At 41.4% G+C, this 72089-nt stretch overlaps 1 protein-coding gene across 1 annotated transcript; it reads left to right on the plus strand.

Moving 5' to 3' along the window:
- Positions 1-25825: 25825 nt before the first annotated feature.
- On the plus strand, positions 25826-26743 carry LOC124775158 (glutamate receptor 2-like). Its single transcript, XM_047249998.1, has one exon. The coding sequence runs from the start codon at positions 25826-25828 to the stop codon at positions 26741-26743; it is 918 nt and encodes a 305-aa protein (XP_047105954.1).
- Positions 26744-72089: the final 45346 nt, after the last annotated feature.

Raw genomic sequence — 72089 nt, forward strand, 5'->3', positions numbered from 1 at the left:
ATGTCACGCTCCCTTCAACTGTTGGTTTCCTGCAGTGACACATTACTGTGCCCACTGTCATCTCGTCCTGCTTCAGACACTTTAGTCGATTTTGTGCTCTCTGTAGTTTCACGTACACCCGACAATTTTCTGCACAAACTGAACAAAAATGCTGTGAGTGGTGATGCCTTCAAACTCCGGAACTCTCTGTGCTCTCGTCCCACATGAACCGTGTTTTCTTTTCTGTCATGGCACAAATTCTTGGTGTTGACAGTTCCTCAGTGTAAATGAATCTTTTTTAATAATGCACAATTTCTAGAATCCCATGAAATTGTTTACGTGTCTGTGGCATTACGAATTCGGCTTTGTCCAATAATTTTTCCAGGTAGGGCGCTATCCCTTAAGCCCAAATAATGCGATCCAGGAAGTGGACTTGCCTTGTCCCGATGCAGCATTTGTTAATGTTAACTGTCACTCCATGTTCTTTTATTTTGTCAACTAGGGCTTCGAGACCTCATTCTGCTGTCTCCACGTTCTTTCCCCTGTTAAAATGCCATTGACATAACAAGTTATTCTGTCTCATGGGGTCTCATCTAGTATAGTCCTTATGCTGCGCATATACGCCTCAGATGACACACTGAGGCTGAAGGGTAGTCTTTTGAATTGAAAACATCTACCAAATGAAGGCATGTACTTTCAACATTCAGGCGCCAGTCTGATCTGCCAGAAGATGTGTCATAGATCGATAGATGTTTTTACTGACACTCCATGAAATTTCTGTAAGAGCTCCTCCAGTTTTTCTGGCCTGTCTGTCTCCTCCACAACAACTGTGTCGATCTGTCTCAAGCTGAGGGTCAGCCATATACAGCCATCCTGATTGTTATCAACCCACAGTGCACCGTTGTAAGTCAGCAGCACTTCTTCCATTGTCCCATCATTAATCATTTTCTCTAGCTCCAGAAAGATCTTCTTTCTGTAAGCCAAATATATTGAATAAGGTGGAACATGGGGTGGTTCATGTGGTTTTATGTTGAAGCTGTACTGGAAGTCTTCATTCACCCTAGGTTTGGTAAGAATATGTCTTCATTACGCTGAAGAACTGCTTCTAGTACTGCTTTATGCATGTCTTTGATTCCGGTAAGCTCTGATAATTTGACGCCATTTGCTTGATTGATCTCTGCAATTGCCTCATTGTCACTTGCACAGTTGTCTCTTTTTTCACTGTATCTTGGCTGAGTTTTCTACTTGCTATTTTAGATAGCTAGAGGCAATCTGTCCCTTCATAGCTTGGTCATCGAATGTATGATTGGTTCCCATTTTTTTCCTTGTGTGGCGTTTCCTCATCCCATGTCCAAATTCGCCTTATGTTCACTCGGGAAATCCACCCCGATAACAATTCTGGTGACCAAATTAGGCACTACAAACAAATGTGCTTCAAGTTTGTACCCCTGGCATAGAAATTCCAACCTGATTTGTCAGTATATTTCTGTATTTTTTCCTAGTATCGTCCCATGTAGTTTCATCATCTGAACTTTTAACAATGAGCTATTTAATATATCACACACAATTTGTACAATTGCTCCAAGATAGCTCCGAGATAGCTATCTAAAATAGCTTCTAGCTTGATGTCACCTATTGAAATTTGGAGTATCGGACGTGATTTATAATGCTGGCTTGTCTCTATTTCTACAACTAGCAGTTCTCCTGTGTCTTCATTAGACACCAGATTATGTACATCATAAAAATATGTATGAAAAATGCTTAAAATGCATGAAATGTGTCGAAATATGCAAGATCGAATAACAAAAAAAACATGATAGTTGTTGTTGTTGTTGTGGTCTTCAGTCCTGAGACTGGTTTGATGCAGCTCTCCATGCTACTCTATCCTGTGCAAGCTTTTTCATCTCCCAGTACCTACTGCAACCTACATCCTTCTGAATCTGCTTAGTGTATTCATCTCTTGGTTTCCCTCTACGATTTTTACCCTCCACGCTGCCCCCCAATACTAAATTGGTGATCCCTTGATGCCTCAGAACATGTCCTACCAACCGATCCCTTCTTCTGGTCAAGTTGTGCCACAAACTTCTCTTCTCCCCAATCCTATTCAATACTTCCTCATTAGTTATGTGATCTACCCATCTAATCTTCAGCATTCTTCTGTAGCACCACATTTCGAAAGCTTCTATTCTCTTCTTGTCCAAACTATTTATCGTCCATGTTTCACTTCCATACATGGCTACACTCCATACGAATACTTTCAGAAATGACTTCCTGACACTTAAATCAATACTGGATGTTAACAAATTTCTCTTCTTCAGAAACGCTTTCCTTGCCATTGCCAGTCTACATTTTATATCCTCTCTACTTCGACCATCATCAGTTATTTTGCTCCCCAAATAGCAAAACTCCTTTACTACTTTATGTGCCTCATTTCCTAATCTAATTCCCTCAGCATCACCCGACTTAATTAGACTACATTCCATTATCCTTGTTTTGCTTTTGTTGATGTTCATCTTATATCCTCCTTTCAAGACACTGTCCATTCCATTCAACTGCTCTTCCAAGTCCTTTGCTATCTCTGACAGAATTACAATGTCATCGGCGAACCTCAAAGTTTTTATTTCTTCTCCATGAATTTTAATACCTACTCCGAATTTTTCTTTTGTTTCCTTTACTGCTTGCTCAATATACAGATTGAACAACATCGGGGAGAGGCTACAACCCTGTCTTACTCCCTTCCCAACAACTGCTTCCCTTTCATGTCCCTCGACTCTTATAACTGCCATCTGGTTTCTGTACAAATTGTAAATAGCCTTTTGCTCCCTGTATTTTACCCCTGCCACCTTTAGAATTTGAAAGAGAGTATTCCAGTCAACATTGTCAAAAGCTTTCTCTAAGTCTACAAATGCTAGAAACGTAGGTTTGCCTTTCCTTAATCTTTCTTCTAAGATAAGTCGTAAGGTCAGTATTGCCTCACGTGTTCGAGTGTTTCTACGGAATCCAAACTGATCTTCCCCGAGGTTAGCTTCTACTAGTTTTTCCATTCGTCTGTAAAGAATTCGTGTTAGTAGTTTGCAGCTGTGACTTATTAAGCTGATAGTTCGGTAATTTTCACATCTGTCAACACCTGCTTTCTTTGGGATTGGAATTATTATATTCTTCTAGAAGTCTGAGGGTATTTCGCCTGTTTCATACATCTTGCTCACCAGATGGTAGAGTTTTGTCAGGACTGGCTCTCCCACGGCCGTCAGTTGTTCCAATGGAATATTGTCTACTCCGGGGGCCTTGTTTCGACTCAGGTCTTTCAGCGCTCTGTCAAACTCTTCACGCAGTATCGTATCTCCCATTTCATCTTCATCTACATCCTCTTCCATTTCCATAATATTGTCCTCAAGTACATCGCCCTTGTATAGACCCTCTATATACTCCTTCCACCTTTCTGCTTTCCCTTCTTTGCTTAGAACTGGGTTTCCATCTGAGCTCTTGATATTCATACAAGTGTTTCTCCTTTCTCCAAAGGTCTCTTTAATTTTCCTGTAGGCGGTATCTATCTTACCCCTAGTGAGATAGGCCTCTACATCCTTACATTTGTTCTCTAGCCATCCCTGCTTAGCCATTTTGCACTTCCTGTCGATCTCATTTTTGAGACGTTTGTATTCCTTTTTGCCTGTTTCACTTACTGCATTTTTATATTTTCTCCTTGCATCAATCAAATTCAATATTTCTTCTGTTACCCAAGGATTTCTACTAGCCCTCGTCTTTTTACCTACTTGATCCTCTGCTGCCTTCACTACTTCATCCCTCAAAGCTACCCATTCTTCTTCTACTGTATTTATCTCCCCCATTCCTGTCAATTGCTCCCTTATGCTCTCCCTGAATCTCTGTACAACCTCTGGTTCTTTTAGTTTATCCAGGTCCCATCTCCTTAAATTCCCACCTTTTTGCAGTTTCTTCAGTTTTAATCTACAGGTCATAACCAATAGATTGTGGTCAGAGTCCACATCTGCCCCTGGAAATGTCTTACAATTTAAAACCTGGTTCCTAAATCTCTGTCTTACCATTATATAATCTATCTGATACCTTTTAGTATCTCCAGGGTTCTTCCATGTATACAACCTTCTTTCATGATTCTTAAACCAAGTGTTAGCTATGATTATGTTGTGCTCTGTGCAAAATTCTACCAGGTGGCTTCCTCTTTCATTTCTGTCCCCCAATCCATATTCACCTACTATGTTTCCTTCTCTCCCTTTTCCTACACTCGAATTCCAGTCACCCATGACTATTAAATTTTCGTCTCCCTTCACAATCTGAATAATTTCTTTTATTTCATCATACATTTCTTCAATTTCTTCGTCATCTGCAGAGCTAGTTGGCATATAAACTTGTACTACTGTAGTAGGTGTGGGCTTCGTATCTATCTTGGCCACAATAATGCGTTCACTATGCTGTTTGTAGTAGCTTACCTGCATTCCTATTTTCCTATTCATTATTAAACCTACTCCTGCGTTCCCCCTATTTGATTTTGTGTTTATAACCCTGTAGTCACCTGACCAGAAGTCTTGTTCCTCCTGCCACCAAACTTCACTAATTCCCACTATATCTAACTTCAACCTATCCATTTCCCTTTTTAAATTTTCTAACCTACCTGCCCGATTAAGGGATCTGACATTCCACGCTCCGATCCGTAGAACGCCAGTTTTCTTTCTCCTGATAACGACATCCTCTTGAGTAGTCCCCGCCTGGAGATCTGAATGGGGGACTATTTTACCTCCGGAATATTTTACCCAAGAGGACGCCATCATCATTTAATCATACAGTAAAGCTGCATGCCCTCGGGAAAAATTACGGCTGTAGTTTCCCCTTGCTTTCAGCCGTTCGCAGTACCAGCACAGCAAGGCCGTTTTGGTTATTGTTACAAGGCCAGATCAGTCAATCATCCAGACTGTTGCCCTTGCAACTACTGAAAAGGCTGCTGCCCCTCTTCAGGAACCACACGTTTGTCTGGCCTCTCAACAGATACCCCTCAGTTGTGGTTGCACCTACGGTACGGCAATCTGTATCGCTGAGGCACGCAAGCCTCCCCACCAACGGCAAGATCCATGGTTCATGGGGGGGACATGATAGTTACTGGGTGCATTATATCTAAAAGTCGAACCTGTGTATATCAATTATCAGGAAGAGCGCCGGCCAGGCGAAAAATCGGTACATTTAGAACGCTGATATCGTTTTCTGAATACTGTATGTTAGAGGTTAGGAAGGGGGCCTTTCTGGGATTATTTTCTAAAAATTTGCAATATGGGAACACATACTGTGTTTCAAGAACTGTTCCTTCTTTGGTATAGTTTTCGTTAACAAGCAGATCCGATGCGAGTGAGTCGCAGCAAAACAATGGATATGTACAGTATCAACTTCGAGATATATCGCAAGCAAAAGGACATACTCAAAACTTCTAATATTTTATTTAAAAACAACATACGATCATGAATTTTTTTGTACAGCATTGACTTTTTTATTTCACTTTTTTCTACTACTGTAAACATAAAGGACCAAGTACTGTTCCAAATGTTCGGTAGTAAGATTATGTCTTCCATCACTCAAAACAGTTTTATAAGCAGAAAAGGACCATTCTACATCAACTGAGGTAATTGGGCAGTATCTGAATTTGGGTGCTATGTTGGCACTTATTGTTTCTGGTAATAGTTCAACCCATCCCATTAATAAAACTAGCAATTTGGCGCAAGGGTTCAAAGACTGGGTTATTGTTTAAAATGTTTTCAAACTTTTCTTTAAGTTTTCTTTGGAATACCTCTGGCAATGAGGAGTTCACTAGAATAATTTTATTCATTAACTGAATAGATTCATTCAAGCCAAACCTTGAGTTTCAAGCTCTTTAATAGTTGCAGGTATATGGGAAAAATGAAGTCTAATCACAGAAATGTCTTTTTTAATACCGGAATCATTAAAAGCTTCCTTGCACTGGCAATCTGCCAAAGCTTCTGCAGTATCGAAGTCGTTTACTATCCCTCTAATGGCCTCATATGTCCATTGTAAAACAACACAGCTTCAATCCACATATCCTCACGAGCTACCACTGGTTTTGGAGGTAAAAGCACATTTGGTAGGTTTTCTTTGTAGGTCATGATGCGAGCAGGAGCCTTTAGAAATACTTTCTTAGTAGATAAAATATGTTTATTTATGTTCACAAACGTGGAACGTACAGCGAGGTGATGTACTCCATGAGCAAAGCACGTCACATGAATCAAATTGGGCTTTTCATGTTTTGATCATATAGGGAGCAGCATCTGAAATAAACTGAAACACCCTTTCATGAGTAGAAGATTCTGGAAATATTTTTCTAATACCCTCATTCACAAATGTGGCGATTGTAGAATGACTTACCTTTTCAAGTTCTTTGCAGGTCGCTAAATAGGAAGAGGGAGGCTCTTCTTTTAGAGCACCAACAATTAAATTTGTAATGTAATGGCCGCAAGTTTTGAAACGTCCCCTTAGAAAAATTTATGAATTACTGTGCTGATGAACCTCTTACATTGTTTGCTTTTCAAACAGCTGAGCAAAACTGAACGTACTCAAACATTCACTAAAGTGGCACACAATACTTTTAGCGCAACGCAATCTGACTTTCAATAATCCCTACAAAAGAATGGCCCTGACTAACATTAACCTATACCTTTCACAAATCACTTACCTCACAAAGATCTTCGTTACTGAAGCTACTGCAATACAGCGAGCGCCACTACTGCCAGCTAAATAAAAGATTCAAACTACTGAAGGCACTAACTACTGATAGGCATAGTTAGCAAATTAAAGATTTTGATAGAGAACAAACAATGTATTTACCTTAATAGTCATAATATATATAGCAGTTCATGACATCCAGTCTTACAAATTTCAAAACTCCGCCATCTTTCTCCTCATGTCCACCACTGCTGGCGGCTCACATCCAACTGCGCAACGCTACGCGTTGTTAACATCCAGCTGCCACTGCCCCACACTACAATGGCAGACAACAATGCAAACTAGCCACAGACTGCACACAGCACAGCCAGTGATTTTCATACAGAGCGCTACGTAACGTTGCCAATAAGAAAACATAAACAGCCTACTTACAGTTTTTGTAGTTTCGTCAACTGAAATACAGATAATGCTGTCCTTGAGCTCATTGCGTATTTCTTCAGAGCATTTCGTAAATTGTCGGTATGTAATTTTTAGACAATGTTACGTCATCTGTTATATTTTAATTTAAGCAATATTTGCGCAGGAAGCCTTTGAGGATAGTGTTGGTAAGTTTGTGAAGAGGTATATTGCTTGCAATGAATGCTTCCCTTAGATCCATGTTAAATTGACTTTTTTGGTTACCTTTAGACAAATCCATGCTGCTGCAACTTTCTGTTGTCAGACGTTGTTGCCATAGTCCTTTCTTCTGCATTCCTGCAATATGAATACTTGTCTTGAATGCTGGTCTACTTGAAACTTTTTTTGCACGAAAAATTTTTCTTGCAAACTCGACAATGTAAAGCAATTCTGTCATATCTAAATGTTCCTGGGTGGTCAGCTATCCAAGAAACAAAGTTTCTTTTTTTGGGTGGCATGGCGCACAACACGTTACACACTAAACGTCGTAAACACGTTCAACTGCGTACAAGTCAGTAGAAAGCTAAACTGAAGCAATGGATATGCGATTAAAGACTTGCATAGTTTAATTTAATTGTTGCCGATGCGTACGGTATGAGCAGCCGAGGGGAGTAACCAGGGGCACGGATGCAGGAGCATTGACTCTGTCTGCCAGTTCCTCTTCCTCTTCTGTAATGATTTCGTTAGACAGTGGCCTCTTGGTCAGCGATTGCTCACAGTTCTAGGTCATGGACATTTTGTGAGACATCAAAACTGGATCGAGCTAGGGACCGTCAATCTGACTTTTAAGAATATTGTTAACATAGAGTGAAAATATGCATTGTCACTAGTTTTACATTAAAACATGCAATAACCGGTGAAAAGGAGCCAAATATGCAAATGCATATGCAACATGCGAATGCATACAAACTGGTCTCTAGTCATAATAATCCAACAATTTTACATGACTGCTTTAGATTCCATTTGCGGGTGTCTTTGCAGTTACATGCTAACAACCCCTGGTTGAGCTTCACTTTATACAGTTACATGCTGCTGAAAAGGTGATCCATTGTTCCTATGGTCACCATTCCAGTTTCTCCCATCGTTAATTTGGTTTTGGAAGGGCTGGCTGTTATTCTGTACCTGCTTCTGCTATCATTCAAATTATTCGACACCTTGAATTTCCCTTCATTATTATTATTATTATTATTATGGGGTTTCTCACAGTTTATCTCACTTTGACATTTCTTGTTTCTCACCTGCTTTTCATTCATTAAAAACTCTACTGCCTGCTAAATCCCTCGGAATGCTCACTATCATTTCAGTACCTGCCTATCAGCACCTGTTGATACAACACCCAATAATATATCTATGCCGATTCTGAACCAAAGAGCATATTGATTGCAAATTCCAGAATATAAATCATGATTTCAATTTTGCTGCACTTCCCTACCAAAAATTTATCTGCACCCATAGATCGAAATTTCATTTAATTTCAAATATAAATTATTCAATTAAAACTTAATATTCGAAAAACTAAATTAAAAAAATCTCTAAAATTCATCAAAATTCAGTATCATGAATCAGACAATCTTTATATTGTTTTTTACCTCGATAAATAAAATGTAATCCAATAATTTCCTCTAATTTATCATAATGTTCTCCAAAGATGTTAGTATAACGATCTGGAAGAGTAATTTTAATTTTATCATCGAATAGTAATACATTTTACTATATTTAGTTGGAAAAATTTCAGCTTCCTAATTGACATAAAATTTATGTTTCTTTCGGTCTCATAATTTAGTGAAAACTTCTGCATAACCATTACAATAAGTGTTAAGTACACTTACTAGACTTTCAATGCTACTATCCATGTTCGTTTTGTTTTGGTTTTATTTATCTAAAACAAAATTAATTTTTCAAAAACTAAAATGTTTGAGAAACGTTTTAATTTTTGAAAAACCTAAATTTTTCATTTTTTATCTTCTTTATATTTTTGAAAGTATTTCAAAAGGAAATGAAAAAATGAAGTTAAAACTTCTTTAACTTTTTCTAATTTTTTAATCATTTATGTATTTAGAAATTTTCAGTAAGCATTCTATGTTGTGAATCATAAGTCAAATTATTTTTACCATACATAGTAACATATGCAACTGTATCATTAGGTACCCTTTCATAAAAAATTCACATAACTTTATTGTTGTTTTTCAGTAGTTTCAACATTCATGCTTCTGGACATATTTATTACATAGATAGGATAATTTTAATTAAAATTGAAAGGATTTACATTTACATCGTTATTTAATTGGGTTAGACATTTAAAATCTCTAAAAGCATTGTAAGGTTTTAAAAAGTTATTTGTTGGATCAAAATTTCTTAATTCTTCATTTCTTCCATTTTTAACACAGATATTTTGTAATTTAACATGATTGAATGAAGAAGGATCATTTAGCTGATTATTTTTTCGATTATCTTGTAAAGCCATGAAATAAAAGGAAGGCATATCCGATTCAATAGAGTTATAATAATTAGAAATATCTAGTTGAAAATTTCTTTTACCATTTAATCTAACAAATTCAATTGTTTGTATTTCAAAGAAAGAAATTAGAATTTTCGGATTTTTAGTCTTTCTTGTTCTAGTTCAAACGAATATTTTGGTTCATATTTAACAACAGGAACAGGAATTTCCATACTTTTTACAACTATTTTAAATTCTTTGGAAGCAAACTACTATTATTAACAGTAGTCCAATGAAGAACAGAATGTTCTTTATCTTTTCTTGAACTCCAAGGAAAAATTTCAATTACATTTTCTTCCTACATACTTTCTTAATAATCTTTCAATAAATCCATCAAATAATTCTGATAGACAAAGTAGTTCATTTTGTTTGGTATTAATTTTTCCATTGTTAATAATATGCCCTTCCATATTTAATTCATTTGATAGGGATGAAGTTAATTGAATAAGAGTTGATGAAGAAATAAAAGGATGTTCTAATATGGACAAAATATTGTCTCCTCATTTAATTGTAATAACATCAAATGATATTTATACATAGTTATCAATTACTTTAATATTCGATTTACCACCATATGTTCAAAAATCCGTTCTATCTGTGTCAATAACATCAAATGTCATATAAAGTTGTGAGCAGTTAGGTAAATCCAACCATCACCAACATTAATATTGATTTCTGTTTCCTTGTTAGGAACATTTAAATTATTTTTTGTTTTCTTATTAACAGGAAATGAGCAAAATTGATAACTCTTGATATTATTCATGATTTATTAAGGGAAAATTTATTGATTCCTTTTTAAAATTACTGCTACTTAAGCACCATTGAAGTCAATCAAATTATCATTTTCATCAGTGATAGTTATTTCTAAATTCTGAATAGTATCAAAACTTCGAATATTTATAGGATGATTTGGTTCATAAATTACTGGTCCTACAAATCCAGTGTTTGGTTTGAATGAAGAAATTACATAATTTACTCTGTGAAATTGATCATTATGTTTAACAAACATATCATCAGCTAAATTAAAATTAATATTTATTAATTCAAATCGAATGATTTTAGGAACATTGTTAGTAACAGTTCATTAGCATTAATAATTTGATTATTATTACTATCTTCTTTGTCCATAAATAATTTAACATCACTTTCAATGGTAACTCTTTTACCTTCTTTAATGTGCATATTAGATTTTTTCGACTGAATAAATTTTTATATATTTTTTAACTATAGTGACCAATAGGAATTTTTAATGTTTCTTCACTAGTATTATATCATTATTATTTGATGTAATATTTGGAGTTAAAAAATGAATAAAAACCAACTAGTGAAACATTTTTATAAGTTTCTCTTATTGGAACAGTTACTCTTTTTTCAGAACAGATGAATTATCAGCCAATTGAAAAAGTTTACTCATTTATATTAATAAAATTTTGTAAATAAATGACAGATTGGGAGCAAAAAATAGGAATTTAAGGTAAGAAATCAAATGATAAACATGGTAAACTTTTACCAAATTCTATTCGAGGTGCAATAATAGTACAAAGAGGTTGTGGAAAAACAACATTAATGATTGATAATTATATTCAAGCTTCTTCTATCTCATCTTCAACAAGTGAATAATATAGTACAGGTTTATTACGTTTCATTTCTTCTATCTCTTCAACAGTTTAAACCTTTACAGGTTTTTGTTGTGGTTTTCTGAGTTATCCATTTCTATAGAAAAATGTAATAATAAAAATAATTAATTAAAAATCTAAGTTTGAATTTATTTATAACATGTTTCTATTTAAATGGAGTCCTTACTCAAGAAGCTCAATAATGCAAGCAATTCTAATTTGTTTAAAAAATTTGTGTCCTAGAAGTAAATGTTTTATACAATTACTGGACAAAAATATTTTAGAAATAGATATAGCTAAAAAATTTGTAAGGAGCTTAAGATTCTTCTATCAGATATTTGAAATTAATAACTAACTGGGATTTTCAATTTTTTGGAGGTGGACAGGTTAAACTGATATTCAATGGATTATAGAAAATGAAAAATAATAATAATGAATTTCATGATTTGACTTTTTAATGTAATTAAAATCTTTTATTATTGTTACTGTTATTTATCATTGTGCTTGCACCAATTTTTTGTCCCCCAAGTGCACTCGACATATCCACTTATTTCTGATAAAAAATACATAAGATAAAAATAAAAAACATGTTATACCTAATACTGGTAATTTCTCTGCTCTCAAAAGGTAGGCTTAAAAGCACACTCTATGTGCCCTGTTGTACTCATAAAATATAAAAATATATAAAGGAAAAAAAAAATACAAAATGAAATATATTTGCTAAAGCAATGTTCATGTGGGATGTTAAATTCTTGACATCTGTAAATTATAGATAAATATACCTAAAATCGGCCAATTCTCTGCCTGTTAACTTTTTTATAATTATTAGATTGAGGTGAATCATTTGAAAGCAAGAGGGATAAATTTATAGGTTCTGGATTATTTTTTTCTTTAGGAAAAATTGCATAAATCATGAAATTCTGAAGGGATTTATGTCATTTTTTCTTAGAATAAAATTATTCTGAACCTATAAATTTATCCTACTAGTAACTAATGGAATTCTGTTGTAGGTCTGAAGATCGATTTGATCTTATATCCTTTCAGCAGGCGCTATATCTTAACTGACATGGAGGAACAGAATGGCAAGAATGCAAGTCTTTTTTCCTGCTCCTTGTCGATGTTCTTATCACTTCATTCGGTGATGAATGTTATAGCTGTGTTTCTGAAGACCTTGTGTAGATGACTCAGCTTATGGGGCAGATTATTATCAATGTCTGATATTATTCTTGCATGATGCACAGACGTTGGCAACTCAGTGCACTTCTGTGTCAAGTGATGATGGCTGATGGAGTAGAAGCATAGATCGATGTGGGTAGGTTTTCTGTCGATTCTGTGACCAAGGCAACCATTTCGTTTGTGGCGGACATGGCCGTTGGGAATGGGCAATGGATTGTTTTTTCTACCTCCATGGTGAACTGGATGTTACCATCAATGTGTTAAGGTACACCAAGTCACATTTGTCAAGTCTGTGGGGACAAATGACGAACGTTTCGTCGATGTATCGAAAGATACAACAATAGCCAAGGAGTGATTGTCCAAAAGCTCATGTAATTTTAATCACTTGATGTGGCTGGAAACCCGAAAATTAATTATTCAGTGTTACCTGCATTCTCACAATCTAATAGCATTTTTGGGTCCATTACATGTTAAAAATAAGAAGTCATCTGTGTCAGTGCATTCTGCCCTGGCCCCAGCTTGTGTATTCTTTGGAGTTTTTCTATTCTCTGGCAAATAGTGAAAGTGACCACTACCTAACAACTTTAACCTATGAGCCAACAGCATGTTATGCTCCAGTTTTAATGCCCAGAAATCATTTTTCTTTTTATAATATTTAATCCACGAATGAACAATAATGGGATCTGATTACTTTTAATGAAATATGTCATAGTGAACCAACTGCGACCAAAATCTCGATCATTCTAATACAGTCTGTCAATGTTAATCCTTGTAGAAACGAAACATACAATGCAGATGTAACTACACACTATATCTTCTAATACATAACGAATGGCAAATGACTCATTTGACAGCAAAGTCTAGAAGTATTCATTGCACTTTCACTCATAAGAAACAACATCATGTTGATTAGTCAAACACAGAAAGAGAACAAATAAAATATCTGTCGCACCAACTGCATGCCCAGGAGCAGGGGTAAAAAAATAGAAAGAGCAGTCATAACATAATTACATTGCAGGAATAGTTTGGTGCAATGTTCTTGCTGTGATGTGTTGGACAATGAATGCCCTTTCAATTTGTTTGCCCCCTCCTAGGCAAGCAGGTTATGTAATGGAGATACTATGTATACTCTTTTTTATGTGTGTCTCATTGTACTATTGGCATGTAAACATATTAATAAGAATATCCGAAGATACAATGATGACAGTAAGATTCTGTCAAAACCAATCATTGTGAAATAAAATAAAAATTCTAAGCGATCTTGGTTGCGGACGTTTCCTATTCATCAATAAAATTCATTCTCCCACTTTTACAGTTTGTTCAGATCAGCTGCACAGAAATTATTACTAATGATAAGCCTGTAGTACAAGGGTTTGTAAATAGTAACAATTATATAACAGATTAAGCAATGGTTTACAATTAACTAAATCTTTTACATTTCAATTTTGGCAATAAATTCTTGTTGTTTATTAACAATCTTTCTTTTACAGCTTATTCACAAATGTAATATACAATAATTTTTTTCTGATGACTTATATTCATTAGTTTATTTACAAAGCTTTTTTTTGCAATTTTCATTTTTGGTGACAAATGTACATTACTATCAGGTACATTTATTTACATTAAAACTAGTAGAGAGAAGGAGAACTTAATTGTTAGGTTTCGCATTTTTGTGTCACACATGTTTGTACAATATTTATATCTTAATCATTTTCTTTCTGATCATTTTAAAATTTCATCATAACTTTCTATATACAATGTTCAATCACCTCAAGAAGAATATAATAATTCTAATCACAAAGAATGCAGGTGCTGACAGGTGTGAAAATTATTGAACGATCAGTTTAATAAGTCACTAACACAAATTCCTTACAGAAGAATGGAAAAACTGGTAGAAGCTGACCTTGGGGAATATCAGTTTGGATTCCGTAGCTGGACTTGCCTTTCCTTAATCTATCTTCTAAGATAAGTCATAGGGTCAGTATTGGCTCACGTGTTCCAACATTTCTACTGTGAACTAAACATGAATGATGGTGTCTTTTCGTAGAGGCTCCAAGTGCAAATGGGGTGAGCAGCTGCCGCTGGGCATCTCTGGGAGGGGATTACCAAGGTGGAGGTGACCATAAGAGAAAGATAAATAACTAACGAAATAATAACATTCTATGAGTCGGGGCGAAGAATGTCAAAATCTTGAATGTGGTAGGGAAGATAGAAAAATCTGAAAAGGGAAATGCAGAGGCTCAATCTAGATACAGTAGGGGTTAGTGAAGTGAAATGGAAAGGAGACCAGGGTTTCTGGTCAGATGAGTATGGCTTAATGTCAACAGCAGCAGAAATGGTATAACGGGAGTAGGACTTGTTATGAATAGGAAGGTAGGGCAGAGAGTGTACTACTGTGAACAGTTCAGAGATAGGATTGTCTTTAATGAGATTTTCACTCTGTAGTTGAGTATGCGCTGATATGAAACTTCCTGATAGATTAAAACTGTGTGCCAAACCGAGACTCAAACTCAGGACCTTTGCCTTTCGCGGGCAAGTGCTCTACCAACAGAGCTAGCCAAGCACGGCTCACGTGGGGATGGGGCGTGAGTCGTGCTTGGGTAGCTCAGGTGGTAGAGCACTTGCCCCTGAAAGGCAAAGGTCTCGAGTTCGAGTCTGGGTCCGGCACACAGTTTTAATCTGCCAGGAAGTTTCAGGATTGTCCTTATCAGAATCGACAACATACAAACACCAACAACCATAATTAAAGTATAGGCCTACATGCCGACGTCGCAAGCTGAAGACGAGGAGATAGAGAAAGTGTATGAGGGTACTGAAAGGGTAATACGGTATGTAGAGATGAAAATCTAATAGTCATGAGGGGACTGGAATGCAGTTGTAGGGGAAGGAGTAGAATAAAAGGTTACAGGAGAATATGGGACCGGAACAAAGAATGAGAGAGAGGAAAGACTGGTCGAGTTCTGCAATAAATCTCAACTAAAAATTGCGAATAATCTGTTTAAGAATCACAAAAGGGGGAGGCATACTTGGAAAAGGCCAAGTGGTATGGGAAGATTTCAGTTAGATTACATCATGGACAGACAGAGATTCAGGAATCAGATACTGGATTGTAAGGCGTACCTAGGAGCAGCTATAGACTCAGATCACAATGTAGTACTGATGAAGAGTGGGCTGAAATTCAAGAGAATAGTCAGGAAGAATCAAAACGTAAAGAAGTGGGATACACAGGTACTAAGGGATGACGAGATACGCTTGAAGCTCTCTAAGGAAATAACGAATGGGTCAGTAAGCAGTACAGTTACGAGGGGGAGTTGGAAAATAAGTTTCCCCTGTCAACTGTGGGCAGAGTTGTGTGATGCGGGCGAAAGACAACACAGCAGATAAATGCGCACGTGCAGGACACCGATACACCATTCGGTAGAGGTCGACCGCGATCAAGCAGATGGCGCTGTCGCAGTGCCTGCGCAAAGCGGAGGCCAGCCGCTCAGTCTGTTCCCGGAGCTATGGAGAGAAGGTGCGTTTTGAAGTCGTAGTCAAAGGCGGAAGTGAGAGCTGTTATCCGCTAGGAACGGGCAAGTTTAGCACCAGGCACAGAAATTCATAACCACTTTGTTGAGGTGCATGAGTCCGGTCTGATGTCTAGGCAAATGGTGCGGAGATGGTGCCAGCAATTCACTGATGGACGTCAGCAAGTGCAGGACCTAACGAGACCTGGACGGACACGCATGGCCACTACAGTTGCAAATGTCAGGAAGGTGGATGACATGATTAAAGCGAACCGGCGTATCACCAGCCATGGAGTAGCAGCAGAACTTGAATCGGACGTGAGCGAGCTCACAAGATCATCCGCGACATTCTTCGATACAGGAAGGTGTCAGCACAATAGGTGCCCCGCCAACTGACCCCGACACACATGGAACAACGCATGGCGTTCAGCCTGGAACAGCTCGTGCGTTACCAAGAATCTGGCAGTGACCTTCTGTTTCGGATTGTGTCGGGGGATGAAACGTGGGTCCACCATTACACGCCCGAATCGAAGGCCGCATCCACGGAGTGGAAACATCCGTCATCACCTGTCCGAAAGAAGTTCAAAAGCACTCCGTCTGCAGGTAAAGTGCTACTCACCGTTTTCTGGGACACCGAAGGAGTTTTACTGCTGGACTTTCTGGAAAATGCAACCATCAGTGCTACGCGGTACTGTGCCACTCTATCGAAATTGAAAGAGGTGATTCGGAAAAAGCGGCCTGGTCTTCTCAGATCTGGCGTTCTGCTGTTGGATGACAATGCGAGACCACACATCGACGGCAACGCAAAACCATATTGCTACTCTTGGTTGGGAGCCGCCTACAACATCCGCCTTACAGTCCGGATCTCGCACCAAGTGACTTCCATCTGTTTCCTGCTTTGAAGAAGACTCTCGGCGGAAGGCGCTTTGGCAGCAATGCTGACGTCAAACAAGCCGTTCAACACTTCTTCCGTATGCAAAGCCCTGATTTTTCCTGGAAGGCTTTTTGAAGCTTATAAAGCGGTATGACAAATGCCTCAATGCTCTTGGAAATTACGTAGAAAAATAAAGATATGTCTTGTCTTTAATGTCTCATTCTCTGTTTTTTCCTTTCACACACAATTCTGACCACAGTCGACAGGGGAAACTTATTTTCCAACTCCCCCACGTAAGAGGAATGGATATCTCTAAAAAGGAGAATCACAGAAGTTGGAAAGAAAAACGTAGGTACAAAAAAGGTAACTACAAAGAAACCATAGATAACAGAAGAAATACTTCAGCTGGCCGATGAGAAAAGGAAGTACAAAAATGTTTAAGGAAATTCAGGAGTGCAGAAACACAAATCGCTGAGGAGTGAAATCAATAGGAAGTGCAGGTAAGCTAAGACGAAATGGTTGCACGAAAAACGTGAAGAAATCTAAAAAGTAATCACTGTCGGTAGGACAGACTCAGCATACAGGAAAGTCAAAACAACCTTCGGTGACATTAAAAGCAAGTGTGGCAACAGTAAGAGCGTAACGGGAATTTCACTGCTAAGTGCAGAGGAGAGAGCGGATAGGTGGAAAAATACATTGAAACCCTCTATGATGGGGATCATTTCTCTGATGCGATAGAAGAAGAAACAGGAGTCGATTTAGAAGAGATAGGGGATCCAGTATTAGAATCAGAATTTAAAAAAGCTTTGGAGGACTTAAGATCAAATAAGGCAGAAATTATAGATAAAATTCCTTCAGAATTTCTTAAATCATTGGGGGAAGTGGGCAACAAAATGATTATTCAAGTTGGTTTGTAGAATGTATGAGTCTGTTGACGCGCCATCTGACTTTCGGAAAAATGTTATCCACACAATTCCGAAGACTGCAAGAGCTTCAAAGGCGAAAATTATCGCACAATCAGCTTAACAGCTCCTACATTCAATTTACTGAGAGGAATAATATACAGAAGAATGGAAAAGAAAATTGGGGATTAAAAATAACGATCAGTTTGCCTTTAGGAAAAGTAAAGGCACCAGAGAGGCCGTTCTGACGTTGCGGTTGATAATGGGAGCAGGACTGAAGAAAAATCGAGACGTTCATAGGATTTGTCGACCTGGTAAAAGCGTTTGACAATGTAAAATTGTACAAGATGTTCGAAATATAATAGGGGTAAGCTATAGGCAGAGACGGATAATGTACAATATGTATAAGAACCAAGAGGGAATAATAAGAGTGGACGACCAAGAACGAAGTGTTCGGATTAAAAAGTGTGTAACACAGGTATGTATTCTTTCGTCCCTACTGTTCAATCCGTACCTCGAAGAAGCAGTGATGGAAATAAAAGAAAGATTCAGGATTGGGATTAATATTCAAGGTGAAAAGATGACAATGATACGATTCGCTGATGACATTACTATCCTGAGTGAAAGTAGAGAAGAATTATATGATCTGCTGAACGGAATGGGCAGTCTAACGAGTACAGAATATGTACTGAGAGTAAATCGAAGAAGGACGAAAGTAATGAGAAGTAGCACAAATGAGGACAGAGAGAAACTTAATATCAGGATTGATGGTAACGAAGTACACTCCTGGAAATGGAAAAAAGAACACATTGACACCGGTGTGTCAGACCCACCATACTTGCTCCGGACACTGCGAGAGGGCTGTACAAGCAATGATCACACGCACGGCACAGCGGACACACCAGGAACCGCGGTGTTGGCCGTCGAATGGCGCTAGCTGCGCAGCATTTGTGCACCGCCGCCGTCAGTGTCAGCCAGTTTGCCGTGGCATACGGAGCTCCATCGCAGTCTTTAACACTGGTAGCATGCCGCGACAGCGTGGACGTGAACCGTATGTGCAGTTGACGGACTTTGAGCGAGGGCGTATAGTGGGCATGCGGGAGGCCGGGTGGACGTACCGCCGAATTGCTCAACACGTGGGGCGTGAGGTCTCCACAGTACATCGATGTTGTCGCCAGTGGTCGGCGGAAGGTGCACGTGCCCGTCGACCTGGGACCGGACCGCAGCGACGCACGGATGCACGCCAAGACCGTAGGATCCTACGCAGTGCCGTAGGGGACCGCACCGCCACTTCCCAGCAAATTAGGGACACTGTTGCTCCTGGGGTATAGGCGAGGACCATTCGCAACCGTCTCCATGAAGCTGAGCTACGGTCCCGCACACCGTTAGGCCGTCTTCCGCTCACGCCCCAACATCGTGCAGCCCGCCTCCAGTGGTGCGGCGACAGGCATGAATGGAGGGACGAATGGAGACGTGTCGTCTTCAGCGATGAGAGTCGCTTCTGCCTTGGTGCCAATGATGGTCGTATGCGTGTTTGGCGCCGTGCAGGTGAGCGCCACAATCAGGACTGCATACGACCGAGGCACACAGGGCCAACACCCGGCATCATGGTGCGGGGAGCGATCTCCTACACTGGCCGTACACCACTGGTGATCGTCGAGGGGACACTGAATAGTGCACGGTACATCCAAACCGTCATCGAACCCATCGTTCTACCATTCTTAGACCGGAAAGGGAACTTGCTGTTCCAACAGGACAATGCACGTCCGCATGTATCCCGTGCCACCCAACGTGCTCTAGAAGGTGTAAGTCAACTACCCTGGCCAGCAAGATCTCCGGATCTGTCCCCCATTGAGCATGTTTGGGACTGGATGAAGCGTCGTCTCACGCGGTCTGCACGTCCAGCACGAACGCTGGTCCAACTGAGGCGCCAGGTGGAAATGGCATGGCAAGCCGTTCCACAGGACTACATCCAGCATCTCTACGATCGTCTCCATGGGAGAATAGCAGCCTGCATTGCTGCGAAAGGTGGATATACACTGTACTAGTGCCGACATTGTGCATGCTCTGTTGCCTGTGTCTATGTGCCTGTGGTTCTGTCAGTGTGATCATGTGATGTATCTGACCCCAGGAATGTGTCAATAAAGTTTCCCCTTCCTGGGACAATGAATTCACGGTGTTCTTATTTCAATTTCCAGGAGTGTAGATGAAGTTAAGGAATTGTGCTACCTAGGCAGCAAAATAATCAGTGACGGAAGGAGCAAGGAGGACATCAAAAGCAGACTAGCAATGGCCAAAAAGGGCATTCCTGGCCAAGAGAAGTCTGCTAGTAACAAACATAGGCCTTAATATGAGAAGCTATAGAGGGCAAAAACTATAGAGGAAGACAGAGATTGCAATACATCCGGTAGGTAATTGAGGTCGTAGGATGCAAGTGCTACTCTGAGATGAAGAGGATAGCACACGAGAGTAATTCATGGCAAGCCGCATCTAACCAGTCAGAAGACTGATGGAAAAAAGAGACAACGGCTGGAGGCGGCCAGGAATATTTTGGTGAAAGATTCATTAGAGTCCATGAGTTTCTTATGTGGGCAGTAATCGTTTTAAAGTTATATGCGAACCTCAACCCTCAGAAAAAACTAAGATCGTGTTTCAACGTGTTTCAACATTAAATACCACTTATTCCATAAACTGTTGCCTTCAGATTTACTACATTTTCACCCACGAATACGAAAAATACATTTCGCGACATTTAGTAAAAACCGCTGACTTTGCTTTATTTGTATCATTCGTTACATGAAATTTTTCTTATTCCTAATCATAGGTATTGAATAAAACTGCCACGTGGGATTAGCCGAGTGGTCTTAGGCGCTGCAGTCGTGGACTATGCGGCTGGTCCCGGCGGAGGTTCGGGCATGGGTGTGTGTGTTTGTCCTTAGGATAATTTAGGTTAAGAAGTGTGTAAGCTTAGGGACTGATAACCTTAGCAGTTAACTCGCATAAGATTTCACACACATTTGAACATTTTTTCGAATAAAATTGGGGAGAAGAGAAATTTGTGACACAACTTGACTAGAAGAAGGGATCGGCTGGTAGGACATATTCTGAGGCATCAAGGGATCACCAATTTAGTATTGGAGGGCAGCGTAGAGGGTAAAAATCGTAGAGGGAGACCAAGAGATGAATACACTAAGCAGATTCGGAAGGATGTAGGTTGCAGTAGGTACTGGGAGGTGAAGTAGCTTGCACAGGATAGAGCAGCTTGGAGAGCTGCATCAAACCAGTCTCTGGACTGAAGACCACAACAACAACAACAACAATCGCGTTTTAAAATACTTGCTTTTTTGCTTATTTTCATTTGCACCTTATCTGTATGCCAGCAGCGTAACTGAAACTGTAAAATACTACTGTTACTTTTAATGATTGTGGAGCGACAATCGAAACGTATGTTGTTGTTGTTGTTGTGGTCTTCAGTCCTGAGACTGGTTTGATGCAGCTCTCCATGCTACTCTATCCTGTGCAAGCTCCTTCATCTCCCAGTACCTACTGCAACCTACATCCTTCTGAATCTGCTTAGTGTATTCATCTCTTGGTCTCCCTCTACGATTTTTACCCTCCACGCTGCCCTCCAATACTAAATTGGTGATCCCCTGATGCCTCGGAACATGTCCTACCAACCGATCCCTTCTAGTCAAGTTATGCCACAAATTTCTCTTCTCTCCAATCATATTTAATACCTCCTCATTAGTTACGTGATCTACCCAATCTTCAACATTCTTCTGTAGCACCACATTTCGAAAGCTTCTATTCTTTTCTTGTCCAAACTATTTATTATCCATGTTTCACTTCCATACATGGCTACACTCCATACAAATACTTTCAGAAACGACTTCCTGACACTTAAATCTATACCCGATGTTAACAAATTTCTCTTCTTCAGAAACGCTTTCCTTGCCATTGCCAGTCTACATTTTATATCCCCTCTACTTCGACCATCATCAGTTATTTTGCTCCCAAAATAGCAAAACTCCTTTACTACTTTAAGTGTCTCATTTCCTAATCTAATTCCCTCAGAATCACTCGACGTTATTTGACTACATTCCATTATCCTCGTTTCGCTTTTGTTGATGTTCATCTTATATCCTCCTTTCAAGACACTGTCCATTCCGTTCAACTGCTCTTCCAAGTTCTTTGCTGTCTCTGACAGAATTACAATGTCATCGGCGAACCTCAAAGTTTTTATTTCTTCTCCCTGGATTTTAATACCTACTCCAAATTTTTCTTTTGTTCCTTTATTGCTTGCTCAATATACAGATTGAATAACATTGGGCATAGGCTACAACCCTGTCTCACTCCCTTCCCAATCACTGCTTCCCTTGCATGCCCCTCGACTCTTATAACTGCCATCTGGTTTCTGTACAAATTGTAAATAGCCTCTCGCTGCCTGTATTTTACCCCTGCCACCTTCAGAATTTGAAAGAGAGTATTCCAGTCAACATTGTCAAAAGCTTTCTCTAAGTCTACAAATGCTAGAAACGTAGGTTTGCCTTTCCTTAATCTTTCATCTAAGATAAGTCGTGAGGTCAGTATTGCCTCACGTGTTCCAACATTTCTACGGAATCCAAACCAATCTTCCCCGAGGTCGGCTTCTACCAGTTTTTCCATTCGTCTGTAAATAATTCGCATTGTTATTTTGCAGCTGTGACTTATTAAACTGATAGTTCGGTAATTTTCACATCTGTCAACATGTGCTTTCTTTGGGATTGGAATTATTATATTCTTCTTGACATATGAGAGTATTTCGCCTATCTCATACATCTTGCTCACCAGATGGTAGAGTTTTGTCAGGACTGGCTCTCCCAAGGCTGTCAGTAGTTCTAATGGAATGCTGCCTACTCCAGGGGCCTTGTTTCGATTCAGGTCTTTCAGTGCTTTGTCAAACTCTTCACGCAGTATCATATCTCCCATTTTATCTTCATCTACATCCTCTTCCATTTCCATAATATTGTCCTCAAGTACTTCGCCCTCGTGTAGACCTATATACTCCTTCCACCTTTCTGCTTTCCCTTCTTTGCATAGAACTGGGTTTTCATTTGAGCACTTGGTATTCATGCAAGTGGTTCTCTTTTCTCCAAAGGTCTCTTTAATTTTCCTGTAGGCAGTATTTATCTTACCCCTAGTGAGATAACCCTCTACATCCTTACATTTATTCTCTAGCCATCCCTGCTTAGCCATTTTGCACTTCCTGTCGATATCATTTTTGAGACGTTTGTATTCCTTTTTGGCTGCTTCATTTACTGCATTTTTATATTTTCTCCTTTCATCAATTAACTTCAAGATTTCTTCAGTTACCCAAGGGTTTCTACTAGCCCTCGTCTTTTTACCTACTACATCCACTGCTGCCTTCATCACTTCATCCCTCAAAGCTACCCATCCTTCTGATACTGTATTTCTTTTCCCCATTCCTGTCAATTGTTCCCTTATGCTCTCCCTGAAACACTGTACAACCTCTGGTTCTTTCAGTTTATCCAGGTCCCGTCTCCTTAAATTCGCACCTTTTTGCGTTAATCACTACATATTCATAAACTGTCGCCTTCAGTTTACTACATTTTTACACACGAATATGGAAAACACATTTCACGACATTCAGTAAAAAACGCTGACTTCGCTTTATTTGTCTCATTCGTTACGAGAAATTTTCTTATTCCTAATCATGTTTTAAAAAACTTGCTTATTTGCGTATTTTCATTTGCATCTTATTTGTACGCCAGCGGCGTAACTGAAACTGTAAAATACTACTGTTACTTTTAATGATTGTGGAGTGACAATCGATACGCATAGTGGGTCAAATAAAAGTAGGACTGTGGTATGCGTACTGTAAGACCTTCGGTACACACACCATCAGATTATTTGACTTGTCGCTCTAACAAAAAAATGGTTCAAATGGCTCTGAGCACTATGGGACTTAACATCTGTGGTCATCAGTCCCCTAGAACTTAGAACTACTTAAACCTAACTAACCTAAGGACATCACACACATCCATGCCCAAGGCAGGATTCGAACCTGCGACCGTAGCAGTCGCGCGGTTCCGGACTGACCGCCTTAACCGCGAGACCACCGCGGCCGGCCTGTCGCTCTAACGAAGTAGGCGAGTGTCAGCAATATGTCCCGTGGTCTTATCGTGGCGTGTTTATCTTCTGCCGTTAGGTCAGACGATAGAAATGCCACTTGCACGCTTAGAGTAGCAGATTGATGGCGACCAACTTTAAACAGAACTTGATTAATTTTCACACACATTTATTAAAATAATAAAAATCATAGATATTACGTAACTTGATACTGGATGCTGTTTACAATTGACAATCTGAAGTCCTTTGGTCTTGGTACGTTAATCTTATTCTCAAGTATCTCTGATACTGACAAAGTATCTATTCATTTATCTTCATGGCTATGTACAGGAATATGATAATCTTATTAGGCGCAGACTGAAACTTGACTATAGACTGGTACAGACTAATGCAGACTGGTACAGACTAATGCAGACTGGTGCAGACTAATGCAGACTAACTAATCGGAGTTTTCTTTTTCCTTTATTGTTATTTTTAAGCCTGTTTACAGGCAGGCCAGCAGCAGCATACTACGCCGCTCTTTGGCCGCAGAGAAACACAAAAGATACAAATGAAGACAATTAGAGAGAAAAAATATGGTGGACATAGAATCAGAGACAAACACTTTTTAAAATACATGGAGCCGTTCACGGGCGTAGAGTCCAAGATAAAATTTGTTCAGACACTTGGACACATACATAGACGAAAATTGTCACACGTGAACGTAGGTGCACAAAACGAATAACACTGAACCACTTAAGCACAAAACGACGGCACACACAGAAACACGAGGCATTCATCTCCGGGGCGCGAATGTTCACTAACTGTGTACGAGTCTGGGGACCTACCAAGAGAGGAGGAGGGGGGTGGGAGAGGGAGAGGGGAGAGCAGATGCCATGGGCAGGGGAGACAGGGGGAAGGGAGGAAGGGGAGGGGAAGCCCGGGGGATGAGGGGTGGAGGGAGGGGACAGGGGAAAAGGAAAGAGAAGGGAGGGAGGGTGCCTAAAGGAAAGGACACAGGATGTGGGGGTGGGGAGGATCAAAGTTGACAGGAGGGGTAGATGGATGGGAGGAGGACATCATCAGGGAGGGGGAGCTGGCGGAAGCCACCTTGGAAGAGGGTAAGGAGGGTGGAGAGATGGAGACCGGGTGGGACATGGGAATACAGGCGCGGCAGTGGGCGGGGGTGGGAGAGGATGGGCGAGACAAGCAGGTGAGGAGGATCGAGTTTGCGGGAGGTGTACAGGATCCGTATCCTTTCAAGGAAAAGGAGGAGGTGGGGGAACGGAATGAGATCGTACAGAATCCGCGTGGAGAAGGGGAGACAGATGTGATAGGTGAGGCGGAGAGCATGGCGTTCAAGGATTTGAAGGGATTTATAAAAGGTAGGGGGGGGGGGATGGAGATCCAGGCCGGATGGGCATAACAAAGGATAGGGCGGATGAGGGATTTATAGGTGTGGAGGATGGTGGAGGGGTCCAGACCCCATGTACAGCCAGAAAGGAGCTTGAGGAGGCGGAGTCGGGAGTGTGCCTTGGCTTGGATTGTCCAGAGATGGAGGGTCCAGGAGAGGCGACGGTCGAGGGTGACGCCAAGGTACTTGAGGGTGGGGGTGAGGGCGATAGGACGACCATAGACGGTGAGATAGAAATCAAGGAGGCGGAAGGAAGGGGTGGTTTTTCCTACAATGATCGCCTGGGTTCCACTAATTGGAGGTCTGTACACTCGTTTTAATATCTCGCGCGTTCATGTATCACTGCGCGAGTGTGATCCGCGAGGAGAAAAGGTTCTACGTTAGCAGCAATCTCATTGGCTGCGTTACATATTAATACGCGGATCGGTGGAAGCAAAATTTGATCCGTCTCTAAAGCAGCGCCATCTCGTAGTGCGGAGACGGACGAGCGCTGTGCCTGCGCTGTTGTGCTTAGCGGGGCGCGCTCTAGTGGGAAAATTGTGTACGCGCTGACTACGTGGAACTGTGTACACAACAAGGACTCATATAGAATATATCACCAATGGATACTACACATCAGACTCAAGCTCATTATACGCGGGATAAGAGTGCTAACCAGAGTTCTTCCTGTTTACGTTTCCACAGCTACGTAGGAGCTCGCACCAGCGCTCGTCTCGACGTCTGCAAGTACACGCTGGACGTGTTCCGGCTGCTGCACCTGAACTCCCTGCCGAGGTTGCCGACGCGGTCGTCGCCGCGCTGCGTGCTGGTGGCGTGGTGCTTCTTCAGCCAGCTGCTCGCCACGTCGTACTCCAGCACCTTCACCTCGGTGCTGACCGTCCAGCGCTACGGCCCCCCCATAGACTCCTTCAGGGACCTCCTGCAGAGGGGCGTGTTCTGGGGCGGGCACAACCAGGCGCTACAGCGCCAGATCTCCGTGATCGACGACCCCTACATAAGGGAGTTTGGAGCCCGCTACCGGGAGGAACTCACCCCACAGGATAAGGAATCCAGGCTCAGGGAAGGGCACTACGCCGTCTTCGTGAAGGTGATCAACGATTACGTCACACACACGGAGAATCTGCCAGCCGATGTTCGCCGCAGCCTGCGTTTGATGAAGGAAACTATGGCAAAGTACTACATTTCAATAGCCCTCCAAAAAAATTCTCCATACAAAAGCACATTGGATAGAAGAATGAGATTTCTACACTACAGTGGCCTCATTAAATACTGGATGAAACACGTCATAGCTAGACTCGGTCACCACTACATGAGGTCATTTTTTGCTGATCGTGCAGACAATCAACATGAGATGCCTCAGAAACTCTCTCTTCAAGCTGTCGAGGGAGCATTTTTCATATTTACAACTGGAATAATCGTAGCATTTCTTGTCTTTCTATCTGAAATCACTTACGAAAAATTTTGTTATTGTCTACAAAGATATCCAAAAAGACCACACTACTTGTATAATTTGGAATAATTTGTCAGACATGTTTTAAAGATAAATTTTATGGTCACAATCAATATTGTCACTTAAATTTCCTGTGCATGGTGTTTATTTGGCTCTAGTGTACCCATGTTCGAATATACTATTCTTACTATTGATAAAAACGCACAACACACTGATTGTGGAAACAACACTAGTATAGGCTTGTTGATTTTGCGAAAAACGGAAAAATATATGTAGTTGTAATATTATTCTTATTTTTCAGTTCAATTTCACTTTGTATCGTACAGCTTCTGATTATATTCAACACTATCTTAGATGTAGTTATGATTAGATTATATAATGATCTTAATACCTTAAGTTGTTGAACAAGTGTTGTTCCTGAAATAAATTTCTTTTCACAAAACGATTTTGTGTTGTTCATTCTAAAATTTACTTTCTCCACACAGAAACTGTTATTGTAGAGTTGCATGATAAGTTCTCAATACTAGCTTTATTGTTTCTCGACACAAAAACTGTTATTTTAAGATTACACAATAAGTTCTGAAAACCAACTTGTAACTGCTAAACATTCAACCAATTAAATGGCGAGACTGATGAAGCATTGTCGGTTCCATGTTGGTTATTTGCTGTACGCCTCTTTACTGTCTACTAAAGGCCGGTTCTGCGCGTGTCTACAAAGTGATATCTGCTCTTCTGGGATACAGAACACCGAATTATTGTGGTTGGCTGTTTCCTTGTTACTTAATGGAACACAGTTTTTGTATGCTGCAGCAGTTGTTCATTTAGTGAATAAATAAACGAAACGTGCGCTTTTGCTATCACATCCCTACTGCCCTCGTTTCTCTGTTCAAATTCCATGAACTCTGCTAGTGTGAAAGACTATTTCGTATTTCCTGCGATTAGTCTGCTGCTCATTGCTTCCCGAGACAAAATATTCCATTGCAAATATTTTGGCCATTTTCACTTCTGCAGCGGCTCCCATCTTGGGTTTCTTGTTCAGGGTCTTGCTTTGTAATTTATTTTCAAGCGCTTCGCAAGTTCCACAGGTGTCAACTTTCGGACGGCCAAATGAAAGTGAAACCGTTCTTCGAATATTTTCAGATAAAATTAATGCTTAATATTACCTGCTTGAGGGTACTATATTTTGAACTACCCATGTATGATTTTGACATTTAGTTGCCCATTTAAATAATGCTGTTTTTTTGTGACATGGCTAGTAACTTTTTGGGTATAGAAATTTACGTGATCAATAATCATACTTATTTCTGCACCATTGATTTGATTTGATGATGCATTTTAAACCTCTGATCAACAGAGGAGTTTCCACAAGCAACCGGTAGGGAATTACATATGGAAATCAGTCCTTGAACATAAGAATCTTGTGCATTCTCTGATGTCACGCTTTAGAAACATGAGTTAGTCACAAATACGCTCCCCTTAGACCATTTGAACTACGAGTATATCTTTTATCGAAGCGATGTGGAATGAGGCAGCTGATGATATATGTAACCTTTATTATCAGAATATTGATTTCTTGTGGTTTTCACTAACGTTTTTCTCTGAAATGACTTGGTACCTGTAACTCGCAATCTTTTTACGATTTTACCTTGATACTTGACATTCCTTACGCCTTTTTTCGACTTTAAACTTTCACTATCAACATCTAAACTCTTATCAACAACGTCTAGACCCATATAATCCGTGACAGTCTTTAACAGTTCTACTGATTAATTAATAATCTTAAGAATAATAATTACTGTGGAAAATTGCTGTCCCCACACAAGAGGCGCAAAAATAGTGTGTTCACTCGGGAGCGCGTGTCTCAGCTAATTTAATCACACTGATGCTCACTCCAGACAGTCAGGCCTATGGGTTTCCGTGTAAACGAAAATTCTGTAACACATAGTATTGGATTATTAGATGATACTCTGAAGAAGAAGGGTCAAGTCGCCGTCGGACCATCTGGATTTAGGAGATCTATGGTTTCTTTAATACACTACAGTAACCAGGAAGTTTCTTCGAGTGGGTTGGTACCGATTTCTTTCTCTGTCCTTAACACAGTGTTAAAACACATGCATCTAGAAGGCCATACCGTTAACGTCGACTCGGTGAAATCACACTGTGGTATCATTGGCAAGAAAGTCGTCCGCTTATTAGCCAAGGAAGCTACTGTGAAAGGGCAGACCACCTGGACTACAATACTGGCACGGATTACCGACTGTGCTACAAAGAGGTACAATAGAAGACTGGCAATGGGAATGGGAGGTAACAACATGAGATAAGGACAAGGAGTGTGCAATAATGCAAGCGTTAGTCTCATATTCCATGAAATCGCATATGCATTCAGTGTTTAGACACATCACCTCTCTAATACATAACCAGATCCAAATTTTACCAAGGATGTTCACAGGCTGCACGTCGTAGAGGGGCCTTTCTGCTCTTATGGGAAAGAAGAGGATGCATATCATTTGGGTATCTTGGACTGCACGGAAGTATTATAAACTTTTTGCAAGAACTTGTGAAGCTTGGTCATCCGTTGTCAACCTCCACGAATACTTTGTTAGGAACACGACATCACAAACCTCTCAACGTGATGTAGAGATTCACTCTTATTGCAGGTATCCGCTTTTGTTGTGTTCCAAAAATGAACAGCATAGAGACAGAAGTGATGACACTTTCTGCAGGACCTGACCATCATTTTACAGGACAATGCTCAAGCACATACAGTGCAAGCTGTTACTGATTTGTTTGACTGATGGGGTTGCTAAGTGCTATACCACCTACTGCACTCCCCTGACTTAAGCCCTCATAAGTTCAACTCGATTTCTAAACTGAAGGAAACACTTCACGGCATTCACTTCAGAACTGCTACAAATTCGTCACGCAATAGACCGCGCCACCGGAACTGTCAATACAACTGGCACTACTAAGAGTATCCTATGACTTCCACATCACTGGCAACAGGTTATACACAATGCTGGTGGCTACTTTGAAGGTCAGTAAAACTTTGAAGCACATATCTATTTTGTACAAGCTGTAAATAAATAGTGTACTATAAAAGTTCCAATCCTCGTAGAATGACAAAACAGCTATTCCCTTTTTTATTCTACATATAATTTATCAACAGGGGTCAAGTGATACACAACAATCTTGACACTCAATAACAAAATATTTAACTCTTGGACATATTGAATTGATGATTATTAATATCATTATCTCTACACATAAAAACTTTTTTATCACAGGAAAGAATGATTAGATATCTTCATCAACACATTTACATCTCGTACATTGTCATAGCTGGTCAATACACTGAGTTGGTGGAGAATAAATTTACTTTTTTGTACCAATGAAAAAACTCTCATGTACTCAATGTTATGGTAGGTTAGTATCCTAGCTTTTGATATTCAATGGTCAAAGTGTACCCAAGTTGGAGTGAGCAAAATCTAGACTCAACATCTCAATATTTACTGTGGCTTAATGCGCGATGGTACTTTACCAAGTGGCATCTGCAACGCTGTTGTCTTTGTGGAGGATCTGAAATGCTAATTCCATATTCTGGCCTTGACTGAATTCACTTAGTCTCAACTTTCCTGCGTTCTGTAGAATGTTAATCTTTCCCTAGTTGAAATAATGGCTATTGCACACTCGCTAAGGGTTGGAGCAATGTGTGCAATTTCTTTGCCCACAAAAAGTCCCTCAGGAATAGTTAACTACCACTTTGCTATCTGTCACCACGATATGTGAAGCATAGCATCACTTCACAGAAAGCAAAGCTCTCAATGCCCTCGCTGTTTTCCACACACTTGTGCGGTCCGCCGTGAGACGAAAAAGAGATCTAGCCATTTTAGTTCTCAAAATGCTTTTATACAATGGGGATCTGCACACTGTGTCGTGTCTGTGTCGCCCAGTATGGCTCACTAGAGGTGAATTTTATTTTTCTTGCTGCGTCGCAGCCTAGCCCTGTTAATGCCGTGCAGCCACTTATCCTCGGTCCCGGCTGTATTTACATTAAAAGGAATATGTATTGTTCTGGCCTTATCCCTTTCTGTGTTGAAGCTCGCCATTGTCTTGTTAAATGGGCTTTTCTGATGCCATTAACCACCTGCTCAGTTCGTCTCCAAAATGCATTTCACTTTAACTTGTTTATTCATGGCCCTGTCCATATATTGGTAGATATGGTTTTGTTAGTTTTTGGTACATGAGATTAACTGCAATTGCCTTTTGTTGATATAATATAATTATTATTTTCTGAGGATCTCATACTGTATCATACTGTTGTTATGCATCAAGCTCATGTAAGGTCCGAAAATCTGGACGCCTTATACATGCCCTCCCTTCTAAATTAATTTTGTGCTCCTTTGATCAATGGTTGAGGCATTGCTTACTTCAGTGCAAAATAATAAGTTCAATTTATTTTAATCATTGTCCAGCTACTTGTCTATCTTATGCTAGATGAAGTCATTTGAAATGTATTGCTTTACATGGCATTTTCTCTTCATAAGATTATTATGTGGCTTTACAGTCTTTTATACTTATTTGACTAATCTAACAACATTTTTCTCTCTAGTACTTGTGGTTAAATTCTATTAAAATGGTCCATCCACTCGTTAGATTCTCTCTTTACAATAACTTCAGGCACTGCACAATTCTCAAACATTCATGATATTTCCAGAATGAGATATTCACTCTGCAGCGGATTGTGCGCTGATATGAAACTTCCTGGCAGATTAAAACTGTGTGCCGGACCGACACTCGAACTTGGGATCTTTGTCTTTCACGGGCAAATGCTGTACCAACTGAGGACGGGGATGGTGGGGCGTGAGTCGTGCTTGGGTAGCTCAGTTGCTAGAGCATTTGCCCGCGAAAGGCAAAGGTCCTGAGTTCGAGTCTCGGTCCAGCACACAGTATTAATCTGCCAGGAAGTTTCATATCAACGCACACTCCGCTGCAGAGTGAAAGTCTCATTCTGGAAACATCCCCAAGGCTGTGGCTAAGCCATGTCTCCGCAATATCCTTTCTTTCAGGAGTGCTAGTTCTGCAAGGTTCCCAGGAGAGCTTCTGCAAAGTTTGGAAGGTAGGAGACGAGCTAATGGCAGAAGTAATGCTGTGAGGACGGGGCGTGAATCGTGCTTGGGTAGCTCAGTTGGTGGAGCACTTGCCCACGAGAGGCAGAGGTCCCGAGTTCGAGTCTCGGTCCGGCACACAGTTTTAATCTGCCAGGAAGTTTCATTCATGATACTGATGATTGTGAAAGATGAGTGAAGTTAAGGAAGCGTTTGTTTCTCTTATCTACTCTCAACACTTAAATGCTACATCAGTGTTACAGTTTATTCTCATAAACAGACATGTATTTACTAAAGTGACATATATGTAAAATAGTTAATATTTTGCATATTTTTATACACATAACATAAACTTTATATTCATTGACATTATTTATCAATAAAAACAAGTTTCCAAAATATCTGAAATACACAAATTTTTATTAACATATATTTAGATTGAATGGACATTTACAAATTACACATGAAATACAAAATATAAAACATGGTACATTTGTGAATATACTTTAACAATTTACAAATCGAATTATAGAATACAAATGAAACACATAATTTACAAATTCTCAGTGGCACAGGTGTGACTGCATATTAACAGGCATCTCAACTCCTTGCTGAGTTGATTACCTTTTGCACTCTTTAAAATATTACAATGAATTTGTCACAAGCACCACTTTCTTTCTTCATGCACTGTACACTTTAAAATTTGGTCTGGGTTTGCTTCCTGATGCTGCTGTCGATCAGTGGTGGTTGATGCTGCTAGGCAGTGGTAGACTCTGCGTGATGTTGATGATGATTACCGACATTTACGGTTCTGAGTGTTTGATCACGAGTGCCATTACATGGTAAATTCCATGTTGCATTGTTTTGACGACAGACTCCTTATGTATAAGAATTATTACATCCCTATTGTCACCTATGGTGGAGAAACATGGACAATGACAGAAAGGGACTGGAGCAGACTGCAAGCAGGGGTAATGAAATTTTTCAGAGCAGTTAAGGGAAAAACAAGAATGGACAGAGTGAGGAATGTAGAGATTAGAAAGGATCTCAAATGAAAAAGTATGAGAGAAGAAATTGAAAGAAAGAGATTAAGATGGTATGGGCATGTTAAGAGGATGCATGGGCAGAGACTCCACAAAATTATGGAAGAACTAAAGATGGTTGGGAAAAGACCTAGAGGGCGCCCAAGAACATGGTGGAAAATGGGAGTGAGAATATCTCTTGGAAGGAGAGGTGTGACCTTGCAACAAGTAGAGGAAGAAAAGTGGTGGGAGGACCGAGCCAAATGGAGAGGACTCGTCAGCACCCAGACCCGGCAGTAGCTGGAGCGGGATTCGGATATAGATAGATTGTTTTGACGACAAACTGCTCGTCCAAGGCAATGCCATGATGTGATAGCATAAATGTGGCCTTGTCCTTATTGGCATCGTTGCTATCGAGGTTGATGAGTGTAGCCCCTCGACGATTGCTGCAGTTTGATGTTTGTCTCCATTATGTGTATTCTGTTTGATGATTTGACCACCTTTGGTTGGTTTGATGGTTAGCATTAAATAACTGCCACAGTTTTGTTGAATATTGCTTTCTGTGGAGTCTGCCAAATCTCATACTGGTTTAAGGTGGGATTTAGAAAGGAATCTTGCTGTCTTCTGCCCTCATCTAGGGACCCTATCTTCTCTTCGTTTCTTGCTGTATCTTCATGTCTTCTTTCTTGGAACTTTCAACTTCTCGTGCATAGGGATAGAATACGTTATTCAGCGAAAATTATATGGAAGAATTATCAGTAGTGTTGTTATCAGATATGGTCAAGTCTGAATAGATAGTTTCGGAAGTGATATATCTGTTTTCAGTTATCAGCTTCTCCATCGATTTTGAGGGGAATATTCTGAGTTAATTTTTCCATGTGGTTGTACTAAGGAGCTGTTACCGATTGTTTGCTATTGTGCATTGCTGCTATTGTGCGTCGCCGCTAATGGGGTCGCTTCGTCTTCCTCTCAGGTGTTGTCCTTTGTCCCTCGCTGCTGCTGGGTTTTCCTGTCCTCTCCCTATTCGGGTGAGGCGTGGGACAATATTCTTCAAAATACACCTGACTCGGTCCCCACACTATGTGAAGCGTGAGACAGTGAATTCCTTATTTCGGTCTCCGGTTTGTCGCTAATGCCACATTGTACAGTTGTATAAACTCTCACACTCAGACCGTAGCTTCCCATCGACTTTCTGCTCCTGTCGTCACCTTGGCTTCCTTCTCCAGACAATTTTAGTCATGTTGTTTGTGTGTCTTCTTTGTTTCATTTGTTTACAATCACTTTTGCTTAATGCTATTACTTACAAGTTTCTTTATCTAAATTTCAATATTTACATGAATAATACTAAATGAACGTTTAAATAGTTTTTTCATTACTTTACCGAAGAATTATATAATTTACACATTAAGTTACTTCATTTTTTAATGGTTCCTTTACTTCTTGTGTGACCATGGATTGATGATGTGTAGGTTAGTTAATTAGTACATCAAGCAATTTGTTTTCTTTCATTTTTGTTTCTACCCTACTTTGACGATTTAAATGATTAGTATTATTGTACCTAAATTTGAATATTTACATGTTTGTAGCTCGTCCTGTCTGCCTCTTGAGATCTGCTACTACCTGAAACATATCTAGATTCTTTTGCTATATCACCTGTGATCCATTTATATTTTAGTTTTCATGGCTAATTGCCGTATGACAACTGCAAGAATTCCTATCCAATGCGTCTGTAGAACAGCACGTCATTATTCAGCAAATAATGCTTACGAATGCCAACCGAGTTCTTGTCTTTCCACTTATGTTTGACCCTTAACACCTCTGGATCTTTGTCCTGTTCGAATAAGTCATTGTCACCATTGCAACGATTGAATAACGGCTCTGATATCGCCGTTAACTCACTCCCGCTTTCTACTATTGCGTTAACAAAAATACCCTTGACTGTTACACGAAGTATCGGACTTATCTCTGAAGTACTCTCGTCTTCAACTTCCTCCATTAATATGTCCTCAGTTACTTTGTAATTTAACCGATGTATGTGTGTTTGTTTCGTCATAACTGGGCGTTTATGGACATCTATAGTTGCGCCATTTTCCATCAACATTTGATGGTCCTCATCGAGAGTTTGGGGAGAAGTACTTCCCTTTTGTAAATTGTCCAACTTAAGTCTCGCTGCTTCTAGATCACCTTCTAAAGTAACCAATCTAGATTTTAAATCCTTATTTTCACACCTTGCTACTTCCATTAAGTTTGTCTCCTCGTGACACATCTGTGTAATCGTGTTTAATTTGTATTTTAGAGCCTGGCAAATATTCTTTAAGTGTGATGGTATTTCACACTTAGATTCTGTGGAGTCGTCAGATTCTACGTTAAGTGTAACTGCACTCACACCCTGATTCAACTCATTATCATATTCGTTATCTGCCACAGAGTAGCAGATTCAAATTTTCAGCTGTGTCGTCATTTATTACGACGCTGCTTTCTGTGTATGGTGTGATGATTACATAGTCTCGATAATACTGCCGTTCAAATGGTTCAAATGGCTCTGAGCACTATGGGACTCAACTGCTGTGGTTATCAGTCCCCTAGAACTTAGAACTACTTAAACCTAACTAACCTAAGGACATCACACACATCCATGCCCGAGGCAGGATTCGAACCTGCGACCGTAGCAGTCGCACGGCTCCGGACTCCGCGCCTAGAACCGCGAGACCACCGCGGCCGGCAATACTGCCGTACTACGTCCTCGTATGTACCAAAACTGTAAACATTTGAATCTGATTTATCAGACTGTTCACATACTTTTATCATCTGGTTGGTTTTCCGATCCAGACGGCATATTTTCCCTGTCACTTTCCTTTCCAATATCCACTTGTTCTTCCCGATTCTGTCCGATTCCCGCTATCCACAACGCATCAGACTCTTTCTGCTTTCCTTCCAAAGTTTTGTGAAATGATTTTGGTAGATCTTGTAGCGTGTCGAACTTTTGATTTTCCTTTTTATAAGACCTGTATTAGCCGTATTTTGTCAGTTAATCCTATCGTCTTGATCAATCGTAGCGTCACAGGTTACAGCAGGATGTGTATTATCCCGCTGAAAATCATTTTTCGTCTGTGCAGAATCAAACATCTGCACCATATACATTAATGCTTCGTCATAATCAAATGGTTCACTGCTAGGTAATGCTGATAGTTCATCCTCATAGTCAGTGTCAGTCCAACCTATCTAGTCCCAATACTTCAGTTGTGACTTCCTCCCTATTTGTAGTATCTTTGTGGATACCTTTGATGATCTTTATGTCGTTCCTGTTCCCAATTCCGACTCATGTACGTCACACCTTAACCTATTTATTGCTGCGGACGCATTGTCATCAATTTCTCCAGGAAGTGTGTTATCTGCTTGAACTCCTGCAATATCTAACGCCAGTCAATCCTCACGCTTCCCAGGATTTGGTGGTCGTAATTCAACCTCCATCTGTGGTTCGTTTCTCCGGTAATTACCCGAAGTATTTGCCTGTAGCCGCGTTCTCGCACCACCTACGCATCTGCTTTCTCTCCATGGAACTGGAGATAGCTGATTAAAGTCAGTCTGTCGGTTATAGCGAGTTCTCCAGTTTCCATTCCTGTTTTGGTCTATATTCCGCCTGTTCCAACCACTATCAAAGCCATATCCATTACGCTGTGGTCTAGTGTTTCCACCACTCCCATTTCCGTAATTACTCCCATTTCGTCCAGAATTCAATCCCAAAACCGGCCTACCATCACTACCATTATAATTATTCTCCTTACTATTACGTGTTCTTTCAGAATTATTCTGTCCTAAATCGCGAAGTCTTTGAAAGTCGTTTTCATACATGAATGCAACTTCTCTCAAAACACCTTTGAAAGTTTCTACGTTATCGTCCCCAAGTCCTATCAAGGCTTGTTGATACTTCATTGGCAGTTTCGTTTTGCATATTTGAATCAATTCTCCGTCGCTGTATGGGCTATCTAATTATTGGTCCCTTTCAGCCATATTCTCATAGAATTTGACTGCTCTTTTCTCACGCGTATTCTCGAATGAGACATTTTGTAATAATTCATATTTTATTATCATTTGAGCCTCAGGAGACCGATATCTTGCTATAAAGGCAGCTCTATAAGAATCATACGAATCGCAAGTTTCTGCTATCTTCTGCATAGTTTCAGCAAGACATCCCTCCATATGTGAGCAAATAAAATGTAACTTATGTTTCAGTGGCCAATGTGTCGGTATTCCTCTAAATTGGTCAATAAATGAGCGGGAGTGGAGAATATTTGCAACTTCCTTATAGTACTGGTATTTCCGCACTCTAAGAAAGTGGTTATCATCAAAAACTCTCTCTTCTCTCTGTGGCGTATCTGCTGGGTTTCGAAGACTGGAATTCTGCCCTTGGTTTGCTTCAAATCTGCACAAACGTGTGTAACTTGGTTCATTCTGACATTTGTGCCATAGGATAACTTGCAGGTGTCATTGCGCAATATGAGTGCATAACGCCCGCTACCAGCTCTGTATCTTGACGTGTAAGCAATTCTGGCTCGTTAGACGCCGTACTGTTATTCGACGGTCACAGACGCCTTACAACCTCTGCTAACAACTCTGTCAGGCGTAAGGATTATGTAAATGTGCTCTAAGGCTAGGCAGCCTGTATGGGCAGTTGCTCCACCCTGTTGTAAGTAATTGTAGTCTTTTTCTTCTCCGTTAATGCTTCCACAAACGGTTTCAGAATGTCTAGGCCTCTTTTATTTGTCCTACCCTGTACAAAGTTCCACAGATGTAACTTTAAAAATGTTTTTTAGTTCCTTAATAAAGATTTATTTTTGGAAAAACCTTTCACCCACTATTTCACCTCCTTAGGGGTTTAATTTCAAAACATTCTGAAACATGTATTTCTTTTATTTCTGACAAAGAAACCAAGTACAGATTTTCGTAGTTCTCGCTTCAAAATTGGCCTAATAGCGACATATATTCAAAAAAACCTGTCATTCCTTGTTTCACCCCCTTACTGCTAAAAATTATACCTATAGTGTAAGATCAACACCCTCTCCAAATTCCAAGTTCGTATTCTTAGAAGTTTGGGCTGGGCGGCGGTGGTCAGTGGATCACTGTGGACATTTTCTTTCGTGTATAGAGATTTGTCTACATGTAACTATGCATGTTCTATCTACATTGTGATCGTGCGCGCGCACGTGTGTGTATGTGTGTGTGTGTGTGTGTGTGTGTGTGTGTGTGTGTAAAAATAAGCTGCCTGTATGGTGTAAGCTGAAGGCCAATAAAAAAATCTGTAATACAAATGACCTTCTTTGATGTTTACGATGTCGACAGGAAGCTAAACTCTTTCTTTCTTTTATGTGCCATGATTTCTTTTTATTAGATCTTTAATCTTATATTGTGTCACCTGTAATCAAAATAATTGATTTGAATCACATTTACGCGTACAATCAATGTTACTGAATTTTCCTGATCCAATATATACTGTAGAAACTTCAGGATAAGGAAATCAAGCGCAAGTACATAACAGCGATCTCAGAAAGGTACCAGTTAGTTGAATGTAGTCAATTACAGTCATTGGAAAAGGAATGGACAAGGTACAGGGACACAGTACTAGAAGTGGCTAAAGAGTGTCTTGGAACAGTAGTGTGTAAAAGTAGGAGGAAGCAAACAGCTTGGTGGAATGATACAGTCAAGGCAGCCTGTAAAAGGAAAAAGAAGGCGTATAAAAAGTGGCTACATACTAGAACTCAGGTAGACAGAGAAAGTTATGTTGAAGAAAGAAACAAAGCCAAACAGATAATTGCAGCATCCAAGAAGAAATCTTGGGAAGACTTTGGAAACAGGTTGGAGGCATTGGGTCAAGCTGCTGGAAAACCATTCTGGAGTGTAATTAGCAGTCTTCGAAAGGGAGGTAAGAAGGAAATGACAAGTATTTTGGACAGGTCAGGAAAACTGCTGGTGAATCCTGTGGATGCCTTGGGCAGATAGAGGGAATATTTTGAAGAGTTGCTCAATGTAGGTGAAAATACGATCAGTAATGTTTCAGATTTCGAGGTAGAAGGGGATAGGAATGATGATGGAAATAGGATCACGTTTGAGGAAGTGGAGAAAATGGTCAACAGATTGCAGTGCAATAAAGCAGCTGGGGTGGATGAAATTAAGTCGGAACTCATCAAGTACAGTGGAATGTCAGGTCTTAAATGGCTACACAGGATAATTGAAATGGCCTGGGAGTCGGGACAGGTTCCATCAGACTGGACAAAAGCAGTAATCACACCAATCTTTAAACATGGAAACAGAAAAGATTGTAACAACTACAGAGGTATCTTTTTAATCAGCGTTGTGGGTAAAATCTTCTCAGGTATTGTTGAAAGGAAAGTGCGAGTATTAGTTGAGGACCAATTGGATGAAAATCAGTGTGGGTTTAGGCCTCTTAGAGGTTGTCAGGACCAGATCTTTAGCTTACGACAAATAATGGAGAAGTGTTATGAGCGGAACAGGGAATTATATCTATGCTTTATAGATCTAGAAAAGGCATATGACCGGGTTCCTAGGAGGAAGTTATTGTCTGTTCTACGAGATTATGGAATAGGAGGCAAACTTTTGCAAGCAATTAAAAGTCTTTACATGGATAGTCAGGCAGCAGTTAGAGTTGACGATGAACTGAGTTCATGGTTCAGAGTAGTTTCAGGGGTAAGACAAGGCTGCAACCTGTCTCCACTGTTGTTCATATTATTTATGGATCATATGTTGAAAACAATAGACTGGCTGGGTGACATTAAGATACGTGAACACAAAATAAGCAGTCTTGCATATGCGGATGACTTAGTTGTGATGGCAGATTCGATTGAAAGTTGGCAGAGTAATATTTCAGAGCTAGATCAGAAATGTAAGGACTATGGTATGAAGATTAGCATCTCCAAAACGAAAGTAATGTCAGTGGGAAAGAAATATAAACGGATTGAGTGCCAAATAGGACGAACAAAGAACAGGTGGACGGTTTCAAGTACTTAGGATGCATATTCTCACAGGATGGCAACATAGTGAAAGAACTGGAAGCGAGGTGTAGCAAGGCTAATGCAGTGATCGCTCAGCTACGATCTACTCTCTTCTGCAAGAAGGAAGTCAGTACCAAGACTAAGTTATCTGTGCACCGTTCAATCTTTCGACCAACTTTGTTGTATGGGAGCGAAAGCTGGGTGGATTCAGGGTACCTTACCAATAAGGTTGAGGTTACGGATATGAAAGTAGCTAGGATGATTGCAGGTACTAGTAGATGGGAACAATGGCAGAAGGGTGTCCACAATGAGGAAATCAAAGAAAAACTGGGAATGAACTCTATAGATGTAGCAGTCAGGGTGAACAGGCTTAGATGGTGGGATCATGTTACACGCATGGGAGAAGCAAGGTTACCCAAAAGACTCATGGGTTCAGCAGTAGAGGGTAGGAGGAGTCGGGGCAGACCAAGGAGAAGGTACCTGGATTCGGTTAAGAATGATTTTGAAGTAATAGGTTTAACATCAGAAGAGGCACCAATGTTAGCACTGAATAGGGGATCATGGAGGAATTTTATAAGGGGGGTTATGCTCGAGACTGAACGCTGAAAGGCATAATCAGTCTTAAATGATGATGATGAATAGATACTGTGGACTCTTGTACACTACCGGCCATTAAAATTGCTACACCAAGAAGAAATGCAGCTGATAAACGGGCATTCATTGGACAAATATACTATACTAGAACTGACATGTGATTACATTTTCATGCAATTTGGGTGCATAGATCCTGAGAAATCAGTACCCAGAACAACCACCTCTGGCCGTAATAACGGACTTGATACGTCTGGGCATTGAGTCAAACAGAGCTTGGATGGCGTGTACAGGTACAGCTGCCCATGCAGCTTCAACACGATACCACAGTTCATCAAGAGTAATAACTGGCGTATTGTGACGAGCCAGTTGCTCGGCCACCATTGACCAGACGTTTTCAATTGGTGAGAGATCTGGAGAATGTGCTGGCCAGGACAGCAGTCGAACATTTTCTGTATCCAGAAAGGCCCGTACAGGACCTGCAACACGCGGTCGTGCATTAACCTGCTGAAATTTAGGGTTTTGCAGGGATCGAACGAAGGGTAGAGCCACAGGTTGTAACGCATCTGAAATGTAACGTCCACTGTTCAAAGTGCCGTCAATGCGAACAAGAGGTGACCGAGACGTGTAACCAAGGGCACCCCATACCATCACGCCGGATGATACGCCAGTATGGCGATGACGAATACACGCGTCCAATGTGCATTCACCGCGATGTCGCCAAACACGGATGCGACGATCATGATGCTGTAAACAGAACCGGGATTCATCCGAAAAAATGATGTTTTGCCATTCGTGCATCCAGATTCGTCGTCGAGTACAGCATCGCAGGCGCTCCTGTCTGTGATGCAGCGTCAAGGATAACCGCAGCCATGGTCTCCGAGCTGATAGTCCATGCTGCTGCAAACGTCGTCGAACTGTTCGTGCAAATGATTGTTGTCTTGCAAACGTCCCCATCTGTTGACTCAGGGATCGAGACGTCGCTGCACGATCCGTTACAGCCATGCGGATAAGATGCCTGTCATCTCTATTGCTAGTGATACGAGGCCGTTGGGATCCAGCACGACGTTCCGTATTACCGTACTGAACCCACCGATTCCATATTCTGCCAGCAGTCATTGGATCTCGACCAACGCTAGCAGCAATATCGCGACACGATAAACCACAATCGCGATAGGCTACAATCCGACCTTTATCAAATTCGGAAACGTGATGGTACGCATTTCTCCTCCTTACACGAGGCATCACAACAACGTTTCACCAGGCAACGCCGGTCAACTGCTGTTTCTGTACAAGATATCGGTTGGAAACTTTCCTCATGTCAGCACGTTGTAGGTGTCGCCACCGGCGCCAACCTTGTGTGAATGCCCTGAAAAGCTGATCATTTGCATATCACAGCATCTCCTTCCTGTCGGTTAAATTTCGCGTCTGTAGCACGTCATCTTCGTGGTGTAGCAATTATTAATGGTCAGTAGTGTACATCTACCACACGCATCACTACTTCTCCCCAGTATTGATGACAGCTGGTTCATCTGCTGCACCTTCTGTAACAGGCTTTCACATGGAACTAAGTATACCAGTATCGATAGTATACAGCATTTCAGTGCAATAACGCAAGTCGCCTCGAGAGACGGATGCCCGTAGCACGTGTTTCAGTTTCGTCGCAGTGGAAGCTGATTCTTCGAGCAACAAGTATACGAAATCGCTGTAAGCTCAGCGACTTGTTTTGGAAGAGGGGTGGTTAGTTCCGCCAGGGCTGCAGTAATTAGCAGATCATATAGCGGCCGGCCGGATGTAGCTGATAGTCTGCACGCGAGCAGCTGCTCTAGGCTGCTCGGCCAAAGCACGCCACAGGCTATTGCAGCCGAAATAACAGTGGGCAGTACTTTCACTAATCTAACGCTGTTTCAGTGAATTCTCCGTTCATACTGCCTGGTTAAGTGGAGCATTTCTTACAAGAATATGTTGCAGATGTTCTCCAATTTGCAGAGGCAGCCCACTCCTGCCCCCTCCGTTCCAAAAAACTGTATACGCTTTGAAAAGTGATGTGCATGTATTATATTTGGGAGTTGGACTGAAACTCGCAGTCACTTTAACTAAAACGATTTTTGTTAATGGATGCCTCTTAGTGCTGTAAGGACCGGCTGCACCAACATCGATTAAAAAGCGAGATAACAGAAGGTCCCGTCGTCACCGTTAAGGCTTAAAAAAATGGTTCAAATGGCTCTGAGCACTATGGGACTCAACTGCTGTGGTCATTAGTCCCCTAGAACTTAGAACTAGTTAAACCTAACTAACCTAAGGACATCACAAACATCCATGCCCGAGGCAGGATTCGAACCTGCGACCGTAGCGGTCTTGCGGTTCCAGACTGCAGCGCCTTTAACCGCACGGCCACCTCGGCCGGCATGTTAAGGCTTAATCGCACCTACGCTGCCCCTGCACTGCATCAACGTTAAATGCCGATCAGCGAAACCGCTCAGGTAACTGGGAATTTGACCACGGTTAATGCCATGCATTACAAAGGAAAACGGCCATTATACATGCGAAGCTAATGATCGCCTTCTGACATAGAGAAACAAGAACGAAAAATTCTTAGAGAAACGTACAGCGCTCTTCTATGGGACGGAACTTGGGCCAGACGACCTACAAAGGAACTCTTACAAACACACAGACAACATCACAGATAAATTTAGGAAAAGGTACCTACAGTTCTGCGGACACCTACGCAAGATTAATGAAAACTGACTTTTAAAGAAAATTTTTAACGAGCGAGATAACCGAAGGTCCCGTCGTCACCGTTAAGGCTTAATCGCACCTACGTTGTCCCTGCACTGCATCAACGTTAAATGCCGATCAGCGAAACCGCTCAGGTAACTGGGAATTTGACCACGGTTAATGCCATGCATTACAAAGGAAAACGGCCATTATACATGCGAAGCTAATGATCGCCTTCTGACATAGAGAAACAAGAACGAAAAATTCTTAGAGAAACGTACAGCGCTCTTCTATGGGACGGAACTTGGGCCAGACGACCTACAAAGGAACTCTTACAAACACACAGACAACATCACAGATAAATTTAGGAAAAGGTACCTACAGTTCTGCGGACACCTACGCAAGATTAATGAAAACTGACTTTTAAAGAAAATTTTTAACATCGTTAATGCAAGCAAATTGAAGGCCAACTGTATAAAAGAAACAAGGAGACCTGCAACAACTGTAAATTTCAGAAGAAACTGACGACAGAAAACAATTCAGAAGTAAAATAAAAAACAAAAAACTTGGACGCCTCAAAGAAAGTAACAGGGAAAAAACGGACAGATAAAAGGAAGAAAAAACGCAATGAATTAATGAAGAGGTTTTGGGAAGAAAAGATGAAAAGGAAGTGTAGCTGTGATACTCTCTCGATCGCAGGCTCTGTAAAGGGAAGTAATCGACTTTAATATTAATAATAATAATAATCACTTTCGTTGTACTTACCTCTAACCTTCGTATTTACACGCGCTTCTCAGTTTGTTATCGGAATGTTGGTATTGTTACTGCGCCATGGAGGGACAAGAAAGGACGCCGAATTCCTAAAAAGTTGAAACCTGATGTCCTTTAAGGCTGATCGGCTGTAATGCGAAAATTTTACAAGGCAAAAAAAAAGCAACAACAAAAACAAATACTGGCAGGTGTAGTGTTAGGGAGAAATTGGCAGCATTGTCAAATATAGTAACACAGTTTAACTGCACTTCAGGCCATCGAGCAACAAAGTCCTGTGTTATTAAATAGTGGTCACTGATGATTTGGCAGTTAAATAAAAAGTACGCTATTCCATTGCGAAAAAGTTGCACATTAGATCCCCAGGAGATTGAATCGTTATGTGAGTACAATCCACTGTACCAGTGACTTACGGAAATCCTTCTAGTACACTGCAACCATCCATCACAGAGTGTAATTTTGCTCAAGAAGGAAACCTTATGTATTGTCGAGAAGTTGCTGCTCTGATCCCAAATACATAATTCTTGGCGCTGTTGTACTATGTACATTGCCACTGTCACCAATAACTATACTAAATGCCCCAGTTATATATGATCTTTATGTCAATAGGAGTAATCCGCAGCTCGTGGTTTAGTGGCTACCTTTGCTGCCTCTGGATCTCGGGGTCCCGGGTTCGATTCTCTACGGGGCTGGAGATTTTCTTTGCCAGGGACTGGGTGCTTGTGTCGTCATCATCATCATCATCATCATCATCATCATCATCAATAGAAGTAGATTCATGGGCGAGACAGGGTTATTCCGATAAGCAGGAAATTCCAACCTCCTGTTGATTGGATCTGATAACCACCACACCATCATTTGAAAGATGAAATCTCTCTTCAAATTTCCTGTCCCCATAATATTCGAAAGGATTTCCCCTTTCCACAAGCACATCAATAAGGTTGCGTCCACGAATTACATGGACAAGATATATCGTTTCTTCATATTCTATACCATCTAAAACATCAAAACTCGCCGCCTACAGTACGTGTTTACTTCATTTTAGCCGTTTTACTTCGTTTAACTTTAACCGAGGTTAGTGCAATCGAATTTTGCGCTGAGCAGGGCTAAATGTCGACTTACCTACGGTTAACGTTTTATCCACGTTGGTGCAGTCGGCCCTGAGACTAGTAAACCAGTAAACGAAACATAGCCAGGACTGCCTCTTGTGTCCAGTGCGGTGGTGTTCAAACATTGTTTTTGGAGGTACAGCAAATGGTCAAGCGTTACTCACATGAATTTCAACCGCTGTTTGTACACTCTGTGGCAATAAGGCTGCTGTTCCCAACAGGATCGCAAACCAGCATATTTCTCTTCGACATACGCGAGCTCATCTTATTGACGGTCATCTAGGGTACTGGGTTCGAAGAAACAGATTAGGCGTTTTTCCCGCGTTCCACGGATTTACTACCGCTGCGAAAGAGATTAGCTTCAAAAACATATGTACGTCCTACGTTGGAACACTGCTCAGGTGTGTGGAATCCACTTCAGAATGGCTTGTAGGAGAAACTGAGTTGGTGTAAACAATGGCAGTGCAAATAACCACTGACTGATTTGTTTAGCGAGACACTGAAACGGAAATACTAAAAAAAAAATATCAACTGCCAGACACTCTAAGAAAGTTGCCTAACAGCTCTCGAAAATCTGCTTGGAACATATCAAACACCGGGTTTATGAGCAAAATCTGCGAAAATTCTTCATCCTCTTACATATCGTCCCTCTAAAAACCGTAAAAAATAGGCTAATAACAACACATACAGAGACGTTCAGTCGATAATTCTTCCCACTACGAACCCTCACATATGGCACAAAAAGTACCTTCTTACACGAGCCTGAAAATGGAAATATGGATCCCTATATCCTACATTGGCTCGCACTCGGCCTTGCTCTTAGCACCTAGTTCCTTTCTTCGATGATGATGATTCGCTTCCAGGTCAGCAAATTTCCCTCGCTACTGCCCGATAACTGATATATACGATCTCTCTGTACTGCGACTTCTCTCCATCCAGCTACTTTGTCACGCTCCTGTCAGTATATTCTTCCAATACAACACATTATTATGGGATTAATGCTGAAACATGTTCCAGACATCTGAACCCAAATGATATTGTTGTGAGCTTGGTTACAGAGTTAACAAACCAATTCGTCTATAAACATAATATTATTGAATGAAAACATTTCGTGACTGTTCGCAGCTCGTGGTCGTGCGGTAGCGTTCTCGCTTCCCACGCCCGGGTTCGATTCCCGGCGGGGTCAGTAATTTTCTCTGCATCGTGATGACTGGGTGTTGTGTGATGTCTTTAGGTTAGTTAGGTTTAAGTAGTTCTAAGTTCTAGGGGACTGATGGCCTGAGACGTTAAGTCCCATAGTGCTCAGAGCCATTTTGCGGCTGTTTAGAATTGCTTTCGTAGTATCGGTCTTTAATGAATATATTTGCGATTCATTTTTGAAATAGTTATGGGGAAGTTTTTATGATCGTCTTACTAAAAGTAGGCATAATATCTGTTGTTAATGTTGCAACAGTAGCCTGCTGTTAATCCAGCCCAACATCCACAGCGGCAGTTACTGTTATATTCGTTACAGGTAGCCATCGTACGCTATGATTGTTAAGGCCGGTATTACACTATCAAATTTCTTTGTCAAAGATTTGATCAAAGTGTGATCCAATATTCCGTCCAATATATTTGACAAAGATCTTTGACGTAGCGCTAGAAGGGGTATTACACTGTCATCAAATTTCTCGTCAAAGTTCAAGATGGCTGACAACAACTTGTTATTTAACCGCAGCAGTTCTACGTACTCCAATTGCATTGTGTGCACATGCGGAAAAGACGTGGGGGGGAATGGAACCATACATACGAGGTTGACAGTCTTAAAAGTCCTGGGATTACAACTTGATAATAAATTCAGTTGGGAGGAGCACACCACAGAACTGCAGAAAGGCCTTAACAAATCTGTAGTTGCAATTCGAGTGTTAGCAGACATGGGCAACATAAAAATGAAAAAGCTTGCATACTTTCATTCCATAATGTCATATGGGATAATATTTTGGGGGTAAATCTTGAAGTCAAACAAAAGTTTTCAAGGTCCAAAAGCGTGTAATACGTATTATTTGTGGAGTAAATTCATGGACCTCCTGCAGAAACCTCTTCAAAGAACTGAGTATACTAACTACTGCCTCTCAGTATATTTACTTCTTAATGAAATTTGTCGTAAATAATATATCTCTTTTTCCAACAAACAACTCAGTTCATACATACAATACCAGCAACAAAAATGATCTGCACAAGGACTTAAAAGCACTTACTTTAGTTCAAAAAGGGGTCCACTACTCAGGAACACTCATCTTCAATAATTTTCCAGCAAACATAAAAACATTAGTTAGAAATAAAGATCAGTTTAAAAGGAGCCTGAAAGACTTACTACTGGCCAACTCCTTCTACTCCACTGGCGAAATTTTTAATAGAAGCAAATGATGTATTTATTCATACTATTAGTATTGTTATTTCAGCTTAAAAATCGACATGTTCCACGTCCACGAGGATCTCCTCACCACGGATCTATGGAACGAAAAACTAATCTAATCTGGATGAAGCCGTGGGTTTTACGACGACACAATAAAAGCATTCAACAAAACTTGTTACGTGAGCTTACAGTGGAAGACGTCAAGTCGTACATCAATTACTTAAGAAAGGATGAGCATACATTTCTGTATGTGCTCAATGAAGTGTATCCTCATATCACAAAGCACAATATTCACTTAAGAACTGCTACATCTTCAGAAGACAGCCTCACTATAACACTCCGATTCCTTGCTACAGGAGAGGGTTATGTTAGGTTGGGTTAGGTTAGGTCAGGTCAGGTCAGGTCAGGTCTCCAATCTTCTTAATCTATTTTTGTATTCAGGATGCCTCACGTTGTAAAGCGGCTCATCAGCTTCAGACAACTCTATTAATTTTGTAGTTGTCGGCACACACCAATTGTATTTACCGGCAATGGTTATAAAAACACTACAGACGACAGAACGCTGCAGCGATGCTAGCGCTCCATGTGGTAATATGTCACATTGCAGTGAACAGAAGACAAGCGGTTTCTTTGATCAAATATACAGCGAGGCCCTAGATTTGATCAAATATTGGACGACATTTGACAAAGTCCCTATTACACTATCAAATATCTTTGACAAAGATTTTGGACAAAGATATTGGACAAAGAAATTTGATAGTGTAATACCGGCCTAAGTAATCACTTCCTTCGACAGGGCAGCACCAGAACAGAAATAACAACTAATGACATTAATTAAAAGAATGTTACCACGTAGTACTTAACTTTGATACTGCTGGAGGCGTACCTCTGTACGAGCCACAAACGTCAAGCGAATATCACAAGTGTCAGCTAATTTAAAAAATAAATAAGCCATGGGTCCTCCCTGGAGCTTCGTACTTACAAGGGAACCTCCCCATCGCACCCCCCTCAGATTTAGTTATAAGTTGGCACAGTGGATAGGCCTTGAAAAACTGAAGGCAGATCAATCGAGAAAACAGGAAGAAGTTGTGTGGAGCTACGAAAAAATAAGCAAAATATACAAACTGAGTAGTCCATGCGCATGATAGCTCGGGTCTGCTGTGGTCCCGTGGTTAGCGTGATCAGCCGCGGAACGGGAAGTCCTTGGTTCAAGTCTCCCCTCTAGCGAAAATTTTAATTTTTTATTTTGACACAATTATCAAAGTTCAGGCACTCACACATAATCAACTTCGCTCTCCAAAATTCTAGGACATGTTCAGATTTGCTTGGACATATGCAGGATTTGACGGTCTACACACGGAAAAATTTGATAACGTTAAAAACATATGTTTCGACAGAGCACAGGGAAAACTGTGCGACTGTGAAACTGTTGCATTCATTTGTTGCAGTTTATGTGACAAACTCTTATGTTTTCATCACTTTTTTGGGAGTGATTATCACATCCACAAGAACACCTAAATGGGGCAAGGTAGAGGAATCTTTTCACCCATTCGCCAAGTGTACAAGTTAGGTCGGTCGACAACATATTCCTGTCATGTGACGCACATGCCGTCATCAATGTCGTATAGAATATATCAGACGTGTTTTCCCGTGGAGGAATCGGTTGACATATGACCTTGCGATCAAATGTTCTCGGTTCCCATTGGAGCGGCACGTCCTTTCATCTACTAATCGCACGGTTTTGCGGTGAGGTAACAAAACACAGACACTAAACTCATTACAGTGAACAGAGACGTCAATGAACGAACGGACAGATAATAACTTTGCGAAAATAAAGAAAGTATACTTTTCACTCGAGGGAAGACCTGAACCATTGACTTCTCATTCCGCAGCTGCTCATGCTAACCACGAGACCATGGCGCTCCTTAGCTCAAATACTCCTTAATGTTACCTACCTTGCGCATGGACTACTCAGTTTGTATATTTTGCTTATTTTTTTCATAGTTCCACACAACTTCTTCCTGTTTTCTCGATTGATCTGTGTTCAGTTTTTCAAGGCCTATCCACTGTGCCAACTTATAACTAAATCTGAGGGGGGTGCGATGGGGAGGTTCCCTTGTTAGCTATAAGATTTACTGATGAATACATTTGTTTTATTTCTGTAATTTGCGGACAGGCTATAGAGAATGTGTGTGAAATCTTATGGGACTTAACTGTTAAGGTCATCAGTCCCTAAGCTTACACACTACTCAACCTAAATTATCCTAAGGACAAACACACGTACCCATACCCGAGGGAAGACTCGAACCTCCGCCGGGACCAGCCGCACAGTCCATGACTGCAGCGCCTGAGACCGCTCAACTAATCCCGCGCGGCAGGCTACAGAGGTGTTAATAATGATCCAAGAGCGATGACTGAACGTCACCAAGACACTAAGACTTGACACATGATATACTGTGCATACGATCTAGATTAGGTTTTTCCTTTTGAACTGCGAACGCCTACAAAAGAGGTACTGTGTATAGGAATCAAAATGAAGTTTTTATAGTCTAGTTGTCCTTGTAATTTGTGTATTTGCATTGAATGACTTGAACAGAAATTAAGAGGGGGCGTTCAGTAAGTAAGACGACACATTTTTCCCCATCCAATTTCACTTGAAAAAATGCGTAATTTTTTGCAGGACATCGTGAAATATTCCAGCTTCAGCCCCTGTAGTTTCATGAAGTTTCGACAGCTGGCGATGCCGTACGCCGTCTTGAAAATGGCGCCTGTAAAGGAGATGCTTTCCATGCATAGAGCTGTCATTAAATTTCTCTTGGCGGAAAACCAGGGCATCGTAGATATTTACAGACGCTTGCAGAAGTCTACGGAGACCTGACAGCGAACAAAAGCACGGTGAGTCATTGGGCGAGCGACACGTCTTTCATCGTCGCAACTAAGTCGCACAAGCCTATGCTGTCTCTCGCACGCCGGCCGGCCACACACAGCCTCAGGAAACTGAGGAAAAAAAAGGGCTTCATAGTGTTCATTGCCACAGAAATGCAAACGAACTGCTCCTGCTCCATGATGAAGCAAGATCTCACATAAGTCTATGCACCCGAGAGGAGCTCATAAACCTTCATTGTACTGTCTGTCCTCACCCACTCTACAGGCCGAATCTTGCACCTTCCAACATCCGTCTGGCCCAGTGGAGGATCACTCCGCGAAAAGCAGTACGTGGACGAATGGAGGTTATTAGTGCAGCAGGAAGTTGGCTCCGTCATCGACCAGTGGAGAGGTACCATGTGGGCATACTAGCCTTGCCAGTAAGGTGGCGTAAGGCCGTCCCATTGACCAGAGATCATGTTTAAAAATAGGGTTTTGTAGCCAAAAGAGTGGGAATAATGCGGTGTATTTGAATCCTGGACAAAACCAGCCTACTTTTTGATAAAACTTGTGTTGCATTACTTATTGGACGCCCCTCGTATGAATATGCTAGGTGAACCACAACTCCACAGACAAACTTCCAGAGGTGATGGCATGGATCAAAACAAGAAAAAAATGCATCTTAAATATGGGCTCCAACATCCATACTTTAAGAGCTATGAGCACTTGTCCATATGTGAAACGGATCTATTCTACTAGATAAGTGTTCATTTCTCTTAAAGTTTGCATTTTAGCCCCCATGTTTACTGGACTTTTTATTTTGCTTTAGTCCATATTACCACCTACCAAAGTATGGACAGCAAAGAGCTTGCAGTAGAAGAAGTGTGTTTCACAGTACCGAGGGTGAACATGTGCTTATAACTCTTAACGTATGAATTTTAAAGCCCAGTTTACTTGGTACTTTTTTCTTGTTTTGGTCCACACCAACAACTCTGAAAGTTTGTTGGTGGAGTTCTGGTCCACACTGTATACTATAAAAAGGGCTGTGTGTAAAGTTAACTTGAAAAAAATAAACAAAATATTTTTAAATATAATCTAGAAGTTGGAGCATAGTATTTTTTTTACAACTGTCTGTTTCCATTTCAGCCTCTTTTGTTGGTAAAGAGAATAAATAGTGTTCCGAGACCAGACCATTTACTCCACCAGAAACTCCGATGGTCTCATTGGGATTTGCGTAATCCACTGTTTAATACTGGATATTACATTAAGTGCTACCTGAGAGCATTAAACTGTGACACAGTGCCACCGGTATTCTCTTCTTATGGAATTATAGATTAGTCGGCCTTTAGCCATGTTTTAGCAGATTCTTGCTAACGAGGATGACACACGTAAAGCTGAAATACAAAACACCTTTTTCCAAAGCTGTTTCACAGAGGAAGACCGCACTGCAGTTCCTTCTCTAAATCCTCGCACAAAAGAAAAAATGCCTGACACTGAAATAAGTGTCCAAGAAATAGAAAAGCAACTGAAATCACTCAACAGAGGAAAGTCCACTGGACCTGACGGGATAGCAATTCGATTCTACACAGAGTACGCGAAAGAACTTGCCCCCCTTCTAACAGCCGTGCACCGCAAGTGTCTAGAGGAACGGAAGGTTCCAAATGATTGGAAAAGAGCACAGGTAGTTCCAGTTTTCAAGAAGGGTCGTCGAGCAGATGCGCAAAACTGTAAGCCTGTATCTCTGACATCGATCTGTTGTAGAATTTTAGAACATGTTTTTTGCTCGCGTATCATGTCATTTCTGGAAGCCCAGAATCTACTCTGTAGGAATCAACATGGATTCCGGAAACAGCGATCGTGTGAGACCCAACTCGCTTTATTTGTTCATGAGACCCAGAAAATATTAGATACAGGCTCCCAGGTAGATGCTATTTTCCTTGACTTCCGGAAGGCGTTCGATACAGTTCCGCACTTTCGCCTGACAAAGTAAGAGCCTACGGAATATCAATGGAGAGACGTCTACAGACGTTAAAGTAACCTCTGGCGTGCCGCAGGGGAGTGTTATGGGACTATTGCTTTTCACAATATATATAAATGACCTAGCAGATAGTGTCGGAAGTTCCATGCGGCTTTTCGTGGATGATGCTGTAGTATACAGAGAAGTTGCAGCATTAGAAAATTGCAGCGAAATGCAGGAAGATCTGCAGCGGATAGGCACTTGGTGCAGGGAGTGGCAACTGACCCTTAACATAGACAAATGTAATGTATTGCGAATACATAGAAAGAAGGATCCTTTATTGTATGATTATATGATAGCGGTACAAGGTAAGTGTTGGGCTTCCCATAACGTTTGTAATAAAAAAATGGTTCAAATGGCTCTGAGCACTGGGACTTAACTTCTGAGGTCATCAGTCTCCTAGAACTTAGAACTACTTAAACCTAACTAACCTAAGGACATCACATACATCCATGCCCGAGGCAGTATTCGAACCTGCGACAGTAGCGGTCGCGCGGTTCCAAACTGTAGCACCTAGAACCGCTCTGCCACCACGGCCGTCGAAAATCTCCTCTATAAAAATCAACTTGGATTCCTCAAACAGAGATGCTCGAAAACTCAGCTCGCTCTGTTCTTCCGTGAGATACACAGCACCGTAGACAAAGGTGTTCAGGTTGCTGCCGTGTCCCTTAACTTCAGGAAGGCATTTGACATCGTCCTGCACTGCCGTTTAGTGAAAAAATTACGAGCTTATCGAGTATCGTAGCAGATTTGCGACTGCAAAGATTCGCTGGTGATGTTGCTATCCTCAGTGAAAGTGAAGACGAATTACAGGATCTGTTGAATGGAATGAACATTTTAATTAGTACAGAATTCGAACTAAGAGTAAATCGAAGAAAGAGCTAAGTAATGAGAAGTAGCAGAAATGAGAACGGCGAGAAAGTTAATATCAGAATTGCTCCTTAACAGCAAGTATATATGACGACCACCAAAAAATATCACTAACTGTTACTATCACAGCTGTCACACATGGCAGACTCTTTAAGTCGTATCAGTAACCATTAGCCACGCTGCTAAACTTATATTAAAAATGCCCTTCGATTTCGCAAACTTCCCAAGTGGAAGATCTGCAGCGCTTGTTGCTACACGTGTGAAAGTATTTATATCTAGCTAGCGGTACTGCGGGTGGCGGGGGGGGGGGGGGGGGGGGGGGGGGAGCGAATGGGAGTTGCTGCAGTGAGAAGCGGCGTGCGGCGGCGAGGGGGTAAAAAGCTCTTCCTCCATGCCCTGCAAGCACGCACTCCAGATAACACAAAGCATTGTTTTGAACTTTCAAGAGTTCCTGGTAACTGGCTCCCTTTTCCGAAATGGAGTATAAGTAAGATAACCACCGAAATTGGCTAGCAAACACATCATCGCTCGTTTTCGAAAACATCACAATGAAACTAGCGCAAGTGAAAAAAAAAAAGTCAGTGACAGCAGAACTCAAGGACAGAGGAGATGACAATGCAATCAATACTGCTGGGCAGTTGGCAAAGAATATTTAGCAATCATTACAGCACGAAGTCTCCCGTCTGTTGGCGGCAGCTCCCGAACAGAACTGGGGAGTCCGTGTGCCAAGTTTCGGTTCCCACACAGTAGTTATCTGATCCCAGTTTGCCGGAAGTCTTTAGTTTACCAAAGAACATTTTCCGCTTGAGATCACCACTGAGAGAATAATCCCAGACGAGAAGGCCAGGTGAAAGAGCAGGCCATGGCAGCCTATAATGTTGGGATGTGTTGCTTCCAGAAACTGTTTCTGAGATAACCTCCTCAAATACCTCATTCCTCTCGCTCCGTTGCTACGCCCTGTCGGAAAATACTCAACGGATTTCGGTGTCTCTTCTGGATAGCTGTGACAAATCTACATCTACACGAACATCTTCATGCGTACTCCGTAAGCCACCGGTATAGTGGATGGCAGAGGGTACCTGGTTCTACACCTTGTCATTTCCTTTCCTGTTCCACGGGCAAACAAAACAGAGCGCGGTAGAAACGACTGTCTACATGCCTCCGTATTAGCCCTAACTTCTCTTATCTTGTCTTCGTGGTCCTTATGCGAAATGTATGTTGTTGGCAGCAGAATCGTTCTGCAGTCAGCTTCAAATGTCGGTTCTCTAAATTTCTCAATAGTGTTTCTCGAAAAGAACGTTGCCTTCTCTCCAGGGATTCCCATTTGGGTTCCCGAAGCATCTCCGTAACGATTAGGTGTCGTCCAAACGTACTGGTAACAAATTTAGCAGCTCGCTTCTGAATTGCTTCGATGTCTTCCTTCAATCCGACCTGGTGCGGATCCCAAACACTGGAGCAGTACTCAAGAATAGGTCACACCAGCGTCCTATGTGCTGTTTCCTTTACAGGTGAACCACTCTTTCCTAAAATTCTCCCAATACCCTGAAGTTGACCATTCGCCTTCTCTACCACCGTTCTCACGTGAACTACTTTCAGAATAATGAACATAACAACCAGGTTAACTACAATTTGTTCTCTATCACTAAAAGAAAACAACGTATACGGTTGGAACACAAAGGATCTATAGCGTTACTAACGAAGGGAACGGCTGGAAGCTGACGTTTTGGAGCTAGCGGCACTGCCACAGAGGAACAGGTTTTAGAAGTACACTGTAACTGCTAACAGTTTAATTATTCTTCGCAAAACGCCTTTCAAAGCCTTAATAACCTCATTATTTTCTATTTACTCTAGCGATTATTACCGCGATATTCTACCGACGAACACTGTTTCCCAGTGCTAGAAAAAGATACAAGTTCAGTAAAATTGCACGATACCATTATTTAACTTTACACCACTGAATTTTTAAACGAAAACTTTTTGGGATGATGTGGCTGTGAATATTGCCGTTATGTATGCTATGGCGATTGTGAAAAAAAATCATTTAGAAACGATACTAAGAAAATTATGAAAATATGTTTTTCTTTGATTATCGCAGCAAGTTTTAGCAGAAAAACTGCAAATAGAAATGGCACGAGCTCAGTAATTTTTTCCGATATGTATCAGTCAAAACCAGGATGGCAGGGCATTTGAAACATTATACAGATTGTCTCTTTATAATCGGTACTGGTCATGAATTTACGGTTTTTATACACTGCTTGCTGACACCGACTTGAAGCAAGATATTTATTATTACTGCAAGGTTCTAGTGATAACTCGAAGGAAGTCTTTTCAGTTCATTATTAGTGTTTGATGAGCATTCTATTCGTGTTGAAGGAAGTACTTTACACAGTATTGCTGCAAGAGTGAGCAGGACGGATCTGTAGACGCGGGGGTGGCCACATCAATCCAAAATAATGAGCGGTATTAAGTTTAAAGGGATTTTTTTTAGCGATTTTACTGTAAAAGAGATAAATCTAGTATCTGCTGGTGTGTGCTGACGTCTTCAAACCTAACTATCTGTTTACGTCTGCTCGTGAAAGGTAGTACAGTTACAAGAGCACACGTGAGCTAAGATAGGTCAAACAAAAACATTTGAGGGTAAGATGGGGTCAAAAGATGACAAAGCTAACGTTCTTGCAAAAAGAAAATTTTGCTCCGTTTCATGAATAAACAGCGCTATTTTAGCGTTACTCGGCGTATTTCTACCGTTTTTTATCCCAAAAAATCCGAAAAGTTTCCTCACGTGTTATAAGATAGAATGTGGAAATGAGCCAACGTCAATATTTCCTGTCAGGTGATTGTATTATTTTTTATTTATTTATTTATTGCCAAATTGTAGACCTGTTACCTGATGTTCAAAACAGGTCGTACATCTTACAATTTTCATTTTTCATCTTTTTACAGTTTTCTTTTGTTTTAACTACAATATTTACAAAGAATGATACTTTTCAAAATAACAATAATTTAAGGGTGAAATATAAATAAAATTTTGTTGTTTTTTAAGAAGAATCTAAAAAAAAAGATAGGATAGAGGAGAGATTTGTTAGTACCATCACCGAATGTGACTGACGGTGAATACCTCGGAACGGTCTCTTCGAGCCGTTGACCGCCAGTACACACACACACACACACACACACACACACACACACACACACACACACACACACACACAAATGGTTATTAATAGAGAAATAATGTTGCTTATCCTATTTATTACTAATCCTATGTATTAACTACTTTAGGTGCCCATCCATGTACAGCATTTGGTGTTTTCTTGGCTAGATTGCTAGCAATTTGCTTATTTACTGTCACATCTCAGCTTCCTCCTCCTGTTCCTCCTCATTGTCACTATTTTCACTGTCACTCTGGGTATCGCTGTCCATCCTCTGGAGATTGTTGTTGCGCTGCACATAGGCATGTCTGTAATGTCGTGTCCGCATGTACTCTTCATGTGTTGTTTTTGAAATACTGTTTGTCAGTGCGTTTAATTGTGCCCATACTTCTTCGTCTCTTATTGCTGTGTATATATCTATGTCTGTATCTGTGTAGTCTAAGTGTAGTGTATGTCTATTGTTCGCGTATTGCCCGCAGAAAAAGACAGTGTGTTCTGGGGAACCTTCTTCCCCGCATGTGCATGTAGGTGTCTGCCTCAGATTCACGCGGTTTAAGTGCGTGGGATAAGGTCCGTGACCGCTTAAGAAGGTGATTGAATGCGTGATCTCAAACATTTCTGCATATTAGGGCCTACACCTTCTGTTAAGTGTTTGAACTTCTCACTCTGCAAAAAGAAAAAAAATAACCCGGACTACTTTTGCACATTTATTGTGAAAGTTGCGTTTGTGTAAATAAGAGTATAGCGAATGATGTTAGGTGTTTTATGTGTGCAGATAATTCACAATTGACTTTAAATTTTGTAATAGGATCAGATCGTATGAGAGGCTTTTTCTTCCGTAGAATACGTCGTAAAAATCAGTACCGGTAGCTCTTTTCTATACAAGGTTAACTACGGCTCGAGTCTACGGTATGTATGCACTATTACACACACTCATGGATTTTGGAGGAATATCCTACCATCAACACTTTTGAAATAACAGAGGTGAAGACAATTTTGGTCGAACAGCTTGAACTTCCGGCGGTCCGCATCGATCTCTTATTTTTCTTTTTGCGCAGTGGGGCTTTCTCTAGTCCCCATATCGTGTTAGTGAATATACGCTACATCGCACATTTTCTATTGTTATGGTGCAAGATAATGTGTCCATAGACTTGTCTGAGGAGGGCCTGATCCTCATGCTGCTGTGGTTCTGTCACCAGAGGTGCGCCTCATTTCTTTATACGCCTATCAAACGCATATAATAGGTGAAAAGACTTCCGTAGAGTAATACTAGAATACTGCAGTAATAGCAAATGGCTTGCCTTAGGTGAAGTGAGCAGGCAGAACGTGTAAAATCCGTAAATTTATGATCAGTATCGGTATAAGGAAACAATCTGCATGAGGTCTTAAATGCCTTGATATACTGGCTCCTGGTTCTGACCGGCAGATGCTGGAGAAAGTCTCTAACGTCCCGCCGGCCGTTGCCATTTTCAGGTTTTCTATTAAAACCAAGTGGGAGAAACAAAGCAAAACATCACATTTTCATAATTTCATAATTATCATTTCTAAATGATTTTGTTTTTCAAACTCAGCACATCATATACAGCCATGTAATACGCAGTGGCTTTGAATACACAAAACAGTTCATTTTCTCCGCCATTATTTCTGATTGGAGTGGAAACACCCATATGCCGCTATTGCCACTATCCATTGCTGCACTGTCCATTGCTGAATGATTTGCACCACACCAGTTCTCGTCAGTGTTAAATATTCCATCCGGTGTTTCGCAAATGTCTTATTTCCCGGAAGAACGCTACTTGATGATTTCCCTCAGCATTGGTTTTTTGTTGAGTTTTTTTTTGGTGTCTGAAGCCGTTTCCGAATAGCACATGAAAGGATCGTTTCACTCATATCAGGAAATTCTTCTACTGCTACGGCTGCTACTGTTGCAGATCGCTTTTCCACACTGGACTCGTGGATTTTCATTTTTTATTATTCCCTGTGTAAACTTGTCCTGCGTAAACTTCTGCCACCAGCCAGAACTCTGTTCTGGCGATACAAGACATGAAGTTTCTCTATATTCTCTCGAAATTCGCTTCGTTTTACTTTTACTAATATTGACAATTTCAAAAATTCTGTTTACCTACTGTGATTCGGAACTGCTCACGCCCTGTTCTTATTCGCCCTCAAAGTATGCACGTACACTGATCACCATGGACTTCACTTCGTAAATGCTGCATGCTTTCACGTAAGTACAAGGCAACTAGTTATGTCACGAGGGCTGTCTTCACACACCACACCACAACGACGAATGGCAGCAAGATTGTGTCCTGCCTGGCGGGAAGCCCCTTGTAAACATCGCAACGACGAACAGCGAAATAGAAGTACTATTCAGGGGTCCGATAACAGTTTACGTGAAGACATGGCGCAAACGACACAAAAGCAAATAAATTAAACACGTGGTGTTAGCGCTTCGTGTAGATTTATGTCCATAAAAACGTAACAGCTGTGAAAGGCAACGAAGGAGTTTGTACGTACTTTTTCTAATACACTTTTTGTATTGATAACATTTGGGGAATTGCGCCACTCTACATCCACCATTATTAGGACAAAAAGACTAATCGAAAAGTAACGAAAATTCCTCTGTAAGTAGAGAATGGTTGTGTCTTTAAACCGTGCAAAAGAAATTTTTCACCTAATTACAGTCTGGTTTCTATGACTCCTCAATATAGACGCTTGGCAAAAAATGCTCGAAAATGGTAACTTTCTCTTACATATTAACGACTGTGACACATACTTTAGAACTAAAATGTTTTGTTCATACACCCAATAAAAGTAGACATTTCGACGATTTCGGGAAGGTACATCGATGTTCGTCATGTGATGTAACCATTATATTAACGCAAAGCCAGGCGTCAGTCATTATGAAATAGGTAATAGAATCCGGCCAGCGGTGCGGATATAAAATACAATATCCATTTGTCTCGATTGCAAATTTATAAAACGATGAGCAGCAATTGAAACCGGCCATCATTTTATTAATGTGCAGTCAAAACAAATAAATTCTGTATAGAGTATTCCACGCACTTGACTATGAAGTGGTAGAGAGTGACAAAGAATATTGCAGAGAATCCGTTACTTGTTCTCGGATATCTGATGAGAAGGGATTGCAACATGTCTGGTGGTCCCCCCATATGGGGATCAGACGCATTCGCCGATGGGTATGCCTGTTCTCAAGTGCCATCGCAATCCAACATCAGGTCACTTTCACATTTGAGTGCACCCATATTTGCACGAATCGACCAGCCGGCCAAATGGAAGCCCGTAATGACGCCCCTTCCAAACAGTGGTGTTGATAACGCTGTCTCACAAAAGTGAGCGATTTCAGTGTCATTCACAGTGATCGCTCAATATTTGGCGCTTTTCACGCCCTTTATGTATCCTATCGGCTACCAGGCCTAGTAACAACACTAAACGCAAACCACACTAATATATTCTGGTGGCTGACCTGTCACAGAGAATTGATTATTTACATATACGTTGTTGATGTATGTGTGTGTGTGTGTGTGTGTGTGTGTGTGTGTGTGTGTGCGCGCGCGTATACGCAGCTGTTGTTACACCAGGTAGCCCAGAAAATAACGAAGTTTTACTTATTTCGTCTGTATAGTAAACCAGGAAGTACATGATTAAATTTGTTGCTGATTTCAATGAGTGGGCTGCGAAATTTAGTACACAGAGCTGACACCTCTAGCAGTAAGAATGGCTCTACCTGGGCTAGGAATTGAGTAGGACCGAACTAGAGTGACACACATCGATACGTCATTTCGTGCTGCTTCATCTCGATGCCAGAGTTTATCAGTCCTAGTGGTTGGTGAACAGTCGGTTCCTAATCTCTCAGAAACCCATGACTAGCTGTTTTCAACAGGCAAGAGATCCGGAGAACGGGGTGGTCAAATGAAACCTCTGTATTAAGGTAGGTCAGGACAATGTGGGCAACATAGGGTCTTGCTTTATCTTGTTGAAAGTTAATGTCATGGAGACTCAGTAGACAGGCACAGCCACCAACCTCAAAACATAACGGGTGCTGACTTAATTACCGGCTAAGTGAACTAGAGGTGATCGCATTGTGTACCTGATGGAAACCCAAACTATAGGGCTGGGCCTGTATGTCGATAACAGATGCAATCTGGCAATGTTCTTTCTCCTCGGGCCCTCCACAGACGGCTAACATGTCCATTGCTATGACGTGCGCACAACTGGACATTGTCTGGAAAGATGACGTAGTGTCTCTCCAGTCTCGAATGTTGTCACTAGGTGCAACACTGTCGCAGCGCCTCTTTTGTGTTCCACATCAAGTAAAGTCGCCATTTCCTGACTCTAGGTACCGGGTGGTTATAATTAAAGTGCAGTGACTCGCAGAGATCCAGTGTGGGCTGTAATTATCGTATGGCAGCGAAAGTTGATAGATATGCTAATGCTTTAATGCGGAATCGATTTGCGCTGGAAAAAAAATTAGTTCCGATTTTGGCCACCTGGTACAAATCTGGCACTATAAATTCATGAAAGATGTATAGAAATGTATCCATATGTAATGGATTAGGAATGGGACGTCAAATAAAAAAGAAAAGAACAACGGAAATGGTCAAAACACGTGAGAAAGAAATAATGTCGATTGTATTATTAACTACTTCTTACACAACTTGTTCAATTTTAGTACCGGAGACGTTGATGAGATGCTGTACAGCGCCTGATTTGCCCCTGGCGGCCAAAATTGGAACTTTTTTTCAGCATAAATCGGCCTTCTCAAAGTGGAGCGTACAGAGGTTCTTTGGGACAGGAAATTGCTCCTCCAGGAGGAAGAATCAGCGATGATTAACGGCATGAGGATGGAGATGGCAATGGAAAAAGACACGTAACCTGTATCCATAGGACATATGGCCTGTAATGGAAAAAGTGTCATGATGGTCTCTCCACTGGCAAAAGATTCCTGAATAATCCCTCATTCGGATCTCCGGGAGGTGACTTCCAAGGCGAGGTGACCATGAGAAAGGACTGAATAATCAACGAAAGGATAACGTTCTACGAGTCTGGACGTGGAATGTCACAAGCCTGAAGGTGGTAGAGAAAGCTAGAGAGTATGAAAAGGGAAATGCAAAGGCTCAATCTAGATGTAAGAGGGGTCAGTGAAGTTAAATAGAAATAAGACAAGGATTTCTGGTCAGATGAGTATAGGGTAATATCAGCAGCAGCACAAAATGGTATAATGGGTATAGGATTTGTTATGAATAGGAAGGAAGGGCAGAGTGTGTTACAGTGAACAGTTCAGTGAAATGGTTGTTCATGTCAGAATCGACAGCAAACCAACACCGACAACAATAGTTCAGGTATACATGCCGATGTCACAAGCTGCAGATGAAGAGACAGAGAAAGTATATGAGGACATTGAAAGGGTGATGCAGTACATAAAAGAAGACGAAAATCTAATAGTCATGGAGGACTGGAATGCAGTTGTAGGGAAGGACTAGAAGAAGAGGTTACAGGAGAATATGGGCTTGGGACAAGGAATGAGAGAGGAGAAAGACTGGCTGGGTTCTGTAATAAATTTCAACTAGTACCAGCGAATACTCTGTTCGAGAATCACCAGAGGAGGAGGTATCCTTGGAAAAGGTCGGGTGACACGGGAAGATTTCAATTATATTACATCATTGTCAGGCAGAGATGTCGAAATCAGATACTGGACTGTAAAGCATACCCAGGAGCAAATATAGACAGATTACAGTGTAGTAGTGATGAAGAGTAGGCTGAAGTTCAAGAGATTATTCGGGAAGAATCAATACACAAAGAAGTGGAATTCAGAAGCAGTAAGGGATGACGAGACACGCTTGAAGTCCCTCTAAGGCTATAGATACGGCAGTAAGGAATAGTTCAGACGGCAGTACAGTCGAAGAGGAATGGAGATCTCTAAAAAGAAGAATCACAGAAGTTGGAAAGAAAAACATACGTACAAAGAAGTTAACTCGAAGAAACCATGGGTAACAGAAGAAATAGTACTTCAGTTGGTCGATGAAAGGTGGAAGTACAAAAATGTTCAGGAAAATTCGGGAATACAGAAATAAAAGTCGCTGAGGAAGCAAATAAATAGGAAGTGTAGGGAAACTAAGACGAAATGGCTGGGTGAAAAACGTGAAAAAATCGAAAAAGATATGATTGTTGAAGGACTGACTCAGCATACAGGAAAGTCAAAACAACCTTCACCGAAATGAAAACCAAGGATGGTAACATTAAGAGCGCAACGGTAATTCCACTGTTAAATGCAGAGGAGAGAGCTGATAGGTGGAAAGAATACATTGAAGGCCTCTATGAGGGGAAGATTAGTCAGATGTGATAGAAGAAGAAACAGAACTCGATTTAGAAGAGATAGGGGATCTAGTATTAGAAACAGAATTTAAGAGAACATTGAAAGATCAAATAAGGCAGAAGGGATAGATAACATTCTTTGTGAGCAGAATGTATGAGTCTGGCACATGCCATCTGACTTTCGGAAAAATATCATCCACACAATTCCGAAGACTGCATGAGATGACAAGTGCGAGAATTATCGTACAATCAGCTTAGCAGCTCATGCATCTAAGTTGCTGACAAGAGTAATATACATATACAACTACATCTACATCTACATGGTTACTCTGCAATTCACACTTAAGTGCCTGGCAGAGGATTCATTGAACCGTTTTCATGCTACTTCTCTACCATTCCACTCTCGGATGGAGCGTGGGAAAAAGGAACACCTAAATCTTTCCGTTCGAGCTCTGATTTCTCTTATTTTATTATGATGATAGTTTCTTCCTACGTAGGTCGGCGTCAACAAAATATTTACGCATTCATAAGACAAAGTTGGTGATTGAAATTTCGTAAATAGATCTCGCCGCAAAGAAAACCGCCGTTGTTTCAGTGACTGCCACCCCAAATCGCGTATAATATCAGTGACACTCTCGCCCCTATTGCGCGATAACACGAAACGAGCCGCTCTTCTTTGCACTTTTTCGATGTCCTCCGTCAATCCTACCTGATAAGGATCCCATACCGCGCAGCAATATTTCAGCAGAGGACGGACAAGCGTAAAGTAGGCTGTCTGTTTAGTGGGTTTGTCGCATCTTCTAAGTGTTCTGCCAACAAAGCGCAGTCTTTGTTTCGCCTTCCCCACAATATTATCTATGTGGTCTTTCCAATTTAAGTTCCTCGTAATTGTAATTCCTAGGTATTTATTCGAATTGACAGCCATTAGATTTGTGCGATTTATCGTATACGCAAAATTTATCGGTTTTCTTTTAGTACCCATGTGGATGACCTCGCACTTTTCTTTGTTTAGTGCTAATTGCCACTTTTAGCAGCATACAGAAATTCCCTCTAGATCATTTTGCAATTGAAATTGATCGTCTGATGATTTTACTAGACGGTAAGGTACAGCGTCATCTGCAAACAATCTAAGGGGGCTACTCAGACTATCACCTAGATCATTTATGTAAATCATGAACAGCAAAGGGCCTATGACACTACGACGAGGAACGCCAGATGTCACTTCTACTCGATGATTTACCGTCTATCACTACATACTGTGATCTCTCTGAGAGGAAGTCTCGAATCCAGTCACACAACTGAGACGATACTCCATATGCACGCAATTTGATTAATAGCCGCTTGTGAGGAACGGTATCAATAGCCTTCTGGAAATCTAGGAATATGGAATCGATCTGAGATCCCATGTCGACAGCACCCATTACTTCATGGGACTAAAGAGCTATCTGTGTTGCACAAGATCGATATTTTCTGAATCCGTGTTGGTTATGTATCAATAAGTCATTTTCTTCAAGGTGATTCATAATGTTCGAGTCAGTATATACTCCAAAATCCTACTGCAAATTGAGGTCAGTGATATGGGTGTGTAATTCAATGGGTTACTCCTATTTCCTTTCTTGAATATTGGTGTGACCTGTGCTACTTTCCAGTCGTCAGGAACAGACCTTTCGTCAAGTGAGCGGTTGTATATGATTGCTAAGAAAGGCACTATTGTGTCTGCATACTCTAAGAGGAACCTGATTGGTATACCATCTGGACCGGAAGACTTGCCTTTCTTAAGTGATTTGAGTTGTTTCGCAACACCTAAGATATCTACTTTTATGTCACTCATGCTAACAGCTGTTCTGGTTTCGAATTTTGGAATCTTTACTTCGTCTTCTTTCGTGAAGTAATTACGGAAATCTGTATTTAATAACTCCGCTTTAGTGACACCATCATCGGTAACATTTCCATCGCTATCGAGCAGTGAGGGTATTGACTTTTTTTTGTCACTGGTGTACTTTACATACGACCAGAATCTCTTTGGGTTTTCTACCTTTTTTTGAGACATACAGAAGAATGGAAAAGAAAATTGAGGATATGCTACATGACGATCAGTTTGGCTTTAGAAAATGTAAAGGCACCAGAGAGGCAATTCTGACGTTGCAGTTGATAATGTAAGCAACACTAAAGAAAACCCATGCACGTTCATAGGATTTATAGACCTGGAAAAAGCTTTCGACAACGTGAAATGGTGCAAGATGTTCGAAATTCTGAGAAAAAAAGGATAAGGTATAGGGAGAGACGGGTAATATACAATATGGACAAGAGGTAAGAAGGAATAATAAGAGTGGACGACCAAGAAGGAAGTGTTCGGATTAAGATGAGTGTAAGACGGGGATGTACTTTTTCCTCCCTACTGTTCAATCTGTACATCGAAGGCAGTAAAATAACCTATGACGGACGGAGCAAGGAGGACATCAAAAGCAGACTAGCTATGGCAAAAAAAGGCATTCTCGGCAAAGAGAAGTCCACTAATATCAAATATCGGCCTTAATTTGAGGAAGAAGTTTCTGAGAATGTACGTCTGGAGTACAGCATTGTATGGTAGTGAAACATGGACAGGGGAAAACCATAACAGAAGAGAATGGAAGTATGTGAGATGTGGTGCTACAGACGAATGTTGAAAATTAGGTGGACTGATAAGGCAAGGAATGAGGAGGTTCTGCGCAGAATCGGAGAGGAAAGGAATATGTGGAAAACACTGAAAAGGAGAAGGGACAGGGTGATAGGACATCTGTTAAGACATGAGGGATTGACTTCCATGGTACTAGAGGGAGCTGTAGAGGGCAATAACTGTAGAGGAAGGCAGAGATTGGAATGTTGTTGTTGTGATCTTCAGTCCTGAGACTGGTTTGATGCAGCTCTCCATGCTACTCTATCCTGTGCAAGCTTCTTCATCTCCCAGTACCTACTCCGAATTTTTCTTTTGTTTCCTTTACTGCTTGCTCAATATACAGATTGAATAGCATCGGGGAGAGGCTACAACCCTGTCTCACTCCCTTACCAATCACTGCTTCCCTTTCATGTCCCTCGACTCTTATAACTGCCATCTGGTTTCTGTACAAATTGTAAATAGCCTTTCGCTCCCTGTATTTTACCCCTGCCACCTTCAGAATTTGAAAGAGAGTATTCCAGTCAACATTGTCAAAAGCTTTCTCTAAGTCTACAAATGCTAGAAACGTAGGTTTGCCTTTACTTAATCTTTCTTCTAAGATAAGTCGTAGGGTCAGTATTGCCTCACGTGTTCCAACATTTCTACGGAATCCAAACTGATCTTCCCCGAGGTCGGCTCCTACCAGTTTTTCCATTCGTCTGTAAAGAATTCGCGTTCGTATTTTGCAGCTGTGACTTATTAAACTGATAGTTCGGTAATTTTCACATCTGTCAACACCTGCTTTCTTTGGGATTGGAATTATTATATTCTTCTTGAAGTCTGAGGGTATTTCGCCTGTCTCATACATCTTGCTCACCAGGTGGTAGAGTTTTGTCATGACTGGCTCTCCCAAGGCCATCAGTAGTTCTAATGGAATGTTGTCTACTCCCGGGGCCTTGTTTCGACTCAGGTCTTTCAGTGCTCTGTCAAACTCTTCACGCAGTATCTTATCTCCCATTTCGTCTTCATCTACATCCTCTTCTATTTCCATAATATTGTCCTCAAGTACATCGCCCTTGTATAAACCCTCTATATACTCCTTCCACCTTTCTGCCTTCCCTTCTTTGCTTAGAACTGGGTTTTCATTTGAGCTCTTGGTATTCATGCAAGTGGTTCTCTTTTCTCCAAAAGTCTCTTTAATTTTCCTGTAGGCAGTATTTATCTTACCCCTAGTGAGATAACCCTCTACATCCTTACATTTATTCTGTAGCCATCCCTGCTTAGCCATTTTGCACATCCTGTCGATATCATTTTTGAGACGTTTGTATTCCTTTTTGCTTGCTTCATTTACTGCATTTTTATATTTTCTCCTTTCATCAATTAACTTCAAGATTTCTTCTGTTACCCAAGGATTTCTACTAGCCCTCGTCTTTTTACCTACTACATCCTCTGCTGCCTTCACCACTTCATCCCTCAAAGCTACCCATCCTTCTTATACTGTATTTCTTTTCCCCATTCCTGTCAATTGTTCCCTTATGCTCTCCCTGAAACACTGTACAACCTCTGGTTCTTTCAGTTTATCCAGGTCCCATCTCCTTAAATTCCCACCTTTTTGCAGTTTCTTCAGTTTTAATCTACAGTTCATAACGAATAGATTGAGGTCAGAGTCCACATCTGCCCCTGGAAATGTCTTACAATCTAAAACCTGGTTCCTAAATCTCTGTCTTACCATTATATAATCTATCTGAAACCTTGGAATACATCCAGCAAATAATTGAGTATGTAGGTTGCAAGTGTCACTCCGAGATGAAGAGGTTAGCACAGGAGAGGAATTCGTGGCGGGCCGCATGAAACCAGTCAGAAGACTGATGACAAAAAAAAGTGCAGCAGATGTCCTATCATCCTGTCCCTTCTCATCTGACCAGGCCAGAGTTTTCCAGTGATGTTGGGTCCTACCGGTATGGTCACGAGCCTAAATGAGGCTCTGCAGGCGATGTCATGCTGTTAACAAAGGCACTCGCGTCGGTCGTCTGCTGCCATTAACGGCAAATTTCGTCGCATTTTCCTAACGGATACATTCGTCGTTAAGTCCCACATTTATTTCTGCGGTTATTCATGTAGCGTTGCTTGTCTGTCAGAATCGACAGTTGTGTGCAAACGCTGTTGCTCCTATCGTTGACTGAAGGCCGTCGGCCACTGCGTAGTCTGCGGTGAGAGGTGGAGCCTGAAATTTGGTATTTTCGGCATCTCTCTACACTGTTGGTCTCGGAATACTGAATCTCCTAACGATTTCCGAAATGGAATGTGCCATGCGTCTAGTTCCAACTATCGTTCCGTTTTCAACGTATATTAATCCCGTCGTGCGGCCGTAAACACGTCGGAAACCAGAGTACAAATGACAGCTCCGCTAATGCACTGTCCTTTTGCGCCTTGTTAACGCGGTATTACCGCTATCTGTAAAAGTGGATATCGCTACCCCAGTGAATTCTAAAGTAAAATTCTATGTACCGACTTGACAGAAAATCCTAGGAAGTTCTGGTCTTACGTTAAATCAGTAAGTGGCTCGAAACAGCATATCCAGACACTCCGGGATGATGATGGCTTGAAACAGAGGATGACACGCGTGAAGCTGAAATACTAAACATCTTTTTCCAAAGCTGTTTCACAGAGGAAGACCGCACTGCAGTTCCTTCTCTAAATCCTCGCACGAACGAAAAAATGGCCGACATCGAAATAAGTGTCCAAGGAATAGAAAAGCAACTGAAATCACTCAACAAAATCCACTGGACCTGACGGGATAGCAATTCGATTCTACACAGAGTACGCGAAAGAACTTGCCCCCCTTCCAACAGCCGTGTACCGCAAGTGTCTAGAGGAACGGAAGGTTCCAAATGATTGGAAAAGAGCACAGGTAGTCCCAGTCTTCAAGAAGGGTCGTCGAGCAGATGCGCAAAACTCTAGACCCATATCTCTGACGTCGATCTGTTGTAGAATTTTAGAACATGTTTTTTGCTCGCGTATCATGTCGTTTCTGAAAACCCAGAATCTACTCTGTAGGAATCAACATGGATTACGGAAACCGCGATCGTGTGAGACCCAACTCGCTTTATTTGTTCATGAGACCCAGAAAATATTAGATATAGGCTCCCAGGTAGATGCCATTTTGCTTGACTTCCGGAAGGCGTTCGATACAGTTCCGCACTGTCACCTGATAAAGTAAGAGCCTACGGAATATCAGACCAGCTGTGTGGCTGGATTGAAGAGTTTTTAGCAAACAGAACACAGCATTTGTTCTCAATGGACAGACGTCTACAGATGTTAAAGTAACCTCTGGCGTGCCATTGCTTTTCACAATAAATATAAATGACCTAGTAGATTGTGCCGGAAGTTCCATGCGGCTTTTCGCGGATGATGCTGTAGTATACAGAGAAGTTGCAGAATTAGAAAATTATAGCGACATGCAGGAAGATCTGCAACGGATAGGCACTTGGTGCAGGGAGTGGCAACTGACCATTAACATAGACAAATGTAATGAATTGCGAATACATAGAAAGAAGGATCCTTTATTGTATGATTATATGATAGCGGAACAAACTCTGGTAGCAGTTACTTCTGTAAAATATCTGGGAGTATGCGTGCGGAACGATTTGAAGTGGAATGATCATATAAAAGTAATTGTTAGTAAGGTGGGTACCAGGTTGAGATTCATTGGGAGTGTCCTTAGAAAATGTAGTCCATCAACAAAGGAGGTGGCTTACAAAACACTTGTTCGACCTATGCTTGAGTATTGCTCATCAGTGTGGGATCCGTACCAGGTCGGGTCGACCGGGGAGGTAGAGAAGATCCAAAGAAGTGCTGCGCGTTTCGTCACAGAGTTATTTGGTAAGCGTGATAGCGTTACAGAGATGTGTAGCAAACTCAAGTGGCAGACTCTGCAAGAGATGCGCTCTGCATCGCGGTGTAGCTTGCTGTCCAGGTTTCGAGAGGGTGCGTTTCTGGATGAGGTATCGAATATATTGCTTCCCCCTACTTATACCTCCCGAGGAGATCACGAATGTAAAATTAGAGAGATTCGAGCGCGCACTGAGGCTTTCCGGCAGTCGTTCTTCCCGCGAACCATACGCGAGTGGAACAGGAAACGGAGGTGATGACAGTGGCACGTAAAGTGCCCTCCGCCACACACTGTTAGGTGGCTTGCGGAGTATAAATGTAGATGTAGATGAAACGTCTTTGTAAAACGCTCGTGTGTAACGGGATCGAAACGAGGGAACGGTTTCACGTGATATCGCGGATGATATCGCCGGTGTGTGGGTGTGTGTTTGGGGGGTTGGGGGGGGGGGGTGGCAGCCTGAAGGCTTTTACCCTGCGCCAGGCACACGCCTTGCTAGCGATGTTGAGTGCGTAAGGTTGTACGGAAATAGGCATCGCGCGGCTGCGCGTTCGCAGCAGGGAGAGCGGAACCTGGTTTTGGCCGGCTTTCGCTCGCCTGCGCATCGTCGGCCGTGGCATTGACCTGTTTCCGCAGCAGCACTTGTGGCGTGGCGTGTAGCTGACACCTCGCCAGTTCAAGTTCACGGCCGCAGAGCAGCGGTGTAGCGCCGTCGCTGTTCACGACCACAGAAAGCCGTGGTGCTGCGCGTTAGGTCGGTATTACACAGTCGGATTTCTTTGGCAAAGAAATCTGATCAAATATTCATCATATGTCTTTGACAAAGTTGTTCGACACAAAAGGCGGTATTATAATGCCATCAAATACACGACTGGTCATTAAAATTGCTACACCACGGAGATGACGTGCAACAGACGCGAAATTTAGCCGACAGGAAGAAGATGCTGCCAACAGATTGTTCATACACAAACGTTGCCTGGTGAAACGATGTTGTGATGCCTCGTGTAAGGACGAGAAATGCGTACCATCACGTTTCTGACTTTGATAAAGGTCGGATTGTAGCCTATCGCGATTGCGGTTTATCGTATCGCGACACTGCTGCTCGCGTTGGTCGAGATCCAATGACTGTTAGCAGAATATGGAATCGGTGGGTTCAGGAGGGTAATACTGAACGCCTTGCTGGACTCCAACGACCTCGTGTCACTAGCAGTAGAGATGACATGCATCTTATTCGTATGGCTGTGACGGATCGTGCAGCCACGTCTCGATCCCTGAGTCAACAGATGGGGACGTTTGCAAGACAACAACCATCTGCACGAACAGTTCGACGACGTTTGCAGCAGCATGGACTATCAGCTCGGAGACCATGGCTGCAGTTACCCTTGACGCTGCATCACAAACACGAGCGCCGGCGATGGTGTACTCGACGACGAAACTGGGTGCACGAATGGCAAAACGTCATTTTTTCGGATGAATCCAGGTTCTGTTTACAGCATCATGATGGCCGCATCCGTGTGTGGCGACATCACGGTGAACGCACATTGGAAGCGTGTATTCGTCATCGCCATACTGGCGTATCACCCGGCGTGATGGTATGGGGTGCCATTGGTTACACGTCTCTGTCACCTCTTGTTCGTATTGAAGGCACTTTGCCGGCCGAAGTGGCCGTGCGGTTAAAGGCGCTGCAGTCTGGAACCGCAAGACCGCTACGGTCGCAGGTTCGTATCCTGCCTCGGGCATGGATGTTTGTGATGTCCTTAGGTTAGTTAGGTTTAACTAGTTCTAAGTTCTAGGGGACTAATGACCTCAGCAGTTGAGTCCCATAGTGCTCAGAGTCATTTTTGAAGGCACTTTGAATAGTGGACGTTGCGTTTCAGATGTGTTACGACCCGTGGCTCTACCCTTCATTCGATCCCTGCGAAACCCTACATTCCTGTACGGGCCATTCTGGATACAGAAAATGTTCGACTGCTGCCTTGGCCAGCACATTCACCAGATCTTTCACCAATTGAATGCGTTTGGTCAATGGTGGCCGAGCAACTGGCTCGTCACAATACGCCAGTTATTAGTCTTGATGAACTGTGGTATCGTGTTGAAGCTGCATGGGCAGCTGTACCTGTACACACCATCCAAGCTCTGTTTGACTCAATGCCCAGGCGTATCAATGCCGTTATTACTGCCAGATGTGGTTGTTCTGGGTACTGATTTCTCAGGACCTATGCTCCCAAATTGCGTGAAAATGTAATCACATGTCGGTTCTAGTATAATATATTTGTCCAATGAATACCCGTTTATCATCTGCATTTCTTCTTGGTGTAGCAATTTTAATGGCCAGTAGCGTACTTCGTCGTAGCTACTTCAGAACGGCATCCACGCTGTCAATTGACGAGCCACAACGTGAATGAACAGTATGGCCATCGAGAAGACAACTCACGTGCTGTTAGTGAAACTGTTTTATGTGAACGGCAGCAATTGCAGTGCTGCATTGAGAGAGTATCGCCGACTGAAAGGTCTGAAGAAAGGCCCGACGTCATTAAATGGTTTAAAGAAGATGATAATGAAATTTGAAACCACGGGCGAACTTGGTGTGGCACCAGGAAAAGGAAGGAGTCCTACCTCGGTAGAAATTATTGACGAGTTTGCTGTTGCTGTAACTGACCATGCACCACATGTCCCACTTAGTGCTCGAACATTGTCACGAGCATTGCGCATACTCCGGTAAACAGTATGGAAATCTATGCGATCTGTTTTACACTGGTACTCGTACAAGATCCAGATGGTATAGCAACTGAAACCTCATGTTCCGCAACAACGTTCTGAATTTACTCTTCAGTTTCTGACATGGAACGATGTTAATGACATGTGGTCGGGCAATATTTTATGGAATGATGAACATTTAACACTACAGGGTACAGTGAATAGTCAGAACTGCCAAT

Source organism: Schistocerca piceifrons, chromosome 2 (genome assembly GCF_021461385.2).
Source record: "Schistocerca piceifrons isolate TAMUIC-IGC-003096 chromosome 2, iqSchPice1.1, whole genome shotgun sequence".
NCBI lineage: Eukaryota > Metazoa > Arthropoda > Insecta > Orthoptera > Acrididae > Schistocerca > Schistocerca piceifrons.

What these genes read in the sequence shown, in the direction of transcription:
- LOC124775158 (XM_047249998.1), top strand. Translation starts at nt 25,826, where the DNA reads ATGGATACTACACATCAGACTCAAGCTCATTATACGCGGGATAAGAGT.